The 72089-nt window shown below is 46.7% G+C and overlaps 2 protein-coding genes across 3 annotated transcripts; one reads left to right on the forward strand and one right to left on the reverse strand.

Moving 5' to 3' along the window:
• The first annotated feature begins 13035 nt into the window (after nucleotides 1-13035).
• On the forward strand, nucleotides 13036-13890 carry LOC123396840 (eukaryotic initiation factor 4A-III homolog A-like). Its single transcript, XM_045091641.1, has 4 exons — nucleotides 13036-13176; nucleotides 13238-13311; nucleotides 13465-13705; nucleotides 13798-13890. The coding sequence occupies exons 1-4, from the start codon at nucleotides 13036-13038 to the stop codon at nucleotides 13888-13890; spliced, it is 549 nt and encodes a 182-aa protein (XP_044947576.1).
• Nucleotides 13891-29903: 16013 nt separating this feature from the next.
• On the reverse strand, nucleotides 29904-33951 carry LOC123398528 (putative leucine-rich repeat receptor-like serine/threonine-protein kinase At2g24130). Of its 2 annotated transcripts, XM_045092993.1 has the most exons (3): nucleotides 31486-33951; nucleotides 30725-31401; nucleotides 29904-30624 (listed from the first exon to the last, which is right to left on the reverse strand). In XM_045092993.1, exons 1-3 carry the CDS (start codon nucleotides 33309-33311, stop codon nucleotides 30206-30208), a joined length of 2922 nt encoding a protein of 973 aa, XP_044948928.1. In that variant the 5' UTR covers nucleotides 33312-33951; the 3' UTR covers nucleotides 29904-30205. The 2 variants fall into 2 exon arrangements, with proteins under 2 accessions (XP_044948928.1, XP_044948927.1); XM_045092992.1 differs by having other exon boundaries at nucleotides 30725-33951.
• Nucleotides 33952-72089: the final 38138 nt, after the last annotated feature.

A 72089-nucleotide genomic window follows, 5' to 3' on the forward strand; every position in this document is an offset into this window, starting at 1 on the left:
TGGAGGAACACTTGGATCATTTGCCTGTTGTTTTTATTGCTCTACATGATGCATGTTTGTTTGGTAACCTTGGGAAGTGCACCTTTTGCACCAACCGAGTATCTTTTCTTGGCTATGTTGTTCACAGGAAATTGAAGTTGATAAAGCCAAGATTGAAGCTATTAAGAATTGGCCACAACCCAAAACGGTCACACAAGTGAGGAGTTTTCTTGGCCTCGCTGGTTTCTCTAGCGTTTTGTGAGAGATTTCGGCACCATTGCCGCACCTCTCAATGAGCTTACACAGAAGGATGTTCCTTTTGCTTGGGGTACCGCACAGGAAGAAGCCTTCACGGTATTGAAAGATAAGTTAACACATGCTCCTTTACTCCAACTTCCTGATTTTAATAATACTTTCGAGCTTCAATGTGATGCTACTGGAATTGGATTAGGAGGTGTGTTATTACCAGATGGTAAGCATGTTGCATACTTTTCTAAAAAATTGAGCGGGCCTAGTCTGAATTATTCTACTTATGATAAGGCATTATATGCTCTTGATCGAACTTTGGAAACATGGCAACATTATTTATGGCCCAAAGAATTTGTCATACATTCTGACCATGAATCTTTGAAACATATTAGAAGTCAAACAAAACTGGAGCGTAGACATGCTAAATGGTTTGAATTCATTGAGACTTCGTAACGACTAAGATGCGGTCCTTTCCGATCTGGGGATCGAGGCCCCGAATTGGAAAGGAGCGCATCTAAGCGTCTCGCAAACACGGTATCATAGCACATACATAATATCAACAGAATGACAATAAGAGATTCAATTGCAATCTCATAAATATATCAGAGTACATCACACATACAATCAAGGTAGTTCCGCTACGGACTACAAAACAAGGGAAATGACTACGCTACCCTGCCTGCTGGCCCACGATCACGACCACGCCTCAATCTTCTGGATAGTTCATGTACAGGCGGTCGTTCTCCTCATCGTACGGCCACGCCAGCTGCGTGCCGTCGAGATCACCTGTCTCGTGGGTACCTAAACCTGTTGGTGTTGTGAAGGAATCTGTGAGCCACGGGGACTCAACAATCTATGACCTCGGTGCCAGAACTAGTCAAGTTATTAGGTTGGATAGGTGGAGTATTTAGGTTGCAGCATCCTAAGCTTGATATGGTGGCTATCTTACGTAGAACTTGTATGAAGGTGGTCTAACTAGCGGTCGATAATAGATGATCACTAAGTGATCATGAACACCTACCTACGTCAATCATAACCCCATTGTGTTCCCGATCGAAGAGAGATCTTCGAAGGGGACAATCACGGTTACACACACGGTTGGCAATTTTATTAGCTTATGTTTAAGTTATCTATTACCAGATGTTAACAAAAATATTCCAAGTTGCCACATAACCGCGGGCACGGCTTTCCGAAAGATTAAACCCTGCAGGGGTGCTCCAACTAGTCCATCACAAACGTACACGGGCCGCAAAGTAATCCTCTATCATGAATCTCGTGATCTCGTCGGATTCCTTAGAGGAAAACCTCAACTCTGGGGAGAACCAAAGCTTCACCGGGATTCCTGTATGCAAGATATATCGCTAAGGTAAGACAAGACTAGCAGGACCTCCCGGTGTGTCGACGACCATGATAAGAGCCACGTATCTCAGTCTCAGGACAACACCGTCTATGCAAAGAGGACAAGGACCAAACCTCAAGTTTCCTTGGGGTGGTCTTGCCGACTGCTAGGTGGGTGGACCAACACTCATGAGGAGCACTGGCCCGGGTTGTTGATTAAATTCCTCGGGGTAGCTATTCCCTATGCAGATTATTATTAAGTGATTAGCAGATTAAAACCAATGTTGGGTCCTGCCGGACAAGTCTTAATACTACGCGATTTATCGAGGGGGTCCCCATAACAACCCCGAACGTGTTAGGAGGGATCAATATGGAATCAAACACCGGTAGCCGGTAACTATGGTGGCAATAACGGAACAAAGCACCCGGCAAAAGTCTAGGCCTTTCGTTATTTACCAAGTATATAGGTGCATTAATTAAATAACAGAACTAAGATAATGATATCAAGCTCGTGTTGTCACATGAGACAAAGCACCTGCATCTAGCAACGCTAACATTAGTAGCTGAGCAAAGCCTACCTAGCCATTCAAGTTTGCTAGGAAGGGATAAGTGTTTGGTTTCATGGCATATCAGGAGGAAATTATTTCAGTGGTAGGTAGCGAGCATATGACAAAGGAAACGTAATCTAGCATAACAAGTCTAGAGATGGAATCAAGGTCATATCATCTTGTCTGTGATATCCTCAGCTTGGAACGGTTCTTGTTCGTCCTGCACGTACTATCCCGAATCCACGTACTCGTTCTCCGATCCCGGTGCTACCCAACATAAGAATAACATCCAATGAACAACAACACCTCAAGATGCAACAAGCACATGATGCATGAGATGAATATGAGCATGTATCACTAATTTCTATCACTAGCACTAGCATGAGGAGTAAATACATGTTCCTGGACAGAACTTTATACTAACCTATCTTGACATTCATGAGAATGACATGATCAGATGCGTCTCGTGAAAACGATGCAAAAGCATATAAAGAACAGTACAATCGAAGCTACGGATCAACGGGAAACAACGAAACAAGAAATGAAGCCCTACGTGTCAAATTCATCACCACACACTCCAATGGCTCAACTCTGGTATTTCCAGGTAGCCAAGACATCAAACAAACCAACATGAATGGGGTGGAGCAAATAATAAAACCACGTCATCAACTAAGCACTCGCAAACATCAAAATGACAAAACTACACAATCTGCCATAAACTGCATCATAGCACTTTGTGAGGTACATGCAAAGCACCTACAGCCACCTAAACATGCCAAATAAGATATGTGGCTGTAGCTATCCAAGAGTACTACAAGCACAAGCAAGAATCACACACAAAGGAATTAAACACAGAAAGTTACAAGGCTGCAAACTTGCCCAAAAATATCAGATTTCAGGGACTTAGTGAAAATTCCAGATTCTCACTATCTCTCTATGCTCTGAAGCATTTTGACAGCAGCCAAAATAATATCTACAGGACTCCAAATGGAATGAAAATTTACAGGGAGCTAGACATTCATATCAGCTTCAACTTTCCAGATGAAAGCTAGGGCTAGATCACAACACATTGACCTATACAACCTCATCCAGTTGAAAGCTAGGGCCTGACCTTTCTTATCGTGAGCATCCAGTTGCGGTTCTCGAGGAAACTGAGCGCAAGACCCGCAACAAGACCGTCAAATTTCTCAAAGTGTAGTGGTCACACCATTCCGATAAAGAGGCTACTTGGGAACGCGAGGATCACCTCCGTTCTGAATTTCCGGAGTTCTTTCAGGCGTAGATCTCAGGGCGAGATCTTTTTGTAGTGTGGGAGAGTTTTTAATGCCCCAAGTGTAAAGCCTTCCCTATTTGGAAACCTTCCTATGTGGGACCACCTTGTCAATGCTATGAGAGAGTTCAATGCTATGATTTCATGTGGTGTCCCTTGTATTTCTTCCTTGCATGCATGCATGGCATATCATATCATTTCCTTGTCCTCGTAATGTTGCTTGGTGCTCTTATGATTTCATGTGTTGTTTGTGTCCTTATGTGGTGAAGTGAGATGTGAAGTTTGTGTGGGGATTGTATGTGATAGTAGGATGAGTAGTGGTTTGCATAGCCTTCAAAATCTATCTCCCTCCTATTTATTTCAAGCCCATATTTTCTTGCCTCATTCCTGATTTAAAAATGCTCTTGTGTTAGCAGAATTGTGGTGATTTTGAAATGTGGAGTTGCTGATTTAAAAGGGTTTTTCAAAAGGTGCAAAATAATTACAAAACAGCCCACATAATGTTGTTTTGTAAATAATCATTTGCCCCTAATATTCTTTTTACATTTTATTCAAATAGGTCTCATTTTTCCATGACCAGGGGATATTTTTGTTTGATTTTATCCCCAGTCTTTTCTTCTGTGCTTTAATTTCTTCTCTGCTTATTTCTGTTAATAGGAAATCAGGGGAATTGTTCTCCCCTTATGTGTCGCCACCTGTGGGCTTACTCCCATAGGCCGGCACATCTCTCCTCTCTCTCTCTCGCACGAGCCCGCGTACGTTCCTCGTCTTCCTCCTTTCCAGCTCGGCACCAGGGCCCCCCTGTCAGCCTCTCAACCTCGCTCCTCTCTGCTTTCCATCGGAGAGCGTCGCGCACATGGCCGCACCGCGTCCCTCACCTCTCCTTCCCCCTATTTAATCCCCCCTTGGCGTCTGTGCCTTGGCTAGGGTTCCTCCTCCGTCGTCGCCACTTCCAATCCCATCTTCCTCCTCTCTCTGTCGACGACGAAAGGTAAGCAGATCGGCTCTGCCATGGCCGAGCCGTGAAGGAGGTCGTCGCCGTCGCTGTGGTGCTCCTTCCTCCTCGTCGAAGGGTCCAGGAGCTCGCAGATCCCTCCAGGAGCACGTTCCCGTCGCTGGATCGCCTTCATCGCTTGTGCTTCCTCTTCTTCCCGACGGCGCTTCTTCTCCAACGAGCTTCTTCTCTGACGCGCTTCTTCCTACTACTTCCTCTACGGGCACCTTCCTCCTCGACCCGTACGTGAGGTAGTACCTCTCTTCCTTCCTCCCTGTCCCAGATCAAGAGCCGTAGCGTAGTTTCGTCGCGTGCGTCTCCTCTGTCGCTGGAGCCGCCGCTCGTCGTTGATCCATCGTTGTAGGGCCTCTCGGGCAGTAGTTGCGTTAGAAATGGAACCGTGGTTGCCCAAGCAACCTTCCATATAGCAGTCGTAGCTTAATTTGTAGAACAACGCCGGCGAGCCCCTTCCCCTGTTCCGGCCGTCGTCGGACTGTGGGGATGCATGAAGGGGTTACTCATCTGAGTTAAGCCCCCTTATCTGCCAAGTGCCGTAGCGTAGCGTGGTGGTTGTGTGGTGTTGTTGCCAAGTAGGAGGTTGCGGGTTCGAATCCCCCCTCGGCACCTTTTTGTTTTGATTTGTTTCGTCATAGTAAGCTACAGGGGATACCTTACCGTGTTAGAACCCCCTTCCCTGTCGAATGCAATGACTGTGGTGTGGTGGTTTGAGCTCTGTGTTGTAACCAGAGGCACTGGGGTTCGATCCCAGGCCTGCCCTTTCTTTCTTTCTTTCTTTTATTTTCCTTTGCTATTTACTTGCTACACCTCGTGCCTAAATAATAGTGCAAGAAAGGTGTGCATTTTATTTTTCTTTTCCTGTCTAGTACATGTAGTGGTGATGGTAATATACATGAGTGTGGTGTATGTGTGTATATGTGTGCATGCATGGTTGTATGTATGTGAGTGTGTGGGTATGCTAGCATTGTGTAGTATGTGTGTAGGTGCGCATAGTGTCATGCATATGTGGAGTAGTGTGTATATGTTTTGAGTGCATGTATATCTTGTGGTGCATGTGGTGTGAAGAACACACCCACATGAACATAGTTCATGTACACCATAGTTTGTGAGCATGTGTATGTGGTGGATGAGCTCCCTACTTGTGTGATCTAAATAGATGCAATATCTAGTGTTGTCCAAGAACATGTTTTGGTGTGTGTAGTGGAGTGGATGTGTGTGTGTGGAACACCCCTCTTACCAAGAACTTGTGCACCTTCACATGACCATATGTGAGTGGGCATGGTATCTTGTGTGGTGTGAGTATCTTGGTAGATGAGCTTGTGATGTTGATGTGCTATGGCACACATACATGGGGTCAAAACCCTCATGTCACCATTGGTGTTGTGCACATGTGCAAGTACGTAAGTAGGAGTTAATCTAGTGTTGTGCACATGTGATGATGCACTATTCACTATGTATGATTCTTTGTAGACTTTCTTCCCTAGTTTGTGCTCACTTGCTCCAAGCAAGTGCATATGTATTTTATATGTATTTGGGGTAGAATCATCCCAGCAATCCATTGCTGAAATCATTTTTGCCATTGGAACATTTTCTGGAGATGATATATTTCATTTTCTTCTATGTTTAGAGCTTGGTTCCAAGTGAAGTGGTGAGCCATTGTGTTTGGTTCTTGATTGTGGTAGTAGAGGGTGACCCCCTCTACCACATGTTGGTTTCATTTTATGATTAGGAATCCATATGTGCAAGTTGTGCCCAATCAAAGTAGGCATGTGGCTGAAATTCCAGATTAGTGAAAATCTGAGATTTTCACTAAGTCTGAGAATCTGTTTATATTTTCTTCTCCTGTTGATGAGGTTGTACAGGTCAATGTGTTGTGATCTAGCCCTAGCTTTCAACTGGAAAGTTGAATCTGATATGAATGTCTAGCTCCCTGTAAATTTTCATTTCATTTGGAGTCCTGTAGATATTGTTTTGGCTGCTGTCAAAATGCTTCAGAGCATAGACAGATAGTGAGAATCAGAAATTTTCACCAAGTCCCTGAAATCTGATATTTTTGGGCAAGTTTGCAGCCTTGTAACTTTCTGTGTTTAATTCATTTGTGTGTGATTCTTGCTTGTGCTTGTAGTACTCTTGGATAGCTACAGCCACATATCTTATTTGGCATGTTTAGGTGGTTGTAGGTGCTTTGCATGTAGCTCCCAAAGTGCTATGATGCAGTTTATGACAGATTGTGTAGTTTTGTCATTTTGATGTTTGTGAGTGCTTAGTTGATGACGTGGTGTTCTTGTTTGCTCCACCCCATTCATGTTGGTTTGTTTGATGTCTTGTATACCTGGAAATACCAGAGTTGAGCCATTGGAGTGTGTGGTGATGAATTTGACACGTAGGGCTTCATTTCTTGTTTCGTTGTTTCCCGTTGATCCGTAGCTCCGATTGTAATGTTCTTTATATGCTTTTGCATCGTTTTCATGAGATGCATCTGATCATGTCATTCTCATGCATGTCAAGATAGGTTACTATACAGTTCTGTCCAGGAACATGTATTTACTCCTCATGCTAGTGCTAGTGATAGAAATTAGTGATACATGCTCATATTCATCTCATGCATCATGTGCTTGTTGCATATTGAGGTGCTGTTGTTCATTGGATATTATTCTTATGTTGGGTAGCATCGGGATCGGAGAACGAGTACGTGGATTCGGGAGAGTACGTGCAGGATGAAAAAGAACCGTTCCAAGCTGAGGATATCACAGGCAAGATGATATGACCTTGATTCCATCTCTAGACTGGTTATGCTAGATTACGTTTCCTTTGTCATATGCTCGCTTCCTACCACTGAAATAATTGCCTCCTGATATGCCATGAAACCAAACACTTATCCCTTCCTAGCAAACTTGAATGGCTAGGTAGGCTTTGCTCAGCTACTAATGTTAGCGTTGCTAGATGGAGGTGCTTTGTCTCATGTGACAACATGAGCTTGATATCATTATCTTAGTTCTGTTATTTAATTAATGCACCTATATACTTGGTAAATAACGGAAGGCCTAGCCTTTTGTCGGGTGCTTTGTTCCGTTTTTTCCGTCATAGTTACCGGCTACCGGTGTTTGATTCCATATTGATCGCTCCTAACACGTTCGGGGTTGTTATGGGGACCCCCTCGATAAATCGCGTAGTGTTAAGACTTGTCCGGTAGAACCCAACATTGGTTTTAATCTGCTAATCACTTAATAATAATCTGCATAGGGAATAGCTACCCCGAGGAATTTAATCAACAACCCGGGCCAGTGCTCCTCATGAGTGTTGGTCCACCCACCTAGCAGTCGGCAAGACCACCCCAAGGAAACTTGAGGTTTGGTCCTTGTCCACTTTGCATAGACGGTGTTGTCCTGAGACTCAGATATGCGGCTCTTATCAGGGTCGTCGACACACCGAGAGGTCCTGCTAGTCTTCTCTTACCTTAGCGATATATCTTGCATACAGGAATCCCGGTGAAGCTTTGGTTCTCCCAGAGTTGAGGTTTTCCTCTAAGGAATCCGACGAGATCACGAGATTCGTGATAGAGGATTACTTTGTGGCCCGTGTACGTTTGTGATGGACTAGTTGGAGCACCCCTGCAGGGTTTAATCTTTCGGAAAGTCGTGCCCGCGGTTATGTGGCAACTTGCAATATTTTTGTTAACATCCGGTAATAGATAACTTAAACATAAGCTAATAAAATTGCCAACCGTGTGCGTAACCATGACTGTCCCCTTTGAAGATCTCTCTTCGATCGGGAACACGGTGGGGTTATGATTGACGTAGGTAGGTGTTCAGGATCACTAAGTGATCATCTATTATCGACCGCTAGTTAGACCACCTTCATACAAGTTCTACGTAAGATAGCCACCCTATCAAGCTTAGGATGATGCAACCTAAATACTCCACCTATCCAACCTAATAACTTGACTAGTTCTGCACCGAGGTCATAGATTGCTGAGTCCCCGTGGCTCACAGATTCCTTCACAACACCAACAGGTTCAGGTACCCCCGAGACAGGTGATCCCGACGGCACGCAGCTGGTGTGGCAGTACGATGAGGAGAACGACCGCCTGTACGTGAACTATCCAGAAGATTGAGGCGTGGTCGTGATCGTGGGCCAGCAGGCAGGGTAGCATAGTCATTTCCCTTGTTTTGTAGTCCGTAGCGGAACTACCTTGATTGTATGTGTGATGTACTCTGATATATTTATGAGATGGCAATTGAATCCCTTATTGTCATTCTGTTGATATTATGTATGTGCTATGATACCTTGTTTGCGAGACGCTTAGATGCCCTCCTTTCCAATTCGGGGCCTCGATCCCCAGATCGGAAAGGACCGCATCTTAGTCGTTACAGACTTTCCCGTACATCATTAAACACAAGAAGGGTAAAAAAACTGTTATTGCTATTGCATTGTCTCGTCGCTATACTATGCTTTCACAACTTGACTTCAAAATATTTGGTTTGAATACTATAAAAGATCAATGTGTGCATGATCTTAATTTTAAAGATGTGTTGGAGAATTGTAAAGAAGGGAGAACATGGAACAAGTTCATCATTAATGATGGATTTGTGTTCCATGCTAACAAGCTATGCATTCCAGCTAGCTTCGTTCGTCTTTTGTTGTTACAGGAGGTGCATGGAGGAGGATTGATGGGACACTTTGGCGTAAAAAAGACAGAGGACGTACTTGCTACCCATTTCTTTTGGCCAAAGATGCGATGAGATGTTAAGTGTTTTGTTGCTTGCTGCATGACATGTCAAAAAGCTAATTCACGACTCAATCCTCATGGTTTATATTTGCTTTTGCCTGTACCTAGTGTTCCTTGGGAGGATATATCTATGGACTTTGTTTTAGGTTTACCTCGAACAAAGAAGGAGAGGGATAACATATTCGTTGTCGTGGACAAATTTTCAAAAATGGCACACTTTATACCATGTCATAAAAGTGGTGATGCTCCTAATGTGGCTGATTTGTTCTTTCATGAAATTATTTGCTTGCATGGTGTGCCAAATACGATTGTTTCAGATCGTGATGCTAAATTTCTTAACCACTTTTGGAGATGTTTATGAGCTAAGTTGGGGACAAAATTGCTTTTTAGTACTACATGTCACCCCCAAACTGATGGACAAACTAAAGTAGTCAATAGATCATTGTCTACTATGCTTAGGGCTATTTTGAAGAAAATTTTGAAAATGTGGGAAGAATGTTTGCCTCATATTGAATTTGCTTATAATTGTTCGCTGCATTCTACTACTAAGATATGCCTTTTTGAAGTTGTGTATGGCTTCTTACCTCGTGCACCTATTGATTTGTTACCTCTTCCATCTTCGAAGAAGGTTAATTTTGATGCTAAAGAACGTGTTGATTTGATATTAAATATGCATGAGTTAACTAAGGAAAACATTGAGTGTCATGGTTTTGTCACGGCAGATGTCCTCGTGAAAGGACTTAGTGTTGGAGCCATCGCACCTTGGTGGCGACTCAAAGGGGTTGAACGGGAGCGAGACAGAGATTACCCAGGTTCGACCCCTCGTGAGGAGGTAAAAGCCTACGTCCTGCTTTGTGTTGTATTGATGGAGTTTCGATTACAAGGAGGGCGTAACTCGCCCGACCTAGCACTTGATGATTTCTAACATGCCCTCTTCTTCCCTGGGACTCGCCTTTATATGCAGGTCGAGTCCTTGGGTTTACAAGGGTCCTTTCCTTTACACAAATCGCGACTCTTGCGATCTCTAAGTCGCCATCTTTCCAAGGCTCGGAGACCTTCTCTATTACGGACTCCTTCCGAAGGTCTTGAACCTCCATAGGACTCCTGGCCTTACCAGGCCAAGGCCCAAACCACATTGAGATGAGTCGCCAGCTTCGGTGACCCGGCCCAACTAGGGCGGGTTATCCAACAGATAATATCCCAAACATTAGGCCCCAGATTGACTTGAATTTCTTTCACGCCAATATCCTTACTCAGTTAGGGGCGATTCATCTTCACCGCTCTTATGCACCATGCACTTAAACCGCCATCTGCTGCGGAAAAACTCAAGTCGCCAAACCACTTCTCGTCGGCACCTTCTTATCCCTTGAATCTCAAAAAGGATGATGGCGTAATCCCCAACGGTTCCTTCGATATCGTTATCCCAAAAATTTTGGGGCGCCATCATGGCGAATCTTTATCTTTTGGCAGTTCCCGCTCGTGGCGCCTCGATCCTAGCGCCCGGCCTTATTTCACCTACCCGTCTTGTCGCCCTTCTCTTCCTCGCCGTCGCAGCAAAAACCTTATCGCCACCCGAAGGCTCCATCGTCCCCCGAAAACTTCGTCGTCGTCCGAAAGCTTCGGTGCCACCCGAAGACTTCGTCGCCGTCGAACACCTCACTCTGGCCGAGCATTTCGTCGCCGTCGAACACCTCACCGCCATCGAGCACCTTGTCGCTGTCCAGCACCTCATCGCCGCCCGATATCTTCGCGTCCGTCCGAGATCTTCGTCGCCGTCCGCGCAACGCTCGCGGCGAACCCCTCCTCGGACGTCTCCAGCCGTATCCATCAGGTCAACTTCCCGCCATTGAAAGCAGATCCAAGTTTTTGAGGTTCATACCTACTGTATTCTTGGTACCTCCCGAACGGCTTCGTAATTCCTGATTAGTTGGCGGCGATGATAGCGAGCACAACAATGTGTTTCATACCTTTATTTGTTCGGCCTTGACTTGCATTCTTAGAAAAGGCTTCATCAGATCAACAGTACTGTTCCCACCTTAGTCGCAGGCCGTTTTATCCAAACCTTTTTTTGCATTCATTTTTGTCTGTCCGGTAGATCCATAATCTATCGCTCGTCAAGTGAAATCTGTTTATAATCTCATACTTCACCACCTTGACAAGTACTATTGATGCTCTGAAATACCTCTCCTTCAAGTAGTAAGAGTTTCATAAGTCGTCTTGGCAGCCTGGCCCGGACCTTCGTCGGCGGGTCAAAAACCTCCCTTAGCCATCAGGCAAATTGTTTTGGCGAGCCAAATGAACTTGTTTCACCATTTTTAGTAGATGCCTGGCATGTTGATTTACCCGTAATTTTATCCCTTTGCGGCATGGGCACTGTTTTCAAAAGTGATTGGCTCCCAACCAAGGTCAATGATGCTATACTTAATGACTATGTAAAAACGGGGAATCTGGACCCTCAAGAGGTTATCGGTTGGCGCACCGGGTTAGGAGAAGAAGTCCCCAATCCGAAGGAAGGGGAGATAGTTGTTTTTCTTGAACACCTTGAACGGGGCTTTAAGCCGCCCGGATCGAAATTCCTCAGAGACGCCATGACTTTTATGAATGTCCGCCTCCAGGATTTAGGGCCCAACTCGATAAGCAATCTATGCCAGTTCCAAGTGTTTTGTGAGGCTTACTTGCGGATGGAACCCTCGGTTCCCTTATTCTGGTACTTCTTCCACTTGAATCGCCAAACGGAATTTCACAATGGCCCCAGCCTGGAGCTTGGTGGTGTCAACGTTCAGCGCCGTAGGGATAGTTCACTCCCTCCACTCGCCATGCCAAGCCATCCCAAAGGCCGGGGCGAGTCTTGGTTTTACTACCGGGAGACTTCGCCTGAGGGCGAAAACAAGCTTCTTGGTTATAGGGAAGATCGCCTTCCAACAAATTTTAAACTCCCAGACAAGCTCACCGAAGAAGAGGAGTTAGACTTTATTCCAGTATTGTCCGAGTTAAGATCTCTGACAAACAACGGCCTTACTGGGGTTGACTTGATCCGCTGCTGGGTCGAATGGCGTATCCTCCCTTTAAGTCGCCGGGACGGATTAATGTGCGAGTTTGACGGCACCCTGGACCATCCTCAGTGCTACTTCCACACGACTCTGACAGAAAATGATATTGTAACCATCATCAAGAAGTTGACCGGCGAACCCGCGGCAAAATGCGGCCAAATAGGTCTTAAACCTTTCTGCAAGATTAACCCGGCACCAAAGGTAAATAACTTAACCCGCCCTTTGTTCTTATTCCTTACGTCTTACTTGAACTATCACTACTGGAATCCAGTAATTTGCCGTCTACCTAATCTTTGCCGTCTGCTGGCCGATGGCAAATAGACTCTTTGCCATCAGCTGCTAGCAAACAGACGGCAAAGAACTGGCTGATGGCAAAGATAATCTTTACCATCAGTGCGTTCTTTGCCATATGCTAGCGGACGGCAAAGGTGGAATAAGCAAACGGTAAAGACACGGCTGATGGTAAAGATGGTCCAGACAGACGGCAAAGAGTCACCGCAGCTGAAGTCATCCCTTTGCCGTCTGCCTCGACCCCTTTGCCTTCAAGGTGATCCCCAGGCGGACGGCAAAGGGAACGGCCTTCTAACAGCTGCCGCCCCATCTCCCCGACCCCCATCTGCCCTCTCCCTCGGTCCCCATTCTCTCTCTTCGAGATCCACACCCCTCTACCTCTCCTCCCCACCACCCTGACGGACGGAACCTCACGGAGGAGGAGAAGGGATGGATCCCCCACACCACAAGATGGAGGAGCATAGTGCGTGCGTCCACCACAGATCCGCCCCTCTTCTCCATGGATCCACGATGGAGGAGAAAATTCGCCTCGATTCGCCACCATTTCATCCGATTCCAGTCCGCCTCGCATGGATCCGGCCCTTGCGCTCGCTGATTTTGTGTTTGCTCGGCAGGAACAAGCCGCTGCGGAGGAAGAAGCAATGCGCTCGCCGCCGCCCTTCAACGCGTCCCCTGCCTCTTCTCACTCCGGCGCCGCGAGCCGCCTCACCGTCTGGATCCCCTCGATCTGGACATGTCTCTGCTACATCCCTACAAACACGTCATCGCCAGGCCCAGTCTGGCACCGGCAAGACCTCCAGGATCTCCCTCTCCGTCTACCAGGTCATCGATACCAACGTCCACGAGTAAGACCTCGCTCCACTCACATTCATTCGCGTTACGGATTCTGTGGCCGGATTCACCTCTGGTTTCGGCGCGGATTTCTGGAATCTGTTAGAAACATTGGGAGTCAATCTGCCCTCGGCAATTTAACTGATGTTAATATTTTGATTTGGTAGGGTGCAGACGCTGATACTGTCGCCAACTAGGGAGCTTGCAGCGCAAACAGAGAGGGTCATGCAGGCTGTTGGTAGCTTCATGAGCGTCTATGTGCACGCGTGTGTTGGTGGCAAGAGTATCGGCGAGGATATTAGGAAGCTCGAGTCTGGAGTGCATGTCATGTCGGGAACCCTGGTCCGAGTATGTGATATGATCAAGAGAAGGACCTTGCGCACACGAGCCATCAAGCTCCTAGTCCTGGCAAGTTTGCTCTTGTCATGCTACATTTGTTTTCTTTTGAAATATGAATTTGGTCAAGTTCAACGATTCTAACATGATTGATTTCATTACAGGACGAAGCCGATGAGATGTTGAGCAGAGGTTTCAAGGATCAGATATATGATGTCTACAGATATCTTCCCCCAGAACTTCAGGTCCCTCTTTGAACTATTCTTTTGTGTAGTTTATCAGTCTATCCTGTCAGGCTTTTCACTGCAAAGTTCAATTTGTCACCTGACTGTATTTTTTTATCTACATATATCACCTTTCTGACTTGATATTTTCATTGAGCAACACCAATGTTTTACATCGTTTTCTACTGTAATCATCTTGCTGTAGCTAGCAATGCATGTCATTGTTATGCACTGGTTAGCTGCGCGTGCGTTGCTATGAAAGATGAATTTTGTGAGTCATCAAGCTGCTTTGTGAGTCATCAAGCACACACCTGTTGGATTCTTAAATGCCCCTTTTTATCTCTAGCCTCTAGTTACTTCCTCCATGCATCTTTTTTACCTCTGCTATTCGTCTACCCTCTACCATGGTGGCAATATTATGGCAAAATCTTCTTTGCAAAAATAGTAGACTTCTACTTCTAATTGAACTATTGCAACAACTGCTTGCCCCTGAAATAAGGACAATAATGGGCCAAGGGCATGGAACTGCATCATACAGTAAAGATCAAGGCATACACTTCAATGACAATCACGATCAAAAAACTATTCCATGTTGACGGGGAAACAGAAGGTGTCACTTCTGTTACTACATGTAGACAGTATATGGAAACTCACGAGGAAATGAAAGAACTAACTAAATTTGTTTATACCGCAGAGAATAGAGCTCTAACTCCGATAATTAATTTACTTAATTCGGGGATTTCCCCATTGTCCGTGTGTATCTCCCTTATGTGAAACCCATACAACAATTCCTCTCTCGGGACCTCATCAGGCAAACAAAAAAAAATATCAGTAACTTCCAACAACATTACTCTGCAGATATGATGGTTACCCGCTAATACAACTATAGACATGTAAGTCAGCCCAAAGAATTTTAATGAGCTATTCTAACAGCAGGATGTCTAATACCAAGGTATCAACTTACAAACTTCAAGTCCTAGGCTGAGCAGTTGCTTATTCCATCTACTTGTATTACTGGGCAGTTGCTCATTGCATCTACTTGCTATGTACGATTAAAATATTCCAACAAAAACATGGGTGACGTACAACCATTCTCGGAGTGGTTAACTTATGCGATTAATTTCAACACCGTCTACACACGCCCCCCTCTCTCGCTCTCTATTAAGCATCTCTCTATGTGTGTGTGTGTCACACACTTGTGATAAGCCTATCTAACTAATTGCTACAGAGACCAGCCAAGCTGTCCTCACTTGAACGTGCCGGTGATCTACATGCCTCGCTACGGGCCATGGTTTAGTTTAGTCTTATCTTTGTACTACAACGTTCTAGAGGCCATCCATATATATTTAATATTTTGACAATAAAATTTGGAAGTTTGCTATACTATTTTTAAGCTGCCTGTAGTTTTATCTAAGCTATACCATTTTTTATGTTGGTTTCTCTATTTTTGGAAATTGATTTTTTTTACGATGCTTTCCTTTGAATCCTCCTAATTCATATTTTTAATTAATTAAACATTCACGCATTGTTGTGTGGTCATTCCTAAAATATTTAAAATGTGAAACTTAAACTGCATTTTTAACTTTAACAATTTCGAGTTTTTAATGTGTGTGGCTACTATTAAATATCTTTTTTGTAATTAATTAAGCATTCTGCATAGTTGTTCAATTATTCTTATAATATCTTAAATATGAAACTTAAGCTAGATAACCTCCCTTGTGAAATTATCAGATCTCCATTATTGTTTGATTCTTTAATAATTTTAGGATTTTTCTACATATACTTGGAGCATATATTGAAAAGAAAATGCATAGATTTTATAAAAATATTTTCAAAAACACTATGTGCATCACATGCAAATTTGGGAGTATATACGTATGTTTGACAAACATGATTGTTATAGTATACACATATATGCATTTTGGTATTGTGTGTGCTGATTTTTGGATGAGAATAATTAGTTCACATGTTGTACAACACACTTAGGTATATACTTGTGTGTCACGGCTGGATGTGTAAGACCTTGACAGAAAATAAAAGTCTAGTAATTTTCTATGTAATCTCACTTTCCACGTTCACCTAGTGTAACACACATGGACTCTTGGGCTGATCCAATCTGCCTTGTAACATAAGGACCTCTTCCTTAAAAAAACGTACGCTCGTTCAACCCCACACATAGAATTATGATCTGATGGTTATTTGTAGATTGTTTTCTAGGATTAACGTGAAGGCTCGAAGGAGGCTACCTTTTTTTAAGAAAACATGGTTGCTTACTTTTTTTTGTTTCAGTAATATTAAACGTGTCAGCTGCCTTTTTTATGTGAACCGTGTGACGTAAGTTTTGTTTCATCTCTAGCGTTAATTATTTAATCCAAGGGTGTAATTAATTTCAATGGTGTTATCTTATTTGGCACTTACATTTTCCATGTTATGTTTGTAGGGCATCAAACAATTCTTTGTTGCTGTTGAGAAAGAGTAATGGAAGTTTGATAGACTATGTGATCTTTATGAAACTATTGTAATATATGGATATGAAACTTTGTATGTATGGATGAAACTATTGTAATATATGGTTTGGTACGGATGAAACTTGCATAATATGTATGTATATATGTATGGATGAAACTTGGAAATCCTTTTAATGTTCATGAACATATGATGTTGCCTAAGTTAGATCCTCTTTTAACTCGCCATCCATTACTGATAGTTTTGTGTTTACACCTTTGTATCTCTTGTGTAGAATGAGGACAATGAAAGCGAGGAGGATTCCGTAGAGGTAATTTCTGTTTCCTCCGACTCACCTTCTCCTCCACCTAAGCCGGCCAGGCGAATTTGCGGGAAAGTTCCCTTCTCACACCCAAATGTTTGTTTGGATCCAAATTTCCTCTTGAAGAAAACGCAGCATGCTTCAAATCGGAAAACTCGGAGTCATTCTGGAGACTTGGTGTCCGGGTTACCAACAAGAACCAAGAAAAGGCAAAATGAGGTATCTTTTAATAACACTTCTTCATGTCCTTTTGGATCGCGTTTGTAAGCTGCTCATATCTTTGAAGTATTTATTTTTGCAGAGTTCTCCTCCCACATCCGGCGACTCAGTGATGTCGACACTTCCACCGATGATCCGTGTCCCTGGGTAAGCCTTTGATAACATTTACCTTTGGTCTGATGGTGATAATATCCATCCCTTTAAACGCACCCCCTTATCCTTTCAGGGAACAGGCAAGAAAAGGAAAATTGGCGGGTCAACTCCCATTACAACTTCGGAGCCTATCGAGAAATCGGCGCCGATCCAGGATAACCCGGACCAAGACAAACCTGAAGATCAAGTGGATCTCCCCAGCTCGCCTAAGGAAACCATGCAAGCGCCTAACCCGCCAAGTCCATTGAAAACAGCAGAAGACCCAGATGCTGTAGTTATCACCGGTACTTGCTTCTCTAAACCGGCCACAGCGGTTTTATCGAAGCATGTATCATCATCAGCTCAACCTGTTTTTTAGCATGAACTTTCCAAGGCTAAGCTCTCCCAGTATGAGAATCTCGAATTCAAAGAACTTTGCTCTGGCTTTGCAAGTCGCCTGGAGGCGAGTTATGAGATGGAGAAGAGTCTGCTTCGATTGCTGAAAAACAAACATGAGGTACGTCTTGTTGTACACTCTATTATCCTCATTAACCCCTAAGGGCCGGGTCATTTGTAAAAAGATGAGCCGGGTCTTTGATAATTGAAGAAAAAACTTTCGACGTGTAACCCCCAAGGGCCGGGTCATCTATAAAAAGATGAGCCGGGTCTTGATAATTGAAGAAAAAACTTTCGCGCTGTAACCCCCAGGGGTCGGGTCATCTGTAAAAAGATGAGTCGGGTCTTGATAATTGAAGAAAAAACTTTCGACCTGTAACCCCCAAGGGTCGGGTCATCTGTAAAAAGATGAGCCGGGTCTTGATACTGTATAACTTTGTCTAAAAATTATACATTAGCCCCCAAGTGTGAGGGATGTTGCTTGCAATAATTCTGAAACTTGCCCTTCGATTATATATTTCGACAGGAATCACTTATCCAAACGGAATCAACATTTGGCGACTTGAAGAAAAGTTTATCCGATCAGCACGATGCCCGGGCAAAATCAGAAGAGAAGTGTCAACTGATCCTCTCTGAAATGGAGAAGCTAAAAGCCGACTTGAAAAGGGCTCAAGCTGATCAAGATGTCTTAATAAAGCAAGCAGAAAAAGCTGAAGCCAAATTGGACACTGTGCAACAAGAGCTGTCCGGCTTAAAGCGACATATCTCCAACATGGCGCAAGCTGTCTTTGGTAAAAAACCAAACCTTGACCTTGCACTTTGTAAATAAATAGCTTTGTATAAATCAGTAACTATCATTACCTCTTGCACAGGTCCGAGAGCCGCCAATCTTCAAGATGATTGTGTCCTGATGCTGAAGGCGATTTATACATTGACGGAGCAACTGTATACCGGAAGTGTGCTGGCCGTGAAAGCAGTGATGGGCGCCAAGGAACCCATAACGTCAATAAAGAAGATGCTTGGCTGCTTATCTACTCTTCCTCCTCAAATTGGCGAGCTAACTCGGTCAACCGCCCGGAAAGGAGCACTGACTACACTGAGTCGGTGTTTAGCATATGCTCCAGAAATAAACCCAGAAGAAGTAGCGGCGGGCTTTCCTCAGCTCAAGGATGACGGGTCAGAATTTGCTGAAGAGGACTACCAGCGTGCTGTTAAAGACTCCCGTTTGGCGGCGACTCAGCTTGTTGCAAGCTTGGATTTATCAAAATACCAAGCCGCCTATGACAACAAGAACAAGAAAGTTAACCCGCCAACCTTTGTGACGACCAGCTTAACTCCGCATCGACCCAAGAATCCTTTTGACTTGGAGGCGGATCTCTCATCAGTGCTGAACGATGAAGATGAGTTCGCCGCGTTATCCAAGTGTAACTGGGTACTGGGCGACTTGCAAATTGAAGTCGGCCAAAGCTCGCAGCAGGCTGATCCAAGGACATCAGCAGAATAAAACTTCATAGATTTGGCCATGAGAGCCATGTAATAAGTCTTTTTAGGAATCAAACTGCTTCTGTGATATCTCAAAAAATCCTTATGTCGCCCTTAAGGCGTTTTGAAATGCTTGATCCGCCGTTTGAGGCGTTTTTATGATGCTTGAACCGCCATTGAGGCGTTTTCATGATGCTTGACCCGCCATGGCTAGAGTGATTTTGATCATCAACCTGTTTTAAGCTTGAAAACATATATCAAACCATCTCAGTGAGTAATGGGTGATAATAAATAGCAATCGGCCCAAGATATTTTGAGGCGAGTCAGAAAAAAGTCTGAAAAACCTTGTGGCAGTGCCAGGAAGGTAAAAAATACCAATTTCGTCGGCTCATCAGGTCGCGACAGGATAGGGCGAGTTAAATAAACTCAAGCGCCACCCAAGGGAGACTTTTGTATCAAAAGCTCAAGTATTTAGACCGGCTGATGAGGCACGAGTCAAGCTTTAGTGAAGCACGTTCAATGAACCAATGGTTTCTCTATTTTCCATGTGAGGCGCTTGCCGGTACCAGACATGTTTTAACCAAGGCGAGTTCAGGGTCCAAGAGCGGAATGACTCGCCAAGGGTTCACGGGTCCATATGGCGATTCGGCCAACACACAGTCCAGTATAACCATTTGTAATGCGGTAATTTTTCGCAGGCCAAATGGGTAGTAAGGTTGATCTCAGTGAGAGGAAGCCCCCAAGTGACCTATGATTAAGGGAAAGACCGTCATAGGATTGTAGAAGCGTATACGCTATTACCACAAAACGACTTGAGAACAAACTGTCCTCAAGTAAGCCGGTCTAATCCACAAAATCATATAAGGCGCCTATGTTTGAATCGCGCGCTTGTGGCGACTTCGATCCTCTTTGGTTATCGATACCCAGTTTTGTAATAAGCGCATCGTGGCGACTTAAGCTCTTTGGTATAGATAGCGTCCATGCTTGGGCGACTTGTTGATGAAAAAATAAAGATCCATACCTTTCAATAAGATGAATTAGCAGGAAAGCCCCCAAGTCGGGAGGCGTTAATTCTATTGCTTTATAAGAAATGAAAAACTTACAAAATGTAGAGCTAATAGCTCAAGTGTAATAAGGTCGCAAGTGTGCTATGTTCCAGGAGCGAGTTGACTCAGCCTCCGTGGTTGGCCGACCAGGCCGTAGATCCACCAGATAGTAAGATCTGTTGCGAAGGTTTTTGCTGACGACGAACGGTCCTTCCCATGGTGGTGATAACTTATGCATGCCAGTACGATCTTGTATCAGCCGAAGCACTAAGTCGCCTTCCTGAAAAGTTCGGCTCTTGACCCGGCGGCTATGATAACGCCGTAAGTCCTGCTGATAAATGGACGATCGGGCTGCAGCCAAATCACGTGCTTCCTCTAAGGCGTCCAAAGAGTCTTGACGCGCCAGTTCGTTGTCTTGTTCCACATAAGTGGCGACTCTAGGCGAGTCATGCCTTATGTCAGTGGGAAGAACGGCTTCTGCTCCATAGACCAAAAAAAAGGAGTAAAACCCGTAGACCGGTTCGGGGTGGTCCGGATGCTCCATAGTACCGAAGGCAACTCCTCAACCCAACACCCCGGGGTTCGTTCCAAGGGAACCATGAGTCGGGGTTTGATTCCCCGCAAAACTTCCTGGTTCGCCCGCTCCGCCTGTCCATTAGATTGTGGGTGAGCAACCGCAGAAATATCAAGCCGGATGTGCTCACGACGGCAAAACTCCTGCATCGCTCCTTGAGACAGACTAGTGCCATTATCAGTAATGATACTGTACGGATATCCGAACCGGAAGATCAATTTTTTCAAGAATTTGACCGCTGTCTCCGCATCGCAAGCTCCAACGGCTCTGCTTCAACCCACTTGGTGAACTTATCAACCACCACCAGCAAATGAGTTTTCTTGTTGGATGACATCTTAAAGGGGCCAACCATGTCTAACCCCAGACCGCGAAAGGCCAAGTGATGGGTATCATCCTTAGTTCTTGAGCCGGCACATGGGCCTGTCGCCCGTAACGCTGGCATCCATCACATCGACGAACTATCTCCTCTGCATCTGCATGGGACGTCAACCAGAAGAAACCATGACGGAACGCCTTTGAAACCAAGGAGCGTGACCCGGCGTGATGCCCACAATCTCCGGAATGAATGTCATTTAGAATTATGCACCCTTCTTCGGAGGAGACACGTCTTTGAAAAACCCCGGAAGTGCTTCGCTTATATAATTCGCCATTGATGATCACCATGGATTTGCTTCGCCGAACGATTTGGCGAGCCAACACTTCATCCGTAGGTAACTCGCCTCGGGCGAGATAGGCCAGATACGGAAGAACCCAATCCGGCGTAACATGGAGAGACGCCACGAACTAGGACTCAGGACCTGGTATTGCCAACTCCTCCTCTGAAGGCAACCTTACGGAAGGATTATGCAGAGTATCCAGAAAAACATTGGGGGGACCGGCTTACGCTGGGAACCGAGACGTGAAAGGGCATCAGCTGCTTCGTTAAGGCGTCGGTCAATGTGATCGACCTGATAGCCATGGAAATGACCCGCCACATCGCACACAGCCCTCCTGTAAGCCGCCATCAAGGGGTCCCGAGAATCCCAAGTGCCTGAAACTTGCTGAGCCACTAGATCAGAGTCGCCGAAACATCTGACCCGCGTAAGGTTCATCTCCTTGGCGAGTCGCAAGCCGTGAAGTAAAGCTTCGTATTCTGCAGCATTGCTGGTACATGGAAACATGAGTCGGAGGACGTAACAGAATTTGTCTCCTTGAGGTGATACCAGCACCACGCCAGCCCCCGAGCCTTCCAACTGTCTTGATCCGTCGAAATAAATAGTCCAGTATGTAAGGTCAGGCCTGTCTTCCGGGATATGTAACTCGGTCCAATCATTGACGAAATCAACCAAGGCATGAGACTTGATAGCCGTGCGTGGGGTGTATCGCACGTGGTGCGGCCCAAGTTCAATCGCCCACTTGGCAATCCGCCCTGTCGCCTCCCGATTCTGGATGATGTCCCTGAGGGGAGCGGAGCTAACCACCGTGATGGGATGCTCTTGAAAATAATGTTTAAGCTTTCGGCTTGCCATAAAGACCCCATGCACTAATTTCTGCCAGTGTGGGTATCGCTGCTTGGAAAGAGTTAGCACCTCGCTGATAAAATACACCGGGCGCTGCATAGGGTATTCCTTCCCTTCCTACTTCCTTTCGACGACCACCACCACACTCACCGCTTTGGAGTTTGTCGCAATATATAAAAGCATGGGCTCTTTCTCAGTCGGGGCGGCCAAGACCGGCGGGTTGACCAGCTGCCGTTTTAAGGCTTCGAAAGCTTCATCGGCTTCATCTGTCCAAACAAAATGGTCAGATTTCTTTAGCAATTGATAAAGGGGAATAGCTTTTTCTCCCAGGCGGCTTATGAAGCGACTTAAGGCCACAATATGACCCGCCATCCGTTGGACTTGATTAATATTCGTTGGTTTCCCAAGGGAGGTAACCACTTCGATCTTGTCCGGGTTAGCTTCGATGCCGTGCTCAGACACCAGGAAACCCAACAACTTCCCTGCAGGAACACCAAAGACACACTTGGTGGGATTAAGATTCATCTGATATACCCGCAGATTATCAAAAGTTTCCTTGAGATCTTCCAATAGCGTTTCCCTCCTATGGGTTTTAACCACAATGTCATCGACATAGGCATGGACGTTGCGCCCGATTTGGCCACGGAGGCAATTTTGGATGCAGCGCTGATAAGTCGCCCCTGCACTCTTGAGTCCGAATGGCATGGACACATAGCAAAAAGCCCCAAAGGGAATTATAAAAGTTGTCTTCTCTTGATCTTCCACAGCCATCTTGATTTGGTGATATCCAGAATAAGCGTCCAGGAAACACAAACGTTCGCATCCCGCCACCGAATCAATAATTTGGTCGATGCGGGGAAGAGCGAAAGGATCCTTTGGACAAGCTCTGTTAAGGTCCGTGTAATCAATGCACATACGGAAGGTACCATTCTTCTTGAGCACCAAGACCGGGTTAGCCAACCATTTGGGGTGGAAGACCTCTACGATGAATCCGGCAGCCAAGAGACGGGCAACCTCCTCCCCGATTACCTTGCGTCGTTCCTTATTGAACCTACGAAGATATTGTTGAACAGGTTTTGCCTTTGGGTCAACATTAAGATGGTGCTCAGCGAATTCTCTCGGCACACCAGGCATGTCAGAAGGTTTCCATGCGAAGATGTCCCGATTCTCACGGATGAATTCGAATAGCGCGCTTTCCTATTTGGGATCCAGACCCGTCCCAATAGTGAACTGCTTGGTTGAGTCGCCAGGGACGAAATCCACCATTTTAGTGTCATCTATTGGCTTGAACTTGAGGTGCGGCTCAGCGTCTGTCGTCGGCTTTTTTAGGGGTGACATATCAGCCGGATCAACATTGGCCTGGTGATATTTGAGCTCCTCCGCAGCTCAGGCGACTTCTGCGTAAGCCGCATCCCCTTCTTCACATTCTCTTGCAATCCTCCTATCACCATCAACCGTGATGGGTCCTCTAGGACCAGGCATCTTGAGTTTAAGGTAAACATAGCATGGGCGAGCCATGAACCGGGCGTAAGCCGGCCGCCCAAACAGCGCATGATAGGGGCTTTTTAACTTGACCACCTCAAACATCAACGACTCACTCATGTAATTAGATGTTGTTCCAAACGCAACTGTGAGCCTGACTCGGCCTATGGGGTACGCTGATTTGCCTGGGACGATCCCGTGGAATACCGTGGTTGAGGGCATCAAATCTTTCTCCAACAGGTTCATCCTTTGGAAAGTGTCGAAGTACAAAATGTTGATGCTGCTGCCACCATCCATCAGTACCTTCGACAAGGTATATCCCCCAACTTGGGGAGCCACGACCAACGCTAAGTCGTCGGGGTTGTCAACTCTTGGCGGGTGATCCTCCCTACTCCATGATATAGTCTGCTCGGACCAGTGGAGGTATCTAGGGAGTGTCGGCTCAGACACACTGTATGCTCGGTGACTCACCTTTTTATCACGCCTGCAAGCATTGGTGGTGAAAACGTGGTACTGCCCATTGCTTAACTGCTTGGGATTGTTGCGGAAGCCGCCATTATCATCCTGCCCCTGGGAAGCCCCCTGTGGGGGTGGTTGCTGAAAAACTCCAGACGGGTTATACCGTCGCTGGTGATGTACCGGATATTGGCCACTGCTTGGCTGCGAGCCACCCTGAGCCCCAGGTTCGGGGAAACCGCCGAAGGGGTTCTGGCGTTGATTAGGTGCGCCGAACTGTTCCTGCCATTGGTCCGGGTCACCTCTTTGCCCTTTTTTGATCGCCTCTGCCCAAAATTCCCGCATCACGTAACAGTCCTCCCAGGAATGAGTCGCCGGTCCGTCTGCCATGGCGTGGTGCGGGCAGGGGCCCTTGAGTAACTCATTATAGTTGTGCGGCTTTTTGCCACTGTAACCCCTACTTTTCTTCTGGCGCTAGTTGCCATTATTGGTGTTGGTGTTGGCGACTAAGTCCGAAGATTCTTCGTGCTGCCTTCTCTTGCTATTCGCTCCTTGATTATGGCGGGCGCGTCCCTGGAACCGGGTATGATTTCTGGATGACTCGCCCTTCCTTGGCGAGTTAGCTTTACCACCATCCTCGCCGGGATCTTTGGTGTCGTCAGCCTCAGCGTACCCAGTAAGGGTGTCCATTAGCTCCCCCATGTCTTGAACCTTTCGCTTGAGTCGCCCCAACTTCTGCAACAAGGGCTCGTAGTGGCAATTCTGCTCGAGGATCAGCACAGCCTGAGCCGCCGTAATACCGTCTGACGAGTGAATGATTTCCGTGACCCGCCGCGACCAGTGGTGGGTTGACTCATCCGGGCGTTGAATGCAGTGTTGTAGATCGACTATTGTCGTCGGACGTTTGCAGGTTCCTCGGAAGTTTTTGACGAAACGCTCTTTCAATTCAGCCCAAGTCTGGATGGAGTTGGGGGCAAGTTCTTTAACCAAGTACGCGCCGTCCCTTCAAGCATTATTGTGAAGTATCTGGCGCAAACTGCTTCGCTTACATCGAGCATGTCCATGGCGATTTCATAACTCACGACCCACGACGCCGGCTCAAGGTCCGGAGTGTAGTTAGGCACCTTTCTTGGTCCTTTAAAATCCTTGGGCATTCGCTCGTTGCGAAGGGCGGGGGCCAAGCACGGCATCCCCACTTGTCTGCCGCTCCCAACAAGAGGCGCTGGGGCGACTTGGGTGTCCGGGTGATCCCGACCTGGCGGGCCTCGATGATCAGGCGAGTTGACCTGGGGAAAGGGCCGCGGTCCGCTGGTTATAGCGGGTTGGTCCTCTGGCCGACTCCTGGTGCGGCTTGCCTGGGGAGTGGAATGCAGCCGATCTAGGTTGTGTGAGAACTGGGCGTTCTGAACCACCGCCGTCTTCCACATCTCAATGGCGTTCCTCGCCTCTATCTCGGCTGGAGTGTTGCCGTGAATCGGAGTGGATTCCAAATGGCGGGTTGCGGCAAGGACGTTGTCCATCGGGTTGGAAAAGTGACCTTGAGGTGTCTGGAATCGGGGAACGCGATCCACAGCTGGCTGAAACGGCGGGTTCGGTGGCTGGCCTGCCCCCCCCCCCCCCCCGGGGCGGCTCCTGCCCCGGGAGTTCGCGGAGTGTCGAACAGGCGGGTCGGTTTGAGATCAGGAGGCAGGTGACCCTGGTGCCTCCGCTGATGGACGGCGTCAGATGCGCGCTGGTGCCTTTCGAGCCGCCAGTAGTCGGTATTCAAGCGAGCTATCTCAGCGGTAATTTGAGCCTGCTGGGTCTCGATCCTGGCGGACTCCACCTCGGCATCCCGCCGACCCTTTGCCACCCCTTCTCTTAGCTTCGTCAATTCCGTGTTTACCGCCTCCTGGTTTTCCGGTGTGATGGGGGTCGCCATGAGCATTGTTATTTCTGCTGCTAACTCCACCAAAATCGCGGTCAGGCTTCTAGACGTCTCGCCAGTTCCATCTCCGCCTGCCGGGTTTGGCGAGGGTTGAGTCGCCCCTGCCATGTAAACGGCGATTTGACGGCGAGTCCGGTCAAGAACTTCAGGGTCCATGGCTAGTGACAAGCCCCCAAGGCAGCCCCCGTGTAGAGACTGGATTGAATCTGAATCGCCCATGGACGATTCGTCATCAGTGTTGACCAGTGTGGTTTCCTGGGTTGCTGAGTGTTCTAGCTCCTCAGATCCCTACATGAATCCAACAAAGACCGGGCGGGTTAGGTTTGGCGCCACGACCGGGCAGACGTACCTGGCCGGCTCGACGATGTCGGAGGAGGTGTCCGGCTCAGGCACGGACGATCCAATCATGTCGATGAAGAAGCTGATCTTGCCGAAGGGGAGCCTGTAACCAGACTCGATCGAATCCGCCTCGGGCCCCCATAACAAGTTGTTGATGTAGTACTTCCCGCGGCGGCTCCGGGTCATGAGCCCCGTCACGTAGCTCCCAAACCCTGGTAGGGCTCCCTTTGAGAACTCAACTCCACCGTGTGCAGGCCCCACGATGGATGCCAACTGTCGTGGTTTTATCACGGCAGATGTCCTCGTGAAAGGACTTAGTGTTGGAGCCATCGCACCTTGGTGGCGACTCAAAGGGGTTGAACGGGAGCGAGACAGAGATTTACCCAGGTTCAGCCCCTCGTGAGGAGGTAAAAGCCTACGTCCTGCTTTGTGTTGTATTGATGGAGTTTCGATTACAAGGAGGGCGTAACTCGCCTGACCTAGCACTCGATGATTTCTAACCTGCCCTCTTCTTCCCTGGGACTCGCCTTTATATACAGGTCGAGTCCTTAGGGTTTACAAGGGTCCTTTCCTTTACACAAATCGTGACTCTTGCGATCTCTAAGTCGCCATCTTTCCAAGGCTCGGAGACCTTCTCTATTACGGACTCCTTCCGAAGGTCTTGAGCCGCCATACGACTCCCGGCCTTACCAGGCCAAGGCCCAAACCACATTGAGATGAGTCGCCAGCTTCGGTGACCCGGCCCAACTAGGGCGGGTTATCCAACAGATAATATCCCCAACATTGAGTGTATGAATGCTAAATATAAACTTTGCTGGAGATAAGGATAGAAAACATGTTATCTTTGCACCTCGAAATCTTGTTTGGTTGCATTTGCATAAGGATAGTTTTCCTGATTTGCGCAAGTCAAAGCTAATGCCACATGTTGATGATCCTTTCAAGGTGTTAGAGAAAATAAATGACAATGCATATAGACTTGAGCTGTCTATAGAGTTTGGGGTTAGTCTCACTTTTAACATTGCAGATTTGAAGTCATATTTGGGTGAGGAAGATGAGCTTCCATCGAGGACGACTTCAGTTCAAGAAGGGGAGGATGATGAGGACATCAATACCATTGTTGCACCCACATCCCCAGCTGCTATGCATACTGGACCAGTTACTACAGCTTGCGCATGCCAATTGAATTACTAGATTCTTTCATTTCTTGGAAATCCTTTTAATGTTCATGAACATATGATGTTGCCTAAGTTAGATCCTTTTGTTGTACTTATGAATGAAGGACCTAGCATGGACAAGAAGGATATCCGTTGGAGCGGGATCAAGCATGGAGAAGAAGGTACATGCGCAGGAAAGAACAATGGAGCTTTCACTGGTGATTTTCGCACTTTGAGGCCACCATAAGGAGAGCATGAAGGTTTGAACGAAATATTCAAGACGCCACTTTATAAATTTCGTCCATAAGCTATTATAGGTGTTACGCCACCTTAATTTTGGGCCAAGCCCATGTAATTTCGAAATACCATATTATAGGCTATTTTTAGTGTCCGTGTATGTGGGAAAACTGAGTTATGGTCGGTTTTGGACCCCTCTTCCAAGGGTCACAAAATTCCTCCTCTATTCCCCCATATATACAACCCTTAGGTCGTTGTTTAGACTTGTATTTTGTTTAGATTACAAGTTTACCAATAAAGCCTTACTTTCATCAATAAAGTCTTCCCCTTATATTCGCAATATCCCGATTGCAATCTTAGTTTCTTGCTTGTTCTTTGTTTGCATGTAGGAAACAGACCCTCGTGGTCAGGTTGATCGTGCTCCGGTGTAGTCAATAACCTTGAAGTTGGTTTAGCGATTGCTAGGGCGCGACGTCCCCACACGTTCGTAGTCGGATCGTCAAAGTCTACTCCACCAAAACGACAACCACCATGTCATAAGAACACAGGGACAACTTTGCCTCTATTAAAATGTGTTGACGTAGATTTTACTAATTTGCATCTATTTTTGTTTATCAGGTGAATGAAACTAAATTACATCTCATCTGAATTAGTTCTAGGCACTCCCTGTAATGGCACTAGTAGTCATCACTAGCCGGCCAGACCGGAATGCAAATACCTAACTAAATACTAATAAAATTATTTGTTGACACCAATCTATGCTAGCCAGAATGAGTGGTTGATAAATGGATAATTTAATAAAACTTATCCAATGCCAGGACCATAGTGGTGCCAAATGTGTGATCCGTAGAGGGTCCGTAATTTTGAGGCGCTCTAAATTTTTAATGTAAGCCTAGTTTTTGCTATAAAAAAAAGTGCATATACGTTGCCGCAATGGGCCAATTTAGTGCCCGGTCAGTAATGACTTAATGAATGATCATATTTGATGACCAAAATGCACTTTTTGTTTCATGATCTTTCATATTTAATTCAAAACTTGATTCAATAAATCAGTAAGTAAAAAAATCGATGAACAATTAATCACAATTATTCGTTGCAAAATTTTCATTTATAGATTAAATGGTGAACGTGATGTTTCTAGTTACAAGTACGAACGACTTGATCTCCTCCTTTTGCTGGAGTTGCTTTAATTTATACTGTACTTAGCTAGAACTGTCCACGATAATTACGGCCACATATGTGGTTGCAACCCAGTTTGAGAAACAAAGAGGCATCCAACCAGAGGTCCACAAGCGTCATCAGCGGGCCATTAAGAATGTGTTTGGTTGCACGGACATGCTAGGATGGTTGAGGGCATCCCCAACCACGTAGTTAGGGATAGCCATTTTCTTTGTTTGGTTGAAAGGGTAGTGTTATCCCATGTTTTGTTTGATTTAAGAGATATAAATGAAGGATATAAATAAAGGATAAGGATGCAGAGAACCTTCAGTGTACAGTTGCGCCGTTTGCCGGGGAATCCTTCTCCACCTCGACAGCGCGGACGAAGGAGACGAGCGGCCGGTGATGGAGGAAGGAGAGGAGCGGCCGGCGGCGCGGAGGAAGGAGAGGAGCGGCCGACGAGTGAACACAACGAGACGCGCGCGGGGTAGATGCCGCGACCCCCCTTTTTTGCAGCTGACCCCAGCCCCGTTTTAGGGAAACATTCTTGGCATCTGGTTGTCCCTGTCCTCCCTCACCTCAGATCCAAATAGATGGCATCCCTCGCATAGAAGGGCTATCCCTGTCCCTCAGAGGATATCTCTGCAACCAAACGCAGCTTAAGAACACAACAGTGATACACATCATCTGCATGACTGCATGATCAGGTTATCATATTTGCTAGGCTGGTCCATTCTAGGGATTGCTCATGATATGCTCCGACGCACGCTCGGTTTATTATCCCTCATATACATAGAGGTGTACATGGACCAAACTTCCCATCTGAAATCCATATGCAACTTTGCTGTTTCATCACTCCTATCCTAACCTTTCTGTAAAGCCTACGTAGAAAATATGCCAACTTATAGTGTTCCTATGCACAAAAGGCGGTGGTTCTTGCAACGGCAAACTAGTGTGCTTTAGCACGGTAAAGAGGCAGTGGTATGTGACACAAAATGAAACAATTTTGTGCTTTCGGCCAATTCAGTAGTGCGTGTGCCTCTCTTTTCAGTGTACTCCAAGACTTCAGCAACATATGTTTTTTCAAGTTTGCCGAACAAAAAGGAGACATCTGATTGTTTTGGAGTACACGGTACCAGGGCAAAACAAAGGAAAATAACAGAAGATAGCCGTCACAGTGAGCTAATCAGTTTACTTCCTGAACTTAATTCAGTCTACATAATTAATCAAGCCTGCGTACAAAGCTTATATTACATCAAATCAGACCCCTTAAAAGAATGATGTGCATACATCTCGTGATATTCAGAAGACCATCTTCCTCCGCTGCACCGCACAAATTCCTAACCACGCATACACAACGTATCCCTGTTAATTGGTACTCCTCCGTCCAAAATATTTGTTGTGGTTCTAGTTCAAATTTTGAACTAAAACCAAGACAAGTACAGTATTATGGAACAAGTGAGTAGTTTGCTACTGCCAGCTAGTCATCAATATCTTCAACTACCGTGGATGAGAAGCCCAACGAGGACTCGAATGTAGCCGTCGTGTCGCCGCCGAGGTACCGCTTCAACCGGTCCAGGTCATCGGCGGCGTCCAGCATAGACGGCCGTGTGGACGCGCTCTCCTGGGTGCAGAGAATGCCGAGCTCCAGCAGCTCACCGATGGCCGCGTCCGACATCCTCCTCACCTCGGGGGTCTGATCCAGAACCATCCTGGCCAGTGCCTGGTCGACCACCGCGTCGGCCCGGCCGTGGTAGTGGCTCTTCACCCACTTGTGCAGGCTCAGCCCAGCCTCGAACATTTCATCGGTTGGCTTCTTCCTCGTTACCATCTCCATCACCAGAACGCCGAAGCTGTACACATCGCCCTTCGTCGTCGGGTTCGAGCCGTAGCCATACTCTTCAGATCATCATCGCGAGAAAGAACCACTCAGAACTAAGAATCTGCGAACTCATCATGGTGATAGCTTGTGATATAGCTTTATGAGTTTCTGGTTTACCTGGAGGAATGTATCCGATGGAACCGCACAACATGTTGGCGGTGGAGGCGCCGACATCGGCGGCGTTGGCCACACCGCCAATGCTCATGACCAGCCGGGAGATGCCGAAGTCAGACACGAGCGCAGTCATGTCGTCGTTTATGAGGACGTTGCTTGGCTTGAGGTCGCAGTGGATGACCTTGACCGGTGAGTGGTGGTGCAGGTAAGCCACCCCCTCGGCGATGTCGCTGCAGATGTTGACGCGCTGCACCAGGCTGAGCTCGGACGGCGGCCCAGCATAGAGGCACCGCTCGAGGCTGCCCTTCGCCATGAAGGGCAGGACCAGCGCCTTGAAGTCCGCCAGGCTGCATGCGGTGATGATCCGCATGAGGTTCCGATGGCGGATGCGCTTCAGGACCTGGCACTCGCGGCTGAAACTCTTGGTCGAGTTCCCTGATTGGAGCTGCAGCACCTTCACGGCAACCATGGTGCCATCCCGTAGCGTGCCGCGGTACACGCGGCCGTAGCTGCCCGTTCCAACGAGCCGGTCTTCGCTGAACTCCTCCGTCGCCTCAAGCAGCTCCTGGTGTGTGATCCGCGGGAACTTGTACTTCATCACCGGTGACGAGCCTCCGCTGCGTCGGCCCCTGAACATGTCGTCCCGCACTGCAGCTAGCCAATCCCGGATCTTCCAGGCACTGACCACACAGAAGATTGTCAGCACGAATGCCAGCACGGCGGCGCAGACACACATCACTACCAGATACTTCCGGGACTGGTACCATGAGCGGTGCCTTTGGCAGTTGCGCCTCACCACCGAGCCGCAGAGCCGTGGGTTGCCAATGTAGGAGAGAAAGGTGAAGTCCGCAAAGACACCGGTGGTCGGCACATGGCCGACGAAGTCATTGTACGACAGGTTGAAATGTTTCAGGCTGGTGCATTTCGTCAGGTTTGCAGGGATCTCGCCGGTCAGTGAGTTGTTGGAGACGTCCAGGTTTTTGAGGTCCTTGAGGAGCTCGAGAGACGATGGTAGGACGCCCGTGAGCAAGTTGTGCGACAGGTCGAGGACCTCCAGCTCACGGCAGAGCCCGAGCTGCGGAGAGATCGTGCCACTGAAGTTGTTCCAGGACAGGTCAATCGCCTGCGCCTGCTGCATGTCGCTGAGCCCCCGCGGCAACTCACCTCTGATCTGGTTGTGCGACAGGTTCAGATATATAATGTCGGTGCCAGAGACCATGTCTGGTACCTCCCCCGTCAAGCTGTTGTTTGAGAGGTCAAGGTGCAGCAAGCGGATGCATTCGGCAAGGCGGTTTGCTGGTATCTCTCCGGACAGCTGGTTGTTCTGCAGGTAGAGGTTGACAAGCCTAGTCCCGATGCCGCTCGGGATGCTTCCCGACAGCGCATTGCCTGACAAATCCAGCTCGCCAAGGCTCGTCGCGTTGCCTATGCACGCCGGGATCATGCCTGTCAGGCCATTGTTGGACAGGGAGAGCCGCTCAAGCTTCGGCAACGCACAGATAGACGCCGGGACTGTCCCGTTCAGCTGGTTGCTTGAGAGGTTCATCAGCGTGATGTTTATCACATCGCCGATGTTGGCCGGGATCGTCCCCTTGATCTCGTTGAGCTCCAGGTTGAGGTGCGACATGTTTGGTGGGAGCAAGGAGCCAAGCCGGCTTGGCAGCCACCCGCCCATCCGCACAGCACCGGCCTCTATCTCCAGTATCTGCGAGCAGTTTGATACTGCGGCGAAGAAGGGCTCCAGGTTGGTGTTGCCGTCGTGGCTGGAGAAACGGTAGTTGTTGGACAAATGCAGGTACCTGAGCTGCTGCTTGCCCGCTATGATGTCGGCGGGGAGCTCGTCGGCAAGCGAGTTGTCCTCCACATCCAGCAGGTACAGATACGTGCAGTTGGCGAGCCACCGTGGGAGTCTTCCGGTTAGCCTGTTGGAGTAGAGGTTGAGCACAAGAATGGTCTCCGAGGCTTCCAGGGGGATCTCGCCGGAGAGATCGTTGTTGCCGAAGTCGACCAGACCTAGACTGGTGCAGTTCTTGAAGAGAACGGCCGGGATAGGGCCTGAGAGGTGATTATCCTTGAGGCTGAGGTAGGCCAAGCTTGCCAGCTCAGAGAGGGACGGCGGTATGCCGCCGCTTAGCTGGTTGTGGCCGAGGTCGAGGACTTCCAGACCGCGGAGGTTGGAGAGCTCGGCCGGGATCTGCCCTGCGAGGAAATTGCTAGATATGTCGAGGCTCTTGAGGCGCGTGAGGTTACCGATGACCGGAGGCACGGGGCCAGAGATGTTCATGTTGCCTAGCGAGAGGCCGATGACGTGCTGCCGCCTCCAGTCGCAGGCAACGCCAGTGAGGCCGCAGACGTCGCCGTTGGACTCGTTCCAGTCGGCCAGAGCCGACGGCGACAGCAAGGTGAGCGAGCGTTTCAACGCCAGGAGCGTGGCCTTCTCCTGCAGCAGCACTTGCCGCCGACGCTGCTGCCGGACGATCGTCCCAGCCTGCCGCTCGGCGCCCGCCGCAGCGGCCACGACATGGAAGAGCGTGATGTGGACGACGAGGAGGAGAATGGCCGCGCTCCTGACGGCCATGGGAGCTCTCATGCTTTACTGGAAAGGCATGCAGCCAGTGATGGACTATGGAGGTAGCTCGGACCTCGGAGCTAGCTAAGGGTTCTACATGGCGGTAGCATCTCCGGTCACTACTCTTAGGCTGGATGTACCAGAGATCGATCGCAAAGGATGCACCCCTACTAGCTAGCTGGATGGAGAAGGTCGCAGGAAATAAGGACTGGGAAGGAGAATAGATGGATGGAGATTGGAGAATGAGGTGATGGCGACCGGCGAGAGTGGCGGTAATGGCATGGCCCCTAGCTGATTTGTTTCTGCGTCGGCTATGATTGCCCTGTGCACGATAAGCGGGCGCAGGCAGTGGGAAAGCGACCGGAGATGGCTGGGCACTTCCACTTCGGCAGCGCGCACGCGCGTGCAGTAGGAACGAGGTTGTAATGGCCGTAGATTTTCTTCGGACATGCCGCACTCGCGCCAGTAGGCTGGGGTTATCTGTCCCGGGGAACACTGTATGTTGTGATGCTTGCCAAGAAAATCTCTCGCGTAGAATGTCCTCTTCTACCGTTAACCCAGTTAGTTAATCTGAACACTACTCTAGTTAGGCAAGTGTGTGTATCAATTGCCAACCGAACATCCATCTGACAGAAAGATCCGGAGTAAGTTCAGCATGATAAAACTGACCTGGTTATTGGTTGTGTGCATCAATCCATGCCTCCATGCCGAGCAGCTGCACATATGTGCGGTCATACATGTCAACTGGAAGTACAAACAGAAATTCTACTCACGTAACCACACATAAGCTGGGTCATCTCAATTACCTGGTTTCAGGCTAACATCCACCAGAGACTAGCAGACTAGCGGGGCGTCTATCATGCACACGCCATCTCTCAATGGTTTCACAGAACAGCCACATTTTTCACAACCCAGGCATGTGATTCATGAACAAACTTTTCAACGGTCTGGCCCATGATGCAACATTGTGCATTGCAGATTTTTAGTACCAGTAAAGTTCAGCCTACAAGTGTGAGTGTGTGACCTATGCTGCTATGCACGAGCTAGGGGTAGGCCAGAAAGCTTAACCTATGAGACCTTGTTTATACTACATAGGTAACCAAAAACAATGTCAAAGAATGATTAGCACTTTCGCGATGCAGGATAGGAAGATAGGCCTACATGCCTAAGGCTGTTATTAAATGATTAGTTAGGTGCATCATGACTGCCCTTTCAACCAAATCAAGTGGGGCACTCTTGAGGTGTTTCATTTGCTCCATGATGCTTCCCTGTGGAACAAACAAGATGTTCAGTTTGCTCCATGCCGCTTCCCTCTTGGAACAAACAACATGTTCAGTTCGTAGATATCTGGCACTGTTCCATCTTCCATGATACACAGTTTGTAGTTTCACACCGTTCCCATGTAAAGTAGCAGGCCAAGATAAGTAGCAGAGATAAATAGCGGTTTCGGTATTGATCTATACCCTATAATCCTATATGCACATCCCAAACAGTAAATAGGTACAGTAGGGCACTTTCCTCCTAATATTCATATCAGGTGAAACTGAGCATATGCAGTGAAGCCTCTAGAGCAGAGCACTAGCAATAGCTCACGAAACTAAACTATTGCCAATTGAGATGATCCAGTGATTTGTTTTTTAGCAATGCCCAGAGAAAATGCCTTGCCACCATCTATCATAATTCTGACCTTTTTAATTGAAGTGATCCGTAGCCAGCACCGGGTGAATGGGCTTCGGTCTGCCGTCGCCTTCATCAGAAAGAGCACACGGCCTCTCTATTTTCTGCCTCAAAATGTAATTGATCAGACAAGGTTCCCGAGATATGGAAAAACATTGTACACGACCGACCTCAAGCGAGGAGGAGCTGGATACCGAATCACAGGCATGCTCGCAGTCGCCGCCCCTGCTCCTTGAATCATCCAGCACAAGCCTCAGCTTGATTTGCGCAATAATGCCAGTCCCCTGGGGCCAGGTTAGCATCTCTGGTTTTCAGAAAGGTATCTCCACCAAGAAGGTTGCGCAATGCACATGATCCTAGTAAGCAAGCATCCCGGAGGTTGGGTAACCAGCATCAGGATCAACAGGCAGTGCAAGTGCTAGGCTCTGCCGCGCATTTTCACCCTAGTAAGCAAGCATCCCGGAGGTAGGGTATCCAGCATCAGGATCAACATGCGGTGCAAGTGCTGGGCTCTGCCGCGCATTTGCACGAGCAGGTGGTGGGCACCGAGCAGGTGGCAGGCAAGACAACCAGGAGATCACAAGCTGTACAGCTACGAATCCATGAAGAGGGCCTCCGATCGCGCCACGGTTAGCCCGCGCCGATGGTGCCGCCCGGCGCGGCTGTCGTGCTCCCCGCCATCGTCGGGTTTTAGTGGGATCTTCCCCTCTCTTTTTCTATGGCGTGGGGTTTCAGTGGGGGCGGAAATTGCAGTACGACACACGACTGGGGGAGACGGGCTACAGGAATGTCGGGGCCGGGGCAGACGCAAGGCAACAGCTGTGATTCGTCGTGGTCCAAGAGTTTCTATTGGGCCCAGAGCCCATTGGACCCAGAGCCCATTGGGCCTTATATTTGCATTCCCTTTTAGGAGTACATTTCTTGGGAACTGTTGCCTCAAAAAAAAATTGTTGGGAACTGGGTGTTACGGTACACAATACAGGGTCGCAAAATGATACTCCCCTAGTAGAAAAATCAAAATCTCTAGTCAAGACTCAAGAGCTACTCCTTGCAAATATTACTACACGCCTTCTCAGGCACTGACAACCCTGTGTCACTTGTTGTAACCTGAAAGTTTTTTCTTCTTTCTCGCAAATTTGTTTATTCAAAACATTTTATTTTTTAAATCTGTCTAAATCCGGAACCATTTTTATGGTTCAATTTTTGTGTCGAGGTCTTCGAAACTAGATCCCATATTAATATGTTTCACCAAACAAATTTTCATAAAAAGGGAAATACGGATACTGAAAAAAAATCAGAGACAAGTATACCAAAAACACAAAGAAAAAATAAAACAATAAAGAAGACTCGGAAACAGGAAGAAAAAGTTGGAGCTCGAAAGCACTGATGTGATTTTTCACTTCTTCAAGAAGCACAACTTTGCTTCTCAGGTAAGCAAATACTCCCTCCGTCTCAAAATAAGTGTCTTAAGCTTAGTACAATTTTGTACTAGCTCTAGTACAAAGTTGAGACAATTATTTTAGGACGGAGGGAGTATGTGCTTCTCGTGAAAGCACATTTTCCTCAGGAGCACGAAAAAAGCAAATATGTATTTCTTGTCGGAGCATAAATATTTTTTTTACTTTGCCACAAGCAAAGTTATGCTTCACGTGGTAAATCTTTGCTTCTCGTGGATGTATAGATTTTCTTTTCAAGAAGCACATATGTGCTTTTCGGTAAAGAAAATATGTGCTTCCACTAGAAGTAAAAATCATATTCTTTTTCTTTTTGAGAAGCAAAGCATATTTGTTTTCCTGAAAAGTACAAATGTGGTTCGCAAAAAAAAAATCTTAACACCTAGAAAAATCCAGGCAAAAACCAAAAACGCAAGAAATAAAATAAAACAAAATTCAGAATAAGCAAGGAATGCGCAACACGGACAGCGGCTGGGCGCATCACGACACGCTCATAAGCCACAAAAGTAACGGTTAGGAAGCCTCGCAAGGGGTAACTCTTGTTAGTTGCCCTAAGAAAAAGTCAGCAAAATGATACTTTTTTTCCTTCTTTAAAAAACGAGACCGTGATGTATCAGGAAAATACTTATTTTTAAAAGCATACCATATGTCAATCCCAGTATAAGCTAAAAAAGGTTATCCAATATTTGTTTTGAATATATGAAGAATGTCATCATGTCGAAGCTGGGCGCCTCAAACTTGCACGACATGTTGATGATTTTCTTGACGCGGTTCAGGATTGACACGTCTTATTCCAGTGTCAAGATCAGCGGCGACAGGTTAAGAGAAATCTGAGTATCACGTACGTACTGTATGTTGCTTGCATTGTATTCCATGCATGTTTGTTGACCAACTAGCGGCCAAGATGCGCGGCGCACGCCGCGTCATCGAAAGTCTAATTTATATTTCGAATAAGTGCTTCAATTTTATTTTTATTGCGTGCATGTAATCTTTTTCATGTTTAGCTGGTTGGGATTTTTTGGGGGTTTATAGGACGGAAAGGAGGTGTAGTTTCGTTTTGGCCTTGCAAAATTTCTTTAACATGTGAGACCTGACGATATTCAATAAGAGAAGTGAATCAGTGTTATATTATTTTTAGATTTTATTATTTCTTATCTCAGTGCAGGGACTTCTTCATGCATGACCTCTGTGTATTATATTTATATTTGGTTTGTCATATCTTCATAATATTCATCTGGGAGTTTTAGCAGGCGAACAACGCTAGAATCAGTAGCATCAAAGGTGTTCTTTTTTGTATGTGTGAGTAATGCTGATAGAGTGAAATTTCTCTTATCGTACATGGTGAGCGAAGGATGGTGGGGTTGGCAATGATCATAGTGGCCGTAGAGCTTTAATAGATCATAATGCAACAGTGGGTAATACAAAAAAATAAAAATAAAGAAAATAATCGTTAATCGTAGAAAAACTCAGGTTTTTCCTTTTGTATTTTCCTCGGATTATTGCTTATGCAGATGCTTTGTGTTGGTATTATTCCGGTTTACAGTATATGTATAAAGTTTTTTTTTATGGATGTGGGTATATTTGAGTTTATTGAGTGGGCATGGAAACACTGGTCATACGAAGCACTGTTGCATAGGAAGTGTTTGTTTTGGAAATAATGGTTCGGTTTATTCGGATTATCTGTTCCAATTTGTTAGTTTTACTGTTATCTAAAAATTAGATATCACTCAAACCGTTAGAGAAAAATAAATCTTGAGGCAACAATCCATAAGAATAAATATAGTGAAAAATAATTGAGCAATATCATTTTAAACAACAAAAGAAGGTTGACACGTAAGATGCGATCTTTTCTCGGATTTCGGCTTCGTGGTAATATTGGAGTAGAAAGACGATCAATTTATTATCAAAGAGCAATGTCATTAGGTAAAATTCATTATTAGATAATATGTATATTTTATTCTCTACGTATTTAAGTATTCCATTAGATTGGTATTTATTTGGTTTATTTTTTCCTCTACGTATTTAACTATTCCATTAGATTTGTGTGTTTCACTTTAGGAATTATCTATATATAAGTCTAAAAGATAGCATGGTATAATTGTATTAAAGGAAACCCGCAGACAATTTACTAACCAAAAAAATAATAATATCGGAGTACTTGTACGTATAAGAGAGTAATAAAATATACATAAAGGACTTTTTTAGAAATATAAATACCTATGACGATATACAGTACGTAATTAAAAAACCATTTTTATGAATATTGTTCATAAATAATATATTTTATAAGAATAATACATGGTATGATTCATAAATACTAATAATTATCATGTTTTCTGTAAGTAAGAAATCTCCTTTTTCTTTTTAAACACTGTTCACAAGGGTGTTGTTTACAATGTAATTACATGTAAGTAGCAGTGATGCAGAAAGAATAAGTTACTGTTTACACGGATTAATCACAATCGAGTTACTGTTTACATTGGGTTACTGTTCATCGATGTTGACTTCGACGTAAAAATGAACAGTGAATGACATCGACGTAAAAAACCAGAAAAAAAGATCGCTGCGGCTTTAGTATATAAGTATATATATATATGAGGCAATGACCGTGTCCTGTCCCTCGCGTGACAGAAGACTGCAATGACTAGTTGAGTAGAGTATCCCTGCCTCACACGGAACCCAGGCCGGCTAACCAGCAAGCCTTCATAAGGTCAGTCACGATCGAATGCACGAGCATAGTCTCCTATGTATCGGGGTAGTAGCCAGTACGTGCGGTCTGCTGAGCTGATGATGGATGAACCGGCTGCTGCCTATTAATGTGGCCATAGATGATTAAAGCAGCAACTGCAACCTCATCATCATATCCGGATCGCAAATGAAGTTATTGGAAAAGTATTCATCACCACTATTCATTTGTACTTTGCAGCGAAACGTTGAATATTTTGTGAACGTGACGAAAGAAGCCGACCGATGAAGAGTCCCCCGTCTCATCCACACAAGGCGGCAGACTTATCGGCATGGAGGCGACCGTGGCGACGACTAGCGAGGCAGGTAGCCATGCTTGGAGAGTTGTTGGCGACAACGGAGGCGAGAGGGTAGCGTGGATGTGGGAGTGCTACGATGGCGGCAAAAACAATCCACCGACGCTAGCAAGAAACGGACACTAGTGTGTGGCGTGCTGCTGGGAGAGCTATGTGGGTGCACGCAACGGCCTGGCCACGGGAACTGGCCGGCGGCGACGAGGACGGGCTGGCCGGTTGTGTTGGTTGTCAATGGGAAAGAGAGGGAATGGCCAATGTGCCACCGAATGGAGGGCCAGAGGAAGGACAATGGCACGTGTCGCGTGCCCAACTCGTTTCCGCGCCGGTGTCTATTTGGGCGCATTGTTGTTGCCCTAATACATCTCTAACGCTGACCCTTAAACCGCCCGGACGACGCCGTCGGGACGTATTGTGTCATCGAACACGGGTCTGTATCGGTCCGTCGAGCTGTCCGGACGCATTTTCCCCATAAAGAGGGAGGCTTTTGCGGGAGTATGGACAACAAACACGTAGGACTCCGACAACCCCGGGCCACTAATCCGCCCTACTGGTCCCATCTTTTTCCATTTCACCCCTTCTTCCCCTTGATTTGCATCTCCATCCTCCTCGCACATCGCTGTTGTGCCTCTCTGGCCGTCACACAAGCATTGCCTAACCCCCACAACCAGCACAAACCCGCCCGCTTGCCTTTCACGGCGGTGGCGGACACCCAAGACTCGTCCCTAGGCTGGTACACTTTGCCCCCAGTCGACGTCGTCCATTGTCGGACACCACGTTTGGTAGGTGTTCGGTCAATGCCACTGAGCTTATTCTCGAATACCATGTCGTTTTTGATAGTACGAAGGATGGCGGGGTACTTGATCATGGATGATGCACAAAGGATGTGGATGTCGCCTAGATGGGGGTGAATAGACGCTTTAAAATAAGTATGATTTAGGCTTGAACAAATGCGGAATAAAACTAGCGTCTGATTTGTCAATTACAAAACCTAAAATAACTAGGCTCACCTATGTAGACCAACAACTTATGCTAAGCAAGATAAATAAATAACTGATAGCAGGATATATAACATGAGACAATATGTCTATCATAAGTAAAGGGTTCAAGTAAGAGATAACCGAGGCACGTGAAGACGATGATGTATCCCGAAGTTCACACCCTTGCGGATGCTGATCTTCGTTCGAAGCGGTGTGAAGGCACAATGCTCCCCAAGAAGCCACTAGAGTCACTATAATCTCCTCACGCCCTCACACAATACAAGATGTCGTGATTCCACTAAGGGACCCTTTTTTTAGAAAAGGAGGAAGACCCCCGGCCTCTGCATCTGAGCGATGCATGCAACAATTTTATTAATTATTCACAAAGACCTTACAAAGTAATACATGAGTAAGACTGAAGCCATCGTCTAGACAACATATGTCGCTACTTCTATACAGTTGATGAAAGGATGCTCATAGTCTGGGCCTAATACCAAACAGACCTTGCAGCCAAACCTAACATCTAAGACCTGATGCCCCAACCAAGCCACCTGCCGGGGTATGGGGCACCCATCGGTCCGGACTAAGGGACCCTTGAGGACGATCACCGAACCCGTACAATAGGCAACTCTTAGGGGCGGTCATCGAACCCATACACTTTGGTAACCCTTTGGAGAGGTCATCGGAACCCATAAAAATTGATCAGTGCAATGTCCACAACCTAATTAGAGACCACGACGCTTTCCTGGAGCTTTACACCACAATGACTGAGCTTCAAGGCACCACCAACCGTCTAGGATACCAAAACATCCAAGAGGCACAAGCTCTAAGTTGCCCAAACACCCAAAAGTAATAAGCTTCTCAAACTTCAGTTCCATGTACCATCATGGAGAACTCAAACCGATGCAACTAGTGCAATGGCAAGAACACACAAAGTGGTCAAGTTCCTCACACTAAAATCCCACAACAACAAAAGCTATGGAGGAATATGAGAGGAAGAACAAGGATCTCACACAAAACTCCAAGATCTAGATCCAAGGGGTTCCCCTCACATAGAGGAGAAAATGATTGGTGGAAATGTAGATCTATATCTCCTTTCTCTTTTCCCTCAAGAACTAGAAAGAATCATTGGAGGGATTGAGAGTTAGCAAGCTCAAAGAAGGTCAATAATGGGGGCAAACACGAGCTCTAAGGATAAGATCCATTGGGGGAGAAGACCCCATTTTATAGGAGGGAAAAAATCCAACCGTTACACCCTCAGCCCGCACACAAGCGGTACTATAGCTCATGGGAGCGCTACTACTGCCTGTGCGGCTGAGCCAGCCGCACAGGGCAATGACACGAGGCCACGAGGCGGTAGTTCCGCCGGAGCGGTACTACCGCTTGGGTTGCAGCTGCTCTAAAAACACAGAGGTGGTAGGAGCGGGGGTAGTTTCGCCTAAGCGGTACTACGGCTCGCGAGAGCGGTACTACCTCTTATCCACAACAATACCTCACCCTATTGCCGCTCGCAGTTTGCTGAGATTTATAGGCCTAGAAAGAAGGGTGGTAGTGGCACGGTGGTAATAGGCGGTAGTACCGCGCCGTACTACTAACCAAAGCCCGCTCAGTCCAACACAAAAAGTCGAGACACCAAAGCCAGTGGTACAGAGCATGGTACTAGGCAATGGCACTGCCACCCATAAGCGGTACTACCGCTGCCTTGCGCGGTACTTTTGCTTGGTTCCTTCAGAACGAGAACAAAGGCAACGTATGAATGCAGGAATATCAGAACTGCTGTAACTTCTACAAATGAGCTCCGAATAGAGAAAACTCAAGCTTGTTCGATTCAGGACGACAAGAGCTATCCAACATCGAGCTTACGGTTATAATAAGAAGAGACAATATAAAATTTCCAATGATATAGAGATGTGAGCCTCTATAAATGAAGAATCGACAAAAACTCCAACATCGAAAACATCATAAAAGATGCATATGGACTCCGTATTCGATGAACTCGAACTTGTCATGAAGATAACCATAAGGTTGAGAACCCACATAGAGAAAAACCAACCAAGAACCAAGAAAGATGCTACTGCCAAGAATTCAATGGTTTGATCTCTCAACGAACAGTACGATCAAGCTACTTACTTGAGAGCCCCCTTGATAGTATGACAATCGATCCTATAACCCGGTCTCCCAACTAACACCCTGAGACCTGTAAAATAGAAGACCTGTCAAGGACAAACATTTGCCTTGCGCATGGTCCACTTGAGCTATATGATGACAATCTTGTCTTCCTCAGACCACCTTTCTTGATTGCGGTGGCTCGAAGAAGACTAGTAGATTTCTCCCCCATACTTCACTATGGGTGAGCCACTTTTCGGCACATCTTCACAAGTCCATTGTCACCACAGTGGAAGGCCAGCTTCAAGCATGATATCTTCGTAACGCTCCACTTGAACTTGCACATCGCAATCTTGATGACGATCACCACTTGATGTCATCCTCCATGGGTTGTATGAGATCTTCCTCTTGACGCAAGCCCATGGAAACATACCTAACCCCACATAGAACTCTCACATAGACCATGGGTTAGTACACAAAGCGTAATGGACAATGCTTACCATACCATGGGATCAGTTGATCCTTCTCGGTACATATTGTATGCTTTGTGTGTTGATCAACTTGATTCACTCGTTGACTTAGTCTAGATCAACCTTGTACCTTATCTCCTCTCTTCATAAAGATGATGTCTTGAAGGTAAACATGAATGTTGTGACATCCTCGACTTTTGCTACAGTAGTGATTGTAATTAAGCTACAGTGATCAACCGCTGATGATGCCCCGTCATCGAATTTCCATCTCAGACCCGCGTTGATTGGAGTTTTGTCCAGATTCAAAATTTGAAGACAAACGAAAAGTACTTTATAAATTCATGTTAAGTATCAAAAGAATATATATAAAAAGGAAAGTATTAAAAATAATAATGATAAAATAAAGTGTAATAAAAGAAAGTGTTTAAAAAAAATCAAATAGTAAAATAAATAATAAAAGAAAGAAAAGAAATTAGAAAGAAAAAAATAATAATAAAAAAAAAGAGGCAACCCCCACCCCGTGGCCTGGCTGGGCCAAAAGGGCCAACCGGCCAGGCCCCCCCGCGCCCCCTGCACCCAAACCCTAGAGCCCCCCTCGCCAGCTCCCTTCCCCCCCTGAGGGCCACCGCCAGCCACCCCCCTCGTGGGGGGGGGCACCCCACGCGCCGTCAGCGCCCCCCACTCCCTCGTCTCGGCCCCCCACCCCACCGACAACCCCCACGCCAGATCGCCCCCATCTCTCTCCCACGATCTCTCTCCCTTCCCTGCCGATCCACTCCTCCTCCTCTCTCCCAGATCCCTCCGCCTCCTCCCGCCGGCGGCCCCTGCCACCTCTCGCCCCCCCCCCCCACCGGCGAGCAGCCATTCACCGGCCACCACCCCTCGCGGCCCCCCTCCTCACGGCCCCCCCTCCCCGTCGCGCCCCCTCCTCCCGCTCGGTCCAGGAGGGACCGGGCAGGGAGACCGGCCTCCCTCGGCCCCTTCACCACGCCGGCGAGCCCCTCCCCCACCGGGCCTCCCCTACGCCTCCTCCTTGCCGGAACCGCGCCGTCACCGCCTCGTCCGCCACCACGCCGTCTCCACCGTCACCTTCGTGCGAACTCCGGCTTCACCGGGCCGTCTCGTCACCGTCGGTGAGCCCCTCCTCGGGCTCCTCCCACCTTGTCGTTCTCCTCGACGTCCCGGTTCCGTTCCGGCAAATGGGGCCTCGATCCGTCGACGGTGGACTCCGGTAGGAAGATTTGAAGTTTGTGTTCTTCTAGGTGGAGTTAGAGAGAGTTGTTCTCTGTCTGTTAACAAAGAGAGAGATGAGTGTTGTGAGAGAAAAGAAAAATGAATAAAAATAAGAGATGTATTAGATGCCGTATGTATGTATGTATGTATGTATGTATGTATGTATGTATGCATGTAAGTATGATATGCGATGTATGTATCTGCGTATATAGATACTGGAGGAATACGGTATTTGCACGGTTAGGTATCTAATAAAAAAATGCGTATATAGCCTTAGGCCACTTATCGGTGGGGCCAACGCACCCGCTGTCTATGACAGGGAGGCCCCACGCGATAGTTAATATCGGTAATAAAAATATATGTTTTTAGTAAATAAATAAATAAATAGATATATCAGTTAAATTAATTAATTAACATAATTAGAGTATGACACGTGGGTCCCTCGTTGAATTAATCTGATTAATAAATAATTAATCTTAATAAAAACTTGTGCCTATGACGTTCGGGACCCGCAGGTCAGTTGACCGGTCAAATGTTGATGTCAGCATGACATTGCGATGATGTCATAATAGGATTTTACTAAATCTTTTAAATCTGTTTTTAATTCTTAAATAATTAATAAAACTTTGAAAATTAATATAAAATAATCCGTAAGTCAGATCAAATTATTTTCAACATGAAAGTTGATCAGCAAAGCGAGACGAACCCGGATACACGGCCCGTTCGTCTGTCACGCGTCCCTAGCATAGCAAACATGGAACTTTTCCTCCGTTTCCAGTATAACCGGTAGTAGCCCGAGACCCGGAAAATATCGTTAGATATTCTTCCGACCCGTCTATGACGGATGTTGCTGCGTTAGCTCATGTCTAGCCTGCATCTTGCCATGTCATGCTTTGTGTTGCATCGGTGCTATTATTTATTGTTTCTTCCCCCTCTTCTTACCGGTAGACCCCGAGACTGACGCTGCTGCCGGGTACATCTACGACCCTGCCGATCAGTCCTTTGCCGCAGAGCAGCAAGGCAAGCAAACTCCCCTTGATCATTCCTATATCGCCTATGTCTTTCTTCCTACTGCTTGCATTAGTATTTTGCTACTGTTGTAGTTAGCTCCTATATCTGATGTATAGCGTGTTTTTGATGAACTACTACTTTCAGTCCTGTACCTTTAACCTGCTTAGTATAGGTGGAGCAGTCATCCCCTCTGACCCCGTAGTTCAGTTGCCCCGCTTGTTTTCAAATCTCGATCTCTGATCGACGAGCCAGACCCGACACAACACTTTCACCCCCTTCGTTGTACGACGCTACAGCGATACTATCGGGTACCGAGGGTGACACCTCGCTAAGTACTCCTGATGATATCTCTGTAGTATAGCTAGTCGGTCGTGGTTATCGAGGGTGATTCCTCTTTCACCATTCCTGATGACGTCTCTGTCGTGCAACCCCGCGAGTGTGGGACCCCCGAGGGTGATTCCTCTAAGCCCACCTTGACGGGTACATCGTTCGGAATCCAACGAGGGTGATACCTCGGATTCCCCCCGATGTTACAACCACACAGTTACTCGACCATGTTACTGGGATCTTTGGTGATTAGTTGTAAGACGGGTGGATTCCCGCGAGACTGTGTTGTTGGCCTAATTAAAATGCTAATGGATTTGGGTATTTGATCTGGGTTGGTCGGAGACCTTTTCGCACTAACCGGCTACGCGGGAAGAATTATGGGTACTCGGCGTCGCGGTATCAGCCGAAGCTTTTCAGATGCCAGCAGTGTAGCGGCGCGCACCCGAGTGGTCCCGAGATGCATCGCGCTTGTGATTAAGGGATGCTAGGACTGACGTCGGCCGCCCACGCCACGTGCAGGAGCGTGAAGGGGAACTGGGCCCATGAACCCTTTGTGCTTAGGATTTAGACCGGCGGGCTGGCCTCTCTGATTAGTCTTAGGTGGGGCTGCGACGTGTCGATATTCTGAGGCCGGGCAGGACCCAGAAAAGTATGTCCGGCCAGAGTGTTATCGAGCGTGACGGGACATGTGGTGCACCCCTGCAGGGATGAAAATTAACTATTCGGATAGCCGTGTCCACGGTTACAGGACGACTTGGAGTTGTGCCCCGATCTTCTACAACTACAATTGTTACTTAACTGGATTTAGTTTGCCTCGGGATTGCTTCCTCGCAGGGAGTCGAGGGAGGATCTTTAGGCGTGACCTCACTTTAATATTGCTGCAACAATATGACTATTAATGCTTTACCCCCTGTTCTACTCTCGTCTATTGCTGCAAGACCCTGAAGATGCTAGTCTTCGATAGGACTAGGCCTTCTCTCTCTATTTCTCGCATTGCTGCAGTCAGTCCACATATAACCCCCTTCTTTGATACTGATGCATAATTAGAATAGTTCTGATGTAAGACTTGCGAGTACTTTGGATGAGTACTCACCGCTGCTTTGCTCCCCCCTTGTCCCCTTGATCCGTTTGCTGCGACCAGATGATGGAGCCCAGGAGATGGAGGTCCCCGCCACCGACGACTGCTACCCCGACGGTGCCTACTACTACGTGGAGGCCGCTGATGATCAGGAGTAGTTAGGAGGTTCCCAGGCAGGAGGCCTCGCCTCGTTCGATCGTTGTATCTTTTGTGCTAGCCTTCTCTAAGGCACCCCATGTTTTATGTCTGTACTCAGATATTTGTTGCTTCCGCTGACTCGTGTGTTTATCGAGCTTTCGTATTCTAGCCCTCGAGGCCCCTGGCTTGTAATATGAAGCTGATGTTATTTTATTTGTGTCTAGAGTTGTGTTGTGATATCTCCCCGTGAGTCCTTGGGTTTGATCGTACGCATTTGCGTGTATGATTAGCGTACGATTAAGCCGAGGGTGTCACAAATGTTCACACAATATTCTTCTTCAATACATGCTTGTAATAAGATCAACTCGCACATGACCAATCTTTGGATAAAACCTTCAATACCACCTTGGTCACCATATAAACTCCTTGAAACCAACAGATGGACTTCAAGAATTTCATATGGACAAATAATTGGAATATAACTCAAGGCAACCACTAGTCCATAAGGATTGTCATCAATTACCACAAGCACATATGGAGAAATATGCTCTAACACATGCATTGTTGTGCGGTGTGTGGTTGGCCATATCCGTGGATTTCTCAGGTAGGAACATAAGAGGGACATTCTGGTAGCAAGTGCGTGAATCATTTCACGCACGAAAGCACACTGCATCATGTGACATGCACATCATCCGTGATCGCAATGTGAGGTCATTATCGTATCGATGGTACTCCATCCATACCTCCATCACCAAGTTCTATGGCGCGGTTGATATGCTGAAGGCAAGATGGCATCACGCGCGGTAGAGGAGGAGATTGTAAGGTTTTCTTCTTCTTGCTCAACTTATGAGTTCATTCGTTGATTCATTCAATGTTGCTACTCACATTTAATAGCCCGCATGTGCTTCTGAGATGTACCGCATGATAGAGGGAAGGTCATTTACGCAAATGCACTATTGGACAAAGTTGAATGGGCAGTATGTGTGGGACGACATGGCCTGCTCATGAGAAATTTGTTAAAAATCCGGTTAATCTTGTCGAATTTGAACTATTGGTATACTAGACTTTTTTGCATGCTACGTACGGATGATTTGTGCTATTTTCTATCCGAATTTTGATGAAATCCGTCAGAATTTCATCAAGTTAGTTAAAACAATGATTGAAATGTATGCAAGCAATGTTGGAAGGCCACCTCTAGCATCATTGTCCTCGGACTGCTCCCCAGTTTACGAACGAATGCCAAAGGAAACTTGCGGTCAACGTTTGAGATTCCCTTAGGGCATCTTCATTGCTGACACGTAAACCAAACACGACATCCGTCTGCGGATTGGTATAGACCAATCTACAGACTGTAATGTTGAAGCGTGCCATGTAACCATGCCCGCGTACATTTCAAACCAAATTTCAACATACCGGGTGATTTCATCTAAACTGAAACACATTCATTACATATTTGAGATATTTCATTAAACAAAAACTAAATGAACTATACCTAGTCAAAATCTACGTCGGTGGCCGCCCTTCAAGTCTTTGTTGTTCCCCTCCGGTGTTGATCGTGCATGTGCCCGTTGAAAATCAGACTCGTGAAGTGAAGGTCTGGTCGCTAGTGAGGAAGAATAGAGCATGGGAGACGGGCCGCCCTACTTGGGACTTGAGGCCCCGCTGATGATGTCCTGGATTAGGGGATGCACACCATGTAGCCCCACCGTTTATGGGCCGCGTCGAGGACCCACCAACAACTGAAGAATGAGCCACATAAACTATAACCCGCGTATATTCAAGATGTAATCCTCGAAAGACTTGGTGTACACTTCAAGTCATATTCGAATAGTCGGCATTTTATCGCTAGTTGTATCCAACATATTTGTAACCCTATACACCCCCGGTGCCTATATAAGCCGAGGTTTTTAGTCATTATATAGGCGAAGGTTTTTAGAGACTAGAACATATTCATACGATCTTGAGGTAGATCATCTTGTGCTTTGTACCTCTTCCACAATCAATACAATACGAGCATGACATAGGGTTTTACCCGTTCGAGAGGGCTCGGACCTGGGTAAATATCGTGTCCCTTTTACTTCTTGTTACCATCGTGCCAAGATCATCAGCTCGAGCCCCCCTACCTGAGATCTGCTAGTTTTAGCACCGACACATGTTGCCTCCCATGCACAGCTTTGCCTCGTCGGAGTCAACAACTTGTCTGTCAACAGTGGAAGTGAGGTCAATGATGGACATCAATGGTCCGACCTCGTCATTCTAGCAGTGCCAATGAAGCATAGTTGGCGGCGCGAACGACGCACAACTGTTGGCGTTCTCGTTCGCGTCCGAGTGTCACACCACGACCGAGTTGCAAGCTGCGTGCGACCTCATGCAATGCCCGCTGCTCGCTGGTGGAGTTGGGGTTCTCCACGTCCATGGCTCTCATGGCCTCCTCAACCGTCTTAGATCGGCCCTCAGCAAGCCGATGTTCTTCGAAGAGGGAAAGGTTGTATTACTGCTACTCTTGTGCTTGCTGGAACACCGACATTCGGCTGGAACTCTGGCTTCTCCTCCATCATGGCGGCATTGAAGTGTGTGTGGCCCTACTCCATGGTCAAGCCCGCATGGAACGACGCGAGCAAGACTTCTGATTCGTTGTTAGAGTCCGCCTCCATCTTTAGGTCATTGTTGGAGACCTTCGGGGAGCTGGTCGGTAGGCTACCTCTATCCGCCTCGCACATCGTCCTTGTCAGTCAGCCACAAGGGCGGCCAGTTCATGCTTCTGCTTCGTTGAGAGGCTCCCCTTACAACGAGCTAGAGCTCCCGGTCATGGTGAAGATGGTGCACGTCAGACGATGTGAAGCGGGATGGTGGTGTGGTGCCCTCTGTGCCGATGATGTGGCCGGCTAGGCCAAACGACGGGTTGTGTGAATGCCCGCGTCGGGGTGTTTTTTTTATCGGCGTGCATGTTTAACGTCGGCAGGCGGACAGACTCATGTCGCTCCGTTCACTCACGTCGCTCGGATGTTGAACATACACGACGGAGACAAGGACATGGCATGGGCGGCGATCTGGGCGGCACCGCTTCAATGACAATACTAGTTAAAGGTCGTGTGCGCTCTGAGCCGGTATGATTGTGTTTCTGACGCTCTCGAGTGGCATAATGCACGACAACTGCTTCGTGCAGAAAGGGTCTTGAATGTGGATGTGGTGCAGACGCATACGTGACATCGGCCCGAACGCCCGCAAAGCACTCTCTCTTTCCGGGTTTGCTTCTATTTTACATGAGGACGAATATTCAAACCATTTCGTAAACCGATGAAATATCACGTTAAATGGTTGGTTCGAACTGATGCAGGCGGTTTGAGAATTAGCGTTGGAGTCTTGGAGATGCCTCTCATAGCCGGCCCGACGCCCATCATGGTTACCGTCTTGTCCTTAATTGTTTACTTTGCACGTACGTTTGTGCTATGGCTAGTACGGTAGTACTGGTAGTACGTGTAATTATGGAATAGCTGCATCAATTAAGAAGGCCGTTCGTGCGTAATCGTAGTGTTACGCACGTTGCTTGTGCTTAAACTCTGATCAACTTTTAAGCCGTTGCGTGTAAAAAAAAAAAACACTTGCAGCCGGAGCGTCGGCCGAATAGGCCGGTTGCTCGCGGTTCGCGCGGCTGCTTGGCCAAGCATGCAACATTATTTTGCTTAGATTTGTTACAATCATGTCTAAATTTGCTACAAGCGTTTTTTATTTTGCTATAATTTATTCATTAAAAAGTTGCATCCACGTTTGGTTGCAACTCGAGTTCGTTGAATTTTTTTTCTAGACTGTTCTTTGGTTTTTGTTACAACCGTGTTGATTTTTGCTACATTCGGTATCATTTTTGCTGCAATCTTTCACTAAAGAAGTTGCATACATGTTCGTCAGAGTTGCAATCCGAGTTCACCGGATTGTTTTGCTACGACCCTTATTTTGTTTTGCTATCACGCATCATCAACTTCGTTTTTTTGTTACGAGCACGTTAATATTTTTTTCTCCACAACTATTTTTTATTGCAACCGTGGACGAAAATTGATGCATCATGGACGAAATTTGTTGCATCGAGAATTTTTGTTGCATGGAGATCTAACGGTGCGGCCCGCATACAGCTGGCGAATCGGGCGGCCCGCGCGCGGCCGGCCGAACGATTCGACGGGTGCGCCGGTGTTGGGGAACGTCGCATGGGAAACAAAAATTTTCATACGCGCACGAAGACCTATCATGGTGATGTCCATCTACGAGAGGGGATTTCCGATCTACGTATCCTTGTAGATCGCACAGCAAAAGCGTTAGGGAACGCGGTTGATGTAGTGGAACGTCCTCACGTCCCTCGATCCGCCACGCGAACCGTCCCGCGATCCGTCCCACGATCTAGTGCCGAACGGACGGCACCTCCGCGTTCAGCACACGTACAGCTCGACGATGATCTCGGCCTTCTTGATCCAGCAAGAGAGACGGAGAGGTAGATGAGTTCTCCGGCAGCGTGACGGCGCTCCGGAGGTTGGTGATGATCTAATCTCGGCAGGGCTCCGCCCGAGCTCCGCAGAGACGCGATCTAGAGGTAAAACCGTGGAGGTATGTGGTCGGGCTGCCTTGAAAAAGTTGTCTCAAATCAGCCCTAATTGCTCCATATATATAGGAGGAGGGAGGGGAGGCTTGCCTTGAGGCTCAAGGAGCCCCAAGGGCTGCGCCACCAAGGGAGGATGAGTCCTCCTCCAATCCTAGTCCAACTAGGATTGGAACGTGGAGTCCTTCTCTCCTTTCCCACCTTCTTTTTTTTCTTTTCTCTTTGATTTTCTTCCTATGGCGCATAGGGCCTTCTTGGGCTGTCCCACCAGCCCCCAAATGGCTGGTGCGCCACCCCCAAGGCCTATGGGCTTCCCCGGGGTGGGTTGCTGTAATGCCCCAAGTGTAGAACCTACCCTTTTTGGACCTACTTCATGTGGGACCACCTTGTCAGAGATTATGATGTTAAAGTTGATACCATGATTTCATGTGTGTTCCTTACTATTTCCTTCTCATGCATGCATGCATAGCATATCATTGCATGCCCTTATCTTGAGTTGTTGCACTATGATTTCTTGTGGTGTTAGTAATATATGTAGGTGGTGTTCTTGTGGTTAGCTACCTTGTGATTTCATGTGTTGATGTCATGTGATGATGGTGTGTGGAGTGTAGGAGTGGTTGCTTGGGATTTTCAAAGCTCATTGCAATTTCAAACCCTTTTCCTCTCCTATTATCTCATGTTCAAAATTCCATCTTCACAAGAGTTGTTTTAAAATGTCTTGTGTTTAGAGGTTATTGTGGGGATGATGATGTGATGATGTGGAGTTTTATTTTGGTCTTGAGGGTGTATATAAATCACAAAATGGTATAATTAATTGCTATTTTGTATTTATTTAAATGCCCCATAAAATTCCTTTTGCATTTTATTTTAAAAGCTTAGGTATTTTTAGGCCCAGGGACATTTTTGTTTTGATTTCATAATCAGCAGTAGTCCTGAGGGTTTCTTTTCTTTTTGTGTTATTTACCTAATTAGAAATAAATCTCCAGGGCTGTTTTCTATTTTTCTTCTCTGGTGGGCTCCCTCCCACTCAGAGAGGCCCAATGTCTCCTCCCAGGCCCATACCCCTTCACACAACACATTAGCCCAGGAGACGATCGTCTCCTACCTGTCGACGTCAGCCATGGTACGACCGCAGCTCCACCTCCCGATCGCCTCCTCTTGATCCAGTGGCTCAAGCGCCTCCCCCGAGGTAATATAAGGTGGAGGGAACCTTCCTCCGCCCCTAGGGTTCCCTCTCCTCCCCCCAACGCCGCCACTTCCCTCCTTTTCTCTTCCCTCTCCCTGGTAAGCTCTCTGTAGGGTAGGAGCAGAGAGAGAGAGAGAGAGTTCGGCCGCCGCGTCTACCCCGTCTACTCCGTTGAGCAGCGCCGGCGGCCATGTCCAGGGGCACGGGGACGGTGCCCGCGCCCCATTTTCGTCCTCGGTGAGGTCGAGGGTCGTCTACCACGCCGGCCAGGAGCACGTCAAGGAGCCGGCTCCGGTGATCTACCCCGTCTACCTCCGTCGACATCAACCCGGCAGCAGGGCCTTCTCCCGCGCGCCTCCCTTCTCTCCGGCCGGCCTCCTCCACCGAGCGGCTCCTCCTTCTTCCCCCGAGGTGAGCCGACCCTCTCTTCCCTTCTCCCTCGTTGGATCCGACGAGCCGGTTGCAGGAAGCCGTGCCGTGCGGTTGCAGCAAGTGTACGTGCAGGACGATAGTGGTGCATGCAGTAGCAGTAGCAGTAGGAAGTCTCCCTCTTCGTGGTGCAGCAGCTTAGCGTCTGGATCTTCTCGTTGTGCAGCAGCAGTAGAGAAGCCGGTGCCCTTCCCTGTCGCCGGCGCGTCCCTGGCGCGCAGGTGCAGAGCAGGAATTGAGAGGATGTGGTGGTATTCCTAGAAATACCCCCTTCTGCCAATAGCCATGTTGTAGCGCAGTGGTGGTGGTCTTTGTTTATTCTCTGGAGGTGCAGGGATCGAATCCCCGGTGGTGCATCTCCCCCCATTTTTTGTTCATCTTTTTTTCTCTCGGTGGAAAGTAGTATCAGTAGTAGAGAGGTTATCCCGCCATGTACCCCTCCTCTGTCGAGTGCATGGTGATCAGTGGAGTGGTAGTGGTGCTCTGGGTTACCAGAGGGAGTACTGGGTTCGAATCCCAAGAAGTTCCTTTTTTCTCTTTTGTTTTGTTTTCTCTTTGCTGCTATATTAATTCATCTTTGCTTTGTAGTTCCTGTTATAATCATAGGTGGTCATGGCATCTTGTTTCTATTTTATTTTCTTGCTGTTATATCTATGTTAGGTGATGTAGTGTGTGGTTTGTGAGAATTGCATGTGTGTGTGAGTCCATATACATATGGAGAAGCTTTACATGTTGTGTGTGCATGGTGGTGCTACCTAGTAGATTATCCTAGGTAAAGCTAGCAAGTGAAGTAGCAAACTTGTGTAGCTTCTTCTTTGTTGTAAGTGTTATCATGTGTTGATGCACTAGGTTGTGTGTTTAAATATGGAGTTGACCTTGTTTTAGTTGGTAGCTAAGATCATGTGTGTAAGTATGTGGTGTTGACCTTGGGTATGTTGTGCTTGTGGGTAATGTGGACTAGAAGGTGTGTGAGTAGCATACCACCTTGACAAGCAAGCCTTGCACCTCCACATGTCCATATGTGAGAGGGCATGGCATGATATTTGTGTGAGGAGCTTGATAGTAGGGGTTGCGGAGTTGATGTGCATGACACAAACATGGGGTTCAAACCCCCATGTCACTTTGTCATTGTGCACATGAACTCTACCTTGGTAGTTGTTGTCTTAGAAGGGTACTTTATGGAGTTGCATATTCAGATTTGTTGCAAGTTTGATCTTTGATTCCATGGAATAGGTGGAGCCCAAGGGCATGAGTTTTTGTGTGATAGAAGTAGGGTATGTTTGTGAAGCTCCCTGTCAAATGTCAAATCATTTGGAGTCCAGTAGGTTGTGTTTTGATTGCTGTCAAAAAGCTTCAGAACAGAGACAGAAACTCAGGTGCAGGAATTTTCACTAAGTCCCTGAGATCTGATGGTTTTTCGGAAAGTTTGTGGCCTTGTATCTTCTAGAGTTTAATTCCTTTTGCTGTGATTCCTGCTGGTGCTTGTAGTGTTCTTGGTGGACAACAGCCACATATATTATTTGTCATGTTTGGAGGCCTGTAGCTATGTTGCATGTAGCTCCCAAATAGCTAAGATGCAGATTATGGCAGATTATGTAGTTTTGTCTTTTTGATCAAAGTGTGTGCTTAATTAATGTTGTGGTGTTCTACCTTGCTCCAATCCATTCATGTTGGGTTGTTAAATGTCTTGGCAACCTGGGAATACCAGATTTGTGCCAATTGTGAGTGTGGTGTTGAATCTTCCACGTAGAGCTTCCTATCTTGTTTCGTTGATTCCCGTTGATCCATAGCTCCGTTGGCAATGTTCTTTATATGGTTTTGCACCGTTTTCATGAGCCGCATCTGTTCATGTCATCCTCATGCATGTCAAAATAGCTTAGTGTACAGATCTGTCCAGAAACTTGCAGTAGTTTATTTTGCTTGTGCTAATGATAGAAATAGTGGTGCATGCTCAATTTTCATCTCATGCATCATGTGATTGTTGCATCTTGTGGTGCTTCTGTTCATTGGCTGTTATTCTTATGTTGGGTAGCACCGGGATCGGAGAACGAATACGTGGAGTCAGGAGAGTACGTGCAGGACGATCCAGAACCATTCCAAGCTGAGGATATCACAGGCAAGATGATATGACCTTGATTCCATCTCTAGACTTGTTATGTTAGTTTCGTTTCCATGTCATATTTCTTGCTGCCTACCACTGAAATTAAATTGCCTCTTGAAATGCCATGAGCCCAAACACCGTTCTCCTTCCTAGCAAAAACTTGTATGGCTAAGTAGGCTTGCTCAGCTACTAATGTTAGCATTGTTAGTTGCAGGTGTTTTAAGCTCATGTGATGACATGAGCTTGATATCATTATATTAAATTCTGTTATTTAATTAATGCACCTTTATACTTGGTAAATGACGGGAGGCCTAGCCTTTTGCCGGGTGCTTTGTTCCGTTATTGCCGCCTTAGTTACCGGTTACCGGTGTTTGATTCCATAATGATCGCTCCTAACACGTTCGGGGTTGTTATGGGGACCCCCTTGATAAATCGCGTAGTGCTAAGGCTTGTCCGGCAGGACCCAACATTGGTTTTAATCTGCTAATCACATAATAATCTGCATAGGGAATAGCTACCCCGAGGAATTTAATCAACTACCCGGGCCAGTGCTCCTCATGAGTGTTGGCCCCACCTGAGCGATGTCCGGGGCCCTACTGGTCACCCAGAGGTTTAGCCATCCCGACGTCTAGCTCATCTGTCGTGTCCTGAGACTGAGATACGCGGCTCTTATCAGGGTCGTCGACACGACGGGAGGTCCTGCTAGCCTTGTCTTACCTTAGCGGTATATCTTGCGTATAGGAATCCCAGTGAAGCTTTGGTTTTCCCCAGAGTTGAGGTTTTCCTCTAAGGAATCCGACGAGATCACGAGATTCGTGATAGAGGATGCCTTTGCGGCCTGTGTTCGTTTGTGATGGACTAGTTGGAGCACCCTTGCAGGGTTTAATCTTTCGGAAAACCGTGCCCGCGGTTATGTGGCAACTTGGAATATTTTGTTAACATCCGGTATTAGAGAACTTAAACATAAGCTAATAAAATTGCCAACTGTGTGCGTAACCGTGACTGTCCCTTCGAAGATCTCTCTTCGATCGGGAACACGGTGGGGTTATGAATGCCGTAGGTAGGTGTTCAGGATCACTTAGTGATCAAGTAAACCCGACCGTTAGCGTAGACCACCTTCACTTCTATTTTGCGTAAGTTAGCCACTATTCAAGCATAGGATGCTGCAGCCTGATACACTTTACCCCTACCTTACCCAATAACATGACTAGTTCTGGCACCAAGGTCTTAGATTGCTGAGTCCCCGTGGCTCACGGATTCCTCCGAAACTCCCAGCAGGTACAGGTACCCCAGAGACAGATGATCCCGACGGCACCCAGCTGGCGTGACAGTACGACGAGGACCGAGGCGTGGTCGTGATCGTGGGCCTGCAGGCAGGGTAGCATAGCATTTTCCATGTTAAGTAGTCCATAGCGGAACTACCTTGTTTGTATTTGTGTTGTACTCTCATTTATTAATAAGAAGACAGTTGAATCCCGAATTGTCTACTTGTATTATTATTTGTGCTATGTTACTTGCTTGCGAAACGCTTAGATGCGCTTCTTTCCTATTCGGGGCCTCGACCCCCAGATCGGAAAGGACCGCATCTTGGTCGTTACAAGTTGGTAATCAGAGCCTTACGACCATAGGAGCCTTTGTGTGATCGTATTTGGCCGAGTCGAGTCTAGAAATGTTTTGAGTCATTGTTTTATCGGAGAGTAGGATTCTTTTTTCTCCTCTTCTATGCTCTGGTGAGGTTTCCGTCTTAGGATGTCTTTAACTCTACTCCTTTTCTCGCTCAAATTTTTTTTAGGATCACGCGGGTATTTGTGAAATCTATATGATTTTGATGTGACGGAATCATGTCCTGGTGCCTCCTATCTGCTCTAAGTATCAGGGGAGTTGAGCTCCAGGGATTATCGCGCACATCGCCATCATTCAGATTTCTGAGTATCTAAGAACGGAGGGTGTTCGTTATTGCTTCAATACGGGTAGTGGTGAGATAACCCCGATGTCCCCAGTACTGGTGTAGATTGTTCGGGGGTACTACCACACTTTGTATCGTTGTGATCACGAGGATCTGTTGTAGATGAAGGTCCGAGATGCTGGTTGTGTGTTGAAGGATGTGATACAGGTGACGGGTTAGTTTAGGAGTTGTGTGAAATACTCCTTGTATTCGTGTACCTGATTGCATGACCAGTTATTTCGGGAATTCATAGGTGGGAATTCAAGTAGATACTTATAGGACAATCTTCCAACAAATGCTTGATGTTAGGTTGGAGTTCGACATCTAGTGGATTCGTTTGTTCACAGTCGACTTACAGCGGTACACGTTGTGTCTTAAAGAGTCCTTGTAGCTTGCTACGACTCGGGGACGCTTCGTATGTCGGGTGCACTACCTTGCACTTGATGGCTACTGTAAAATCGAGCCCGTGCGATCCTGTCCATGAAAATATCGGACGAAATCTTTCTCATGAGTTTGTTCTAGCTAATTGCAAGCCGCACCCTTTGTTTTGTTGAACTAGGTGGGATATCTAGTGGTATCTTATAGGACTATCTTCCTACAGACGCTTGATTGAGGTTTGGGAAATCTCGATCATATGTTTGTTCCGAACAGTTCTAGCTCAAACTTGGTTGCAGTGGTCCTTATCGGAATTTTGTCGTCTGTTACTTTGAGGATGCACTCTTGCTATGTTGATCGAGTGCAATGCTAAATTCTATTCAGATATCCTGTCTTTTGATTCAACAATATCTTCAATTATTCTGTGGACTAATATGCTATCCGTCTTCAGGATGGCTCCACCGACTCGTCAGACCCCAGCGCGTGAGGATATGCCGCCTCCACCTCCTCCTCCTCCGCCGCCGCCACCGCCTCCTCCTGCAGAGGCCTGGCAGGCGATGATGGCAGCTACTAATGCAAACACTCAGATGCTGTTGCAGTTGATCCAGGAGAGAGCCAATCATCAGCAGGGCAATTTCCAGTAGGGTGGCAATCACTTCGCCAGTCCGAGCCAGTTCTTGTCAAACCAGCCTAAGACGTTCACTTCTTGCGACCAGCCTTTGATGCGGAAGACTGGATCCGTGATATGAACAAGAATTTCGAGTGTAGCAATGTGCGTCCGGAGGACTATGTCAAGTTTGCAACGTTTCAGTTGAAGGGGCAGGCTTCTATTTGGTGGCAGCAGCTTAAGGACTCCAGAGGTGGCAGGGTGATGACTTGGGACGAGTTTTGTCGTGACTTCAGGTCCCATTACATCCCTTCCAGCTTTGTTGAGGAGATGCGTGAGAAGTTCAGGCGTTTGAAGCAGGGCAGCAGTTCTGTGTACAAGTACAATGTCGAGTTCCACGAGCTGGCCCGATACGCGCTGCAGGATGTTCCGGATCAGAAGAGCAAGATCAATCAGTTCAGGGGTGGTTTGAAGGAGGATTTGCAGTTAGCGCTTGCTTTGCACGATCCTGAGGAGTTTGATAAGTTCTACAACTTAGCTCTCCGAGCAGAGGCAGCCTTGCTCAGGGTGGAGAACTCCAAGAAGCGCTTCAGAGATTCCAGCTCTTCCTCGACTCAGGTGGTTCAGAAGCAACAGAGGTTTTGGGTTTCTCCTCCTCCTCCTCCTCGGCACTCGCAGCAGCCGAAGCACTCAGGTGGACGTGGTTCTTCCCACCCACCCAACCCTAGCTTTCAGCAGAGATACCAGCATCAGAAGCAAGGGCCTCTTCAGATTCAGTTCCAGCAGCCAGCAGATGTCACTTGTCACAAATGTGGGCAGAAGGGTCACTATGCCAACAAATGCACTTCTCAGCTCCGTCTGCCGCCTCCTCCTCCAGGCAAACCTCCAAGCAACGCTCTTGTCAAGTTCAACCCCAGATTAGCTCGAGTCAACATGGTGAATGCTGCTGAAGCAGACAACTCCTCTGATGTGATCATGGGTAACCTCCTTGTCAATGATAGTCCTGCTAAAGTGTTATTTGATTCTGGTGCTTCACATTCGTTCCTCTCCATTCCATTTGCATCCAAGCATATGTTGGAAATATGCCCTAGAGGCAATAATAAATTAGTTATTATTATATTTCTTAGTTCATGATAATCGTTTATTATCCATGCTATAATTGTATTGATTGGAAACACAATACTTGTGTGGATACATAGACAAAACACTGTCCCTAGTAAGCCTCTAGTTGACTAGCTCGTTGATCAAAGATGGTCAAGGTTTCCTGGCCATAGGCAAGTGTTGTCACTTGATAATGGGATCACATCATTAGGAGAATCATGTGATGGACTAGACCCAAACTAATAGACGTAGCATGTTGATCGTGTCATTTTGTTGCTACTGTTTTCTGCGTGTCAAGTATTTATTCCTATGACCATGAGATCATATAACTCACTGACACCGGAGGAATGCTTTGTGTGTATCAAACGTCGCAACGTAACTGGGTGACTATAAAGATGCTCTACAGGTATCTCCGAAGGTGTTAGTTGAGTTAGTATGGATCAAGACTGGGATTTGTCACTCCGTGTGAACGGAGAGGTATCTCGGGGCCCACTCGGTAATACAACATCACACACAAGCCTTGCAAGCAATATAACTTAGTGTAAGTTGCGGGATCTTGTATTACGGAACGAGTAAAGAGACTTGCCAGTAAACGAGATTGAAATAGGTATACGGATACTGACGATCGAATCTCGGGCAAGTAACATACCGAAGGACAAAGGGAATGACATACGGGATTATATGAATCCTTGGCACTGAGGTTCAAACGATAAGATCTTCGTAGAATATGTAGGATCCAATATGGGCATCCAGGTCCCGCTATTGGATATTGACCGAGGAGTCTCTCGGGTCATGTCTACATAGTTCTCGAACCCGCAGGGTCTGCACACTTAAGGTTCGACGTTGTTTTATGCGTATTTGAGTTATATGGTTGGTTACCGAATGTTGTTCGGAGTCCCGGATGAGATCACGGACGTCACGAGGGTTTCCGGAATGGTCCGGAAACGAAGATTGTTATATAGGATGACCTCATTTGGTTACCGGAAGGTTTTCGTGCATTACCGGAAAAGTTTCGGGCTCATCGGTAGTGTACCGGGAGTGCCGGGAGGGGTGCCGGGGACCATCGGGAGGGGTGTCACGCCCCAAGGGGTCTCATGGGCTATGGGAAGAGATAAACCAGCCCCTAGTGGGCTGGAATAAGTTCCCACTAAGGCCCATAAGGTTTGAGAAGGAAAAAACACAAGGTGGAAAGAGTTTCCAAGTGGGAAGGTGGAATCCTACTCCAAGTAGGATTGGAGTAGGACTCCTCCACCTCCAATTTCGGCCAAACCTTTAGGTTTTGAGGCTGCCTCCTCCCCTCCCTCCCACCTATATATACGGAGGTTTTAGGGCTGATTTGAGACGACTTTTCTCACGGCTGCCCGACCACATACCTCCATAGTTTTTCCTCTAGATCGCGTTTCTGCGGAGCTCGGGCGGAGCCCTGCTGAGACAAGATCATCACCAACCTCCGGAGCGCCGTCACGCTGCCGGAGAACTCTTCTACCTCTCCGTCTCTCTTGCTGGATCAAGAAGGCCGAGATCATCGTCGAGTTGTACGTGTGCTGAACGCGGAGGTGCCGTCCGTTCGGTACTAGATCGTGGGACTGATCGCGGGATTGTTCGCGGGGCGGATCGAGGGACGTGAGGACGTTCCACTACATCAACCGCGTTCACTAACGCTTCTGCTGTACGATCTACAAGGGTACGTAGATCACTCATCCCCTCTCGTAGATGGACATCACCATGATAGGTCTTCGTGCGCGTAGGAAATTTTTGTTTCCCATGCGACGTTCCCCTACAGTGGCATCATGAGCTAGGTTCATGCGTAGATGTCTTCTCGAGTAGAACACAAAAGTTTTTGTGGGCGGTGATGTGCGTTTTGCTGCCCTCCTTAGTCTTTTCTTGATTCCGCGGTATTGTTGGATTGAAGCGGCTTGGACCGACATTACTCGTACGCTTACGAGAGACTGGTTTCATCGTTACGAGTAACCCCCTTTGCTCAAAGATGACTGGCAAGTGACTGTTTCTCCAACTTTAGTTGAATCGGATTTGACCGAGGAGGTCCTTGGATGAGGTTAAATAGCAACTCATATATCTCCGTTGTGGTGTTTGCGTAAGTAAGATGCGATCCTACTAGATACCCTCGGTCACCACGTAAAACATGCAACAACAAAATTAGAGGACGTCTAACTTGTTTTTGCAGGGTATGATTGTGATGTGATATGGCCAACGATGTGATGTGATATATTGGATGTATGAGATGATCATGTTGTAATAGAAATATCGACTTGCACGTCGATGGTACGGCAACCGGCAGGAGCCATAGGGTTGTCTTTATACTAACGTTTGTGCTTGCAGATGCGTTTACTATTTTGCTAGGATGTAGCTTTAGTAGTAATAGCATAAGTAGCACGACAACCCCGATGGCAACACGTTGATGGATGATCATGGTGTGGCGCCGGTGACAAGAAGATCGTGCCGGTGCTTTGGTGATGGAGATCAAGAAGCACGTGATGATGGCCATATCATGTCACTTATGAATTGCATGTGATGTTAATCCTTTTATGCACCTTATTTTGCTTAGAACGACGGTAGCATTATGAGGTGATCTCTCACTAAAATTTCAAGACGAAGTTGTGTTCTCCCCGACTGTGCACCGTTGCGACAGTTCTTCGTTTCGAGACACCACGTGATGATCGGGTGTGATAGACTCAACGTTCACATCCAACGGGTGCAAAACAGTTGCACACGTAGAACACTCGGGTTAAGCTTGACGAGCCTAGCATGTGCAGACATGGCCTCGGAACACATGAGACCGAAAGGTAGAGCATGAATCGTATAGTTGATATGATTAGCATAGGGATGCTTACCACTGAAACTATTCTCGACTCACGTGATGATCGGACTTGAGATAGTGGATTTGGATCATGTACCACTCAAATGACTAGAGAGATGTACTTTTTGAGTGGGAGTTCTTAAGTAATATGATTAATTGAACTAATTGTCATGAACATAGTCTAATGGTCTTTGCGAATTACGATGTAGCTTGCGCTATAGCTCTACTGTTTTTTTATGTTCCTATAGAAAATTTAGTTGAAAATTGATAGTAGCAAACTTTGCAGACTGAGTCTGTAAAACCGAGGATTGTCCTCGTTGCTGCGCAGAAGGCTTATGTCCTTAATGCACCACTCGGTGTGCTACACCTCGAGCGTCGTCTGTGGATGCTGTGAACATCCGACATACACGTTTCTGATGACTACACGATAGTTCAGTGCAAAGTACTTAATGGCTTAGAAGCAAGGCACCGAAAACGTTTTAAACGTCACGGAACATAAGTGATGTTCTAAAGAGATGAAATTGTGATTTCATGCTTGTGCCCTTGTTAAGGGGTACGAGACCTCCAACAAAATTCTTTGACCACAAAGTAAAGGAGAAAAGCTCAATCGTTGAGCGTGTGCTCAGATTGTCTGAGTACGACAATCACTTGAATCAAGTGGGAGCTAATCTTCCAGATGAGATAGTGATGGTTCTCCAAAAGTCACTGCCACCAAGCTTTGAGAGCTTCGTGATGAACTATAACATATCAAGGATAGATACAATGATCTTTGAGAGATTCGCGACGTTTGACACTGCGAAAGTAGAAATCAAGAAGGAGCATCAATAGTTGATGGTTTGAAAAACCACTAAGTTTCAAGAAAGGCGAGGGCTAGAAGGGATACTTCGTGAAACGGCAAAACAGTTGCTGCACTAATGAAGAGACCCAAGATTAAACCCAAACCCGAGACTGAGTGCTTCTGTAATAAGGGGAACGGCCACTGAGGCGGAGCAACTCTAGATACTTGGTAGATAGGAAGGCTGGCAAAAGTCGAGAGAAGTATATTTGATATACATAATGTTGATGTGTACTTTACTAGTACTCCTAGTAGCACGAGGGTATTGGATACTGGTTCGGTTGCTAAGTGATTAGTAACGCGAAATGAAAGCTACGGCATAAACGGAGACTAGCTAAAGGCGAGGTGACGATACGTGTTGGAAGTGTTTCCAAGGTTGATATGATCAAACGTCGCACGCTCCCTCTACCATCGGGATTGGTGTTGAACCTAAATAATTGTTATTTGGTGCTTGCGTTAAGCATGAACATGATTGGATCGTGTTTATTGCAATACGATTATTCATTCAAAGAGAATAATGGTTACTCTATTTGCTTGAATAATCACCTTCAATGGTTTATTGAATCTCGATTGTAGTGTTACACATTGGTGCCGAAAGATACGAGTTAATGATGATAGTACCACTTACTTGTGGCACTGCCGCTTGGGTCATGTTAGTATAAATTGCATGAAGAGGGTCCATGCTGATGGATCTTTACTCACCTGATTTCGAATCACTAGTGACATGCAAATCATACCACATGAGCAAAGCCTTGTTTTCATTGAGATGAAACAAGATAGTAACTTGTTGGAAGTGATACATTTTGATGTATGCAGTCCAATGAGTGCTGAGGCACGCAGTGGATATCATTATGTTCTTACTTCACTGACGACTTGAGTAGATACAGGAGTATTTACTTAATGAATCACAAGTCTGAAATGTTGAAAAGTTCAATTCCGTTTCAGAGTGAAGTTCGTCGTAACAAGAGGATAAACTGTCTACGATATGATCATGGAAATGAATATCTGAGTTACGAGTTTTGGTACACAGTTAAGACAATGTGGAAATTGTTTCGCAGTTCATGCCACCTGGAACATCATAGTGTGATGATGTGTCTGAACGTCATAGCCACACACTATTTGGTATGGTGCATACTATGATGTCTCTTATCGAATTACCACTATCGTTTATGGGTTTTGCATTAGAGACAACCGCACTCACTTTAAATAGGGCACCGCGTATTTCCGTTGAGATGACACAGTATAGACTGAGGTTTAGAGAAATCTAAACTGTCGTTTCCTGAAAGTTTGGGGTTTCGACACTTATGTGAAAAAGTTTCAGTCTGATAAGCTCGAACCCAAAGCGGATAAATGCTTCTTCATAGGGTATCCAAAACAGTTGGGTACATCTCCTATCTCAGATCCGAAAGCAAAGTGTTTGTTTCTAGAAACGGATCCTTTCTCGAGGAAAGGTTTCTCTCGAAAGAATTGAGTGGGAGGGTAGTAGAACTTGATGAGGTTATTGAACCATCACTTCAACCAGTGTGTAGCAGGGCGTAGGAAGTTGTTCCTGTGGCGCCTACACCAATTGAAGTGGAAGCTGATGATGGTGATCATTAAGCTTCGAATCAAGTTACTACAAACCTCGTAGGTCGACAAGGTCGCGTACTGCTGCAGAGTAGTACGGTAACCCTGTCTTGGAGGTCATGTTGTTGAGCAACAGTGAACCTACGAGTTATGGAGAAAGCGATGGTGGGCCCAGATTCCGACAAATGGCTGGAAGCCATAAAATCCGAGAGAGGATCCATGTGTGAAAACAAAGTGTAGACTTTGGTAGAACTACTTGATGGTCATGGGACTATTGGGTAAAATGGATCTTTAAAAGAAGACAGACGATGATGGTGATAAGTCACTATTAAGAAAAGCTCGACTTGTCGCAAAGATGTTTTCGACAAGATCAAACAGTTGACTATGATGAGTCTTTCTCACTCGTAGCGATGCTAAAGGTCTGTTAGAATTATGTTAGTAGTTGCTGCATTATTTATGAAATATTGCACGTAGGATGTCAAAACATTGTTTCCTCGACGGTTTCCTTGAGCAAACATTGTATGTGATACAACCAGAAGGTTTTGTCGATCCTAAAGATACTAGCAAGTATGCAAGCTCCAGTGATCCTTCAATGGACTGGTGCAAGCATCTCGGAGTTGGAATAAGCACTTTGATGAGATGATCAAAGATTTTGGGTGTGTACAAGGTTTATGAGAAACTTGTATTTCCAAAGAAGTGAGTGGGAGCACTATAGAATTTCTGATAGGTATATGTGGTTGACATATTGTGGATCAGAAGTAATGTAGAATTTCTGTAAAGCATACAAGGTTGTTTGAAAGAAGTTTTCAAAGGAGTACCTGGATTATGCTACTTGAAGGTTGAGCATCAAAGATCTATGGAGATAGATCGAAAGCGCTTAATAGAAGTTTCAACAAGATGCATGCCTTGACAAGTTTTTGAAAGAGTTCAAAATAGACCAGCAAAGAAGGAGTTCTTGGTTGCGTTGTGAGGTGTGAATTTGAGTAAGACTCAAAACCCGACCACGGCAGAATAAAGAGAATAGATGAAGGTCGTCTTCTATGCCTTAGCCGTAGAATCTAAAGTATGCCATGCTGTGTACCGCACCTGAAGTGTGCCTTGACTCAAAGTATGTTGAGAGGTACAGAGAGTGATCCATGTTTGAATCACTAGCAGCGGTCAAAATTTATCCTTAGTAACAAATGGACTAAGGAATTTTTCTCGATTATGGAGGTGGTTAAAGAGTTCGTCGTAAAGGGTAACGTCGATGCAAGCTTTGACACTAATCTGAATAACTATGAGTAGTGAAACGGATTCATATAGTAGAGTGGATATTTGGAGCATTTCCGAATAGCACGTAGTAGCAGCATCTCTAAGATGACATAAAGATTTGTAAAGAACGCACGGATCTGAAAGTTTCAGAACCGTTGACTAAAACCTCTCTCACAAGCAAGACATGATCAGACCCCATAACTATATGGGTGTTGGATTCGTTGGAATCACATGGTGATGTGAACTAGATTATTGACTCTAGTGCAAGTGGGAGACTGTTGGAAATATGCCCTAGAGGCAATAATAAATTAGTTATTATTATATTTCTTAGTTCATGATAATCGTTTATTATCCATGCTATAATTGTATTGATTGGAAACACAATACTTGTGTGGATACATAGACAAAACACTGTCCCTAGTAAGCCTCTAGTTGACTAGCTCGTTGATCAAAGATGGTCAAGGTTTCCTGGCCATAGGCAAGTGTTGTCACTTGATAATGGGATCACATCATTAGGAGAATCATGTGATGGACTAGACCCAAACTAATAGACGTAGCATGTTGATCGTGTCATTTTGTTGCTACTGTTTTCTGCGTGTCAAGTATTTATTCCTATGACCATGAGATCATATAACTCACTGACACCGGAGGAATGCTTTGTGTGTATCAAACGTCGCAACGTAACTGGGTGACTATAAAGATGCTCTACAGGTATCTCCGAAGGTGTTAGTTGAGTTAGTATGGATCAAGACTGGGATTTGTCACTCCGTGTGAACGGAGAGGTATCTCGGGGCCCACTCGGTAATACAACATCACACACAAGCCTTGCAAGCAATATAACTTAGTGTAAGTTGCGGGATCTTGTATTACGGAACGAGTAAAGAGACTTGCCAGTAAACGAGATTGAAATAGGTATACGGATACTGACGATCGAATCTCGGGCAAGTAACATACCGAAGGACAAAGGGAATGACATACGGGATTATATGAATCCTTGGCACTGAGGTTCAAACGATAAGATCTTCGTAGAATATGTAGGATCCAATATGGGCATCCAGGTCCCGCTATTGGATATTGACCGAGGAGTCTCTCGGGTCATGTCTACATAGTTCTCGAACCCGCAGGGTCTGCACACTTAAGGTTCGACGTTGTTTTATGCGTATTTGAGTTATATGGTTGGTTACCGAATGTTGTTAGGAGTCCCGGATGAGATCACGGACGTCACGAGGGTTTCCGGAATGGTCCGGAAACGAAGATTGATATATAGGATGACCTCATTTGGTTACCGGAAGGTTTTCGTGCATTACCGGAAAAGTTTCGGGCTCATCGGTAGTGTACCGGGAGTGCCGGGAGGGGTGCCGGGGACCATCGGGAGGGGTGTCACGCCCCAAGGGGTCTCATGGGCTAGGGGAAGAGATAAACCAGCCCCTAGTGGGCTGGAATAAGTTCCCACTAAGGCCCATAAGGTTTGAGAAGGAAAAAACACAAGGTGGAAAGAGTTTCCAAGTGGGAAGGTGGAATCCTACTCCAAGTAGGATTGGAGTAGGACTCCTCCACCTCCAATTTCGGCCAAACCTTTAGGTTTTGAGGCTGCCTCCTCCCCTCCCTCCCACCTATATATACGGAGGTTTTAGGGCTGATTTGAGACGACTTTTCTCACGGCTGCCCGACCACATACCTCCATAGTTTTTCCTCTAGATCGCGTTTCTGCGGAGCTCGGGCGGAGCCCTGCTGAGACAAGATCATCACCAACCTCCGGAGCGCCGTCACGCTGCCGGAGAACTCTTCTACCTCTCCGTCTCTCTTGCTGGATCAAGAAGGCCGAGATCATCGTCGAGTTGTACGTGTGCTGAACGCGGAGGTGCCGTCCGTTCGGTACTAGATCGTGGGACTGATCGCGGGATTGTTCGCGGGGCGGATCGAGGGACGTGAGGACGTTCCACTACATCAACCGCGTTCACTAACGCTTCTGCTGTACGATCTACAAGGGTACGTAGATCACTCATCCCCTCTCGTAGATGGACATCACCATGATAGGTCTTCGTGCGCGTAGGAAATTTTTTGTTTCCCATGCGACGTTCCCCAACAGCATAATGTTCCTGTTGAAGAGCTTCCTAGTCCGTTGTCAGTAGTTTCACCAGGCAAGTTCATGCATGCTAGCACCCGTGCTCCCGATGTTTCTATCAAGATGGGCAATTATTCTTTTCTGGCCTCTCCGTATGTCTTGGGAAAGTCCGACATCGATTTGATCCTTGGTATGGACTGGTTGGCCATCAACAAGGCATCAATTGATTGTGAAGCTAAAGAAGTGAAACTGACCCACTCTTCGGAGGATGTGATTATATTCGCGACGCGCGATGACACAATCCGCTTGTTCTCCTTGAATGAAAAGGGTGAGATCAATCCCACTGAGCAAGTTCCAGTAGTATGCGAATATCAAGACGTGTTTCCTGAAGAGCTGCCAGGCATGCCTCCGCACCGTGAAGTGGAGTTCGTCATTGAGCTTGAGCCAGGCACAGAGCCAGTGTGCAAACGGACGTACAAGCTGGGTCCAGAAGAGTTGAAGGAACTCAAGAGGCAACTCGATGAGCAGGAGCGTTTGGGTTTGATCAGACCAAGCTCGTCTCCGTGGGGATGGTGTTCTATTTGTCAAGAAGAAGGATGCTTCAGACCGGCTGTGTGTCGATTACCGCCCATTGAACAAGAAGACAATCAAGAACAAATATCCACTTCCGAACATAAATGAGTTGTTCGAACAGCTGAAAGTTGCTAAAGTATTCTCCAAGCTTGATCTCAGAATGGGCTATCATCAGATTCACATTCGCGAGGAAGACATTCCGAAGACGGCATTCAGGACTAGTTTTGGCTCGTATGAGTATACGGTCATGTCTTTTGGTCTGGCTAATGCTCCTCCGACTTTTTGTCGATTGATGAACTATATTTTCTCACCATTTAAGAATGAATTTGTCTTGCTCTATCTCGACGACATTCTGGTCTTTTCTGAGGATGAGGAAGAACATGAGAAACATCTCAGGTTGGTGCTTGATAAACTGAGAGAATACAAGCTGTATGCCAAGTTTTCCAAGTGCGAGTTCTGGCTGAAAGAAGTGGTTTATCTTGGGCATATTATCTCTGCCGAGGGCATTAAGGTTGACCCGTCCAAGGTTCAAGCCATTGTTGAATGGGAACCTCCGCAGAATGTGAAGCAGCTTCGAAGCTTTCTCGGTCTTACCGGATATTGCAAAAGATTCGTTGAGAACTTCTCCAAAATCGCCAAGCCGCTCTCTAGTCTTCTTCAGAAGGGTGTCAAGTATGTTTGGTCTCCAGAGTGTCAACTGGCTTTCGATACACTCAAAGAGAAGCTTATCTCCACTCTGGTATTGGGCCCTTCAGATGATTCCAAGCCGTACCAGGTCTTTTGTGATGCTTCTCTCCAGGGTTTCGGTGCAGTCTTGATGCAAGATAGGAAGGTGGTTGCTTATACCTCCAGGCAGCTGAAGCCTACGGAGAAGAACTATCCTGTGCACGATCTCGAGCTAGCAGCTGTTGTGCACGCCTTGATGACTTGGAGACTTCTCTTGTTGGAACGTAAGGTTGAAGTTTTCACCGATCACAAGAGCCTCAAGTATATCTTCACTCAGCCTAACTTGAATCTTCGGCAAACACGTTGGGTGGAAATGCTCCAGGATTTTAATCCGAGTGTTGAGTACACGCCAGGCAAGGCAAATGTTGTGGCAGATGCATTGAGCAGGAAGGCATATTGCAACAGTCTGATTCTGCAACCTCTCTAGCCGGGTCTTTCTAAGTCTTTCAGGAAGCTCAATCTTCAGCTGGTTCCTCAGGGATTTCTTGCGAACCTTCAGATCTCTCCTACCTTGGAAGATCAGGTCAGAGCAGCTCAGCTACTTGACGCTATGGTGAAGAAGGTCAAGATTGGTGTGGGAACGAGTCTTCCCAAGTATAAGTGTTTCACTGTTGATGCCAGGGACACTTTGTTTTTCGAGGACCGCCTTGTCGTCCTGAAAGGTGATCTCAGGAAGGTGATCATGGAAGAAGCTCATAACTCTCTGCTCTCTATTCATCCTGGAAGTTCCAAAATGTACCATGACTTGAAGCAGACTTTTTGGTGGACTCGTATGAAACGTGAAATTGCACAATTCGTAAACGAGTGTGATGTATGTCGAAGGGTGAAAGCAGAACATCAAAGACCAGCGGGCCTCTTGCAGCCTTTGCCGATTCCCGAGTGGAAGTTCGATCACATTGAGATGGACTTCGTCACCGGGTTTCCGAAGTCCAAGAAGGGCAATGATGCTATCTTCGTCGTCATCGACAAATTGAGTAAAGTAGCGCATTTCCTTCCAGTCAAGGAGTCCATTTCAGCAGCTCAGCTGGCAGAGTTGTACACCTCCAAGATTGTCTCTTTGCACGGTGTACCTATGATGATCTCGTCAGATCGCGGAAGTATCTTCACTTCCAAGTTCTGGGACTCCTTTCAGTCTGCTATGGGCACGAAGATCTGCTTTAGCACATCGTTCCATCCTTAGACTAGTGGTCAAGTGGAGAGAGTGAATCAAGTTCTTGAGGATATGCTGAGAGCCTGTGTTATCTCTTTTGGCATGAAGTGGGAAGATTATCTGCCTTTCGCGGAGTTCTCGTATAACAACAGTTATCAAGCTAGTTCTGGCAAGGCTCCGTTTGAAATTCTCTATGGCAGGAAGTGTCGTACTCCGCTCAACTGGTCCCAGACAGGCGAGCGTCAGATCCTTGGCAATGATATGATAGAAGAAGCTGAGGAGATGTGTCGGATCATTCGCGACAATCTTAGAGCAGCTCAGTCCCGTCAGAAGAGCTATTACGATAGCAAGCACCGTGACATGTCGTATGAGCTTGATAATTTTGTCTATCTCAAGGTGTCTCCTATGAAGGGTATGCAGCGTTTTGGCTTCAAAGTCAAGCTTGTGCCTCGTTTCGTTGGTCCGTTCAGAGTGGTTGGCAAGAGGGGTGACCTTGCATACCAGCTCGAGCTTCCATCAACCTTTGCAAATGTCCATGATGTGTTCCATGTTTCTCAGCTTCGGAGGTGTTTCAAGAACCCCGAGCGCATTGTGCATCTTCAAGATATCGATCTTCAGTCTGACCTTTCTTATCGCGAGCATCCAGTTGCGGTTCTCGAGGCGACTGAGCGCAAGACCCGTAACAAGACTTTCAAGTTTCTCAAAGTGCAGTGGTCACACCATTCCGACAAAGAGGCTACGTGGGAGCGCGAGGATCACCTCCGTTCCGAATTCCCCGTTTTCTTTCAGTCTTAGACCTCGAGGGCGAGATCTTCTTTGTACTGTGGGAGAGTTTGTAATGCCCCAAGTGTAGAACCTACCCTTTTTGGACCTACTTCATGTGGGACCACCTTGTCAGAGATTATGATGTTAAAGTTGATACCATGATTTCATGTGTGTTCCTTACTATTTCCTTCTCGTGCATGCATGCATAGAATATCATTGCATGCCCTTATCTTGAGTTGTTGCACTATGATTTCTTGTGGTGTTAGTAATATATGTAGGTGGTGATCTTGTGGTTAGCTACCTTGTGATTTCATGTGTTGATGTCATGTGATGATGGTGTGTGGAGTGTAGGAGTGGTTGCTTGGGATTTTCAAAGCTCATTGCAATTTCAAACCCTTTTCCTCTCCTATTATCTCATGTTCAAAATTCCATCTTCACAAGAGATGTTTTAAAATGTCTTGTGTTTAGAGGTTATTGTGGGGATGATGATGTGATGATGTGGAGTTTTATTTTGGTCTTGAGAGTGTATATAAATCACAAAACAGTATAATTAATTGTAGTTTTGTATTTATTTAAATGCCCCATAAAATTCCTTTTGCATTTTATTTTAAAAGCTTAGGTATTTTTAGGCCCAGGGACATTTTTGTTTTGATTTTATAATCAGCAGTAGTCCTGAGGGTTTCTTTTCTTTCTGTGTTATTTACCTAATTAGAAATAAATCTCGAGGGCTGTTTTCTATTTTTCTTCTCTGGTGGGCTCCCTCCCACTCAGAGAGGCCCAGTGTCTCCTCCCAGGCCCATACCCCTTCGCACAACACATCAGCCCAGGAGACGATCGTCTCCTACCTGTCGACGTCACCCATGGTACGACCGCAGCTCCACCTCCCGATCGCCTCCTCTTGATCCTGTGGCTCAAGCGCCTCCCCCGAGGTAATATAAGGTGGAGGGAACCTTCCTCCGCCCCTAGGGTTCCCTCTCCTCCCCCCAGTGCCGCCACTTCCCTCCTTTTCTCTTCCGTCTCCCTGGTAAGCTCTCTGTAGGGTAGGAGTAGAGAGAGAGAGAGTTCGGCCGCCGCGTCTACCCCGTCTACTCCGTTGAGCAGCGCCGGCGGACATGTCCAAGGGCACGGGGACGGTGCCCGCGCCCCATTTTCGTCCTCGGTGAGGTCGAGGGTCGTCTACCACGCCGGCCAGGAGCACGTCAAGGAGCC

The sequence above is a fragment of the Hordeum vulgare genome, chromosome 5H, assembly GCF_904849725.1.
Source record: "Hordeum vulgare subsp. vulgare chromosome 5H, MorexV3_pseudomolecules_assembly, whole genome shotgun sequence".
NCBI lineage: Eukaryota > Viridiplantae > Streptophyta > Magnoliopsida > Poales > Poaceae > Hordeum > Hordeum vulgare.

What these genes read in the sequence shown, in the direction of transcription:
- LOC123396840 (XM_045091641.1), top strand. Translation starts at nt 13,036, where the DNA reads ATGGATCCGGCCCTTGCGCTCGCTGATTTTGTGTTTGCTCGGCAGGAA. An exon ending in GCGCCGCGAGCCGCCTCACC is followed by an intron (nt 13,177 to 13,237) that starts GTCTGGATCCCC and finishes CGTCATCGCCAG; the next exon opens with GCCCAGTCTGGCACCGGCAA. An exon ending in CCATCAAGCTCCTAGTCCTG is followed by an intron (nt 13,706 to 13,797) that starts GCAAGTTTGCTC and finishes ATTTCATTACAG; the next exon opens with GACGAAGCCGATGAGATGTT.
- LOC123398528 (XM_045092992.1), bottom strand. Translation starts at nt 33,311, where the DNA reads ATGAGAGCTCCCATGGCCGTCAGGAGCGCGGCCATTCTCCTCCTCGTC. An exon ending in CATCGGATACATTCCTCCAG is followed by an intron (nt 30,625 to 30,724) that starts GTAAACCAGAAA and finishes GATGATCTGAAG; the next exon opens with AGTATGGCTACGGCTCGAAC.